Below are 60365 nucleotides of genomic sequence, written 5' to 3' on the forward strand. Positions count from 1 at the left end.
GGCTTGGCCTTTTCCATACTGGGACCCCACTCCTCTCTGCCTGGACTCCCCAGCACCATGGAAAGGGGCAGTGGCTCCCTGCTATCTGGTATGGGTCACAGCCCCGATCTTGAGTACCTTCCATTGACCCCACCCCCTGCATCTCTGGCTCCACCCCTCTCCATTGATGTTAACTCTAATGCCCCAGCAAGGAGCAGCCAGGGAGTGGGGGCCTGGGAGGCGGGGCATTGAGAGGCTTAGAGGAGAGAGAGATGGAGAAAGAGATGAATGATGGTGTCTAGATGAGGGATGAAAGACAGAGAGCAGGGAGGCAGGGGGATCTCCTTCCCACAGATGTCCCGCCCCCATAGGAATGTATCTAAGGTAGGGCAGTTGGGTGCTCTGCTATGACCCATGGCAGCATTTGACCCAGAACTAGTTGGAAAATGAGGGGGTGGGGGAGAGGGGCGGTTCCCCGTGAAAACATTAAATCTTTCAGCAAAAATTCAAATAGGAAACATTTAGTCTGAAAAGTGAAATATTTCGATTTAAACAAGCTGTTGCAGTGCCTCATGGGAGTTGTAGTTCGGGTGTCTTCAGGCCAGGCTCCCTGGTTGGACTACATCTCCCATGATACACCAGTCTCTCAGGGAAGGGAGGCAGATGCATCATGGGAGTTGCAGTTCAGAAGGGTTATTCTGCTGTAGGCTGGGCCTCCACTGTAGATATATCCGATGATGTACCATGAGTAAGGCTATGTTTTGGTCATGGGTATTTTTAGTAAAAGTCATGGACAGGTCACGGGTAGTAAACAAAAATACACGGCCCGTGGCCTGTCCATGACTTGTACTATATGCCCCTAACTAAAACTTGGGCCAGGGTGCCACGGGTGCTCCGGGGGCCAGGGCGGCCGGAGGTGCTGGAGGGATGGCCTGGGACCCCCACGGGTGCTGGGGGTGGTGGGCGGCAGTGCACGGCCTGGGACCCCCGCTGGTGCTGGGTGGGGTTGGAGGGACTGGCAGGCTCCCTACCCGGCTCCGCGCAGCTCCCCGGAAGCAGCCGGCATGTCCCTGCATCTCCTAGAGGGAGGGAAGGCTAGGGGGGCTCCGTGCACTGCCCCCACCACGAGATCTGGCTCTGCAGCTCCCATTGGCCGGGAACCGCAGCCAGTGGGAGCTGCGGAGGTGGTGCCTGCAAGCAGGGGCAGCGCACAGAGCCCCCTGGCCCCTCCACCTAGGAGCCACAGGGACATGAGACCCCCTCCCACACCCAAAAGGTTCGGGCAGCCCCTGAGTCACCTGCACCGGCCGCTGCAAAAGTAATGGAATCTGTGACCTCCGTGACCGTGACAGACATGCAGACTTAACTGTGAGCTCTTTGAGAGGGGAGGCGGTTGCATCATGGGAGCCCCTGGTCATGCTGCATAAAGGGAATCGTAGTTCAGGTGTCTCATGCCCCCAAATTCTTCCCTAGGCTGGGCTTCCTAGAGGGACTACATCTCCCATGATTCACCACAGTCTCTTGGTGAGGAGAGGCAGATGCATCATGGGAGACATAGTTCAGCCAGGGAGCCTGGCCCATAGTCAACCATGGGGACAGGAGTAAACTGAACTACAACTCCCATGAGGCTCTGCGGGGGCCTTGCAGAATTGAAATATTTTCGTTTTTTTGAGGTGTGGGGGAGGGAATGGAAATTCCCCACAAGGAGCAGTTGCTTTTCACGGAACAATTCCATCTCATCGAAAACCCAATTTCCCATCCAAACACGGGTTTAGAGAGAACGTATCCCACTGCCCACTCCCTGATGTCTCTAGCTCTGCGTCCTCCGTGCAGTGACCCCTCCCTGGCTCCTCTCTCCCTGCCAACTACCCCCAGTGCTAACGAGAGTGAAAACACTGCAGGGGAGGACAGTGGTGCCTGGTCTTGGGGCCTCCTTTTCTCTCCCCAAAACCTCATGTGACAGCCCCTCCCAAACTTTCCAGACCAAAGCCACCAGGGGCTGGGATGGACCAGGTGGAATTTCAGGGGAATCCTTCCAGCCAGTAGATTATACTGGGATACCAAGCAACATGGGCCCATTGGTCCCGGCAGGGAGGAGGCAGGATACCAGGCTAGATGGGCCCATTGGTCTGTCTGGTGCAATAGAGAGGAGCCCGGATACCCGACTAGATGGGCCTGTCGGCCTGGGGCTCTGCTGACTTAGTGCTAGCTGCCCCCCTGCTCACCAGGGCCTGGTGTTGCGATATTCCTGCTTGTAGCGGATCCATTGGGCGTCCCGTGACACTCCCGCTACTGTCCAAGATAGCTGCTTCCCCCATGGCACTCTGGCTCGGTCGTACCACCTGCTGTCGAGCCGTGGAGGGAGGCAGTCCACAGGATCTCCTCGGCCCGAGGGCTTTGACTCCGAGGCCTTCCGGATGCCTGGGTCTTTAGTCCTGTCCATCAGGGCCGGCTCGGTGGGAGGGGAGGTGCCCTCAGAGTGACGGACCGTCCCACCTGGCTGGGGTAGGAGGGCTGGATGTGATGGATCCTGGCTGGTGATTATTGTGCTGTCCAACCTGACAGAGAGAGAGGGAGGCACCAGTCAGTGTCCCCTCGAGTACTGCTAGAGTGTGTGTGTGGGGGGGTGACGTGGGGAGCACAGGCCAAGGGCGGTGGATCAGGGGGAGGGGAGGGCTCCCAGCAACGAGGGAGGCGGGCCGTGTAAGGAACAAAAGCCAGAGGAGGAGGGATCACGGAGGAGTCCCAGAAGTTGGGGATGCTGGTGGCATGGGGAGCACAGGGAGGGATCCTAGCAGAGGGGAGGCAGGCGGTGTGGGGAACGCGGGTTGGAGGCGGGTCATGGAGGGGTCCCAGAAGCGGGGGGATAGCATGGGGAGAGCAGGTTGTGGAGTTGGGGGTGTCCTGGAGGGGTCCCAGAGGCGGGCAGCGGAAGAAGGAATCTTACCGGCCTTCTGAGTCCTGGAGTCTCCTTAGTGGCTCTCGGCTGCTCTCTGGGTCAACGAGGAAAATGGGGAGTGAGCAGCAATTCTTGTAACTTCCCTGATAGTCGCTCCCAATCCCCCCACCTCCTACCCTAGCCGCCTCGGGACTGCAGGGAGTGGGGTCAGTAGCTGTGCTGGCCCCAATGTCCCAGTGTGTCCCTAGGGGGCGCTGTGCTGCAGGGAGCAGGGAGGACGTGGGGGGCTCAGTACACCTGGCAGTCAGTGCTGTCCCCAATGCCCAGTGCAGCAGGGTGTGGGCTCAGTAAGAGACCAGTGAAGATTTGGCAGCACTCCGGCAGGCTCCAGGGGGCTGGGACAGGACCCCCTGAACTACCAGGCTCCTGGGGCAGCTGCAGCCTGTGTGCTGGGCTTCGAGGTGGGTGGCTCAGAGCAGTGAGATGCCCACCTGCCAGGATGCCAAGGGCCGATCCCAGTCCGGACACACACACCCCTGCCCACAGTAAGAGGTGGAAACCCCGTCCCGGTTCAGTGTGGCATCCTGCACCTGCCCCACTCACCCGCTCTCCTCTCAGCGCCGCCGGCCACCCCCTCAGGCAACGGGGCAGGGTTCCCGTAGCGGCTGTAGGAACTCCGCTGAGCCACCAGGCCGTCCTGCCCCACAGCGCTCCTCCTGGAGGAGAGAGGGGAGGAGACGGCGAGGGTGATGAGGATGAGGTGGAAGGTGAGGGACGGGGGGATGCCAGGCTGGGAGGGGGGGAGGACAGACATGGCATGGAGTCTCATGGGATGGGAGCACAGACAATGTGATGGAATGGAATTAAGGTGGGGGGCTCAGCAGGGGGCGCTCTCCCCTCCCAGGCAGTACTGACCCCATGGCCCACACCGTGCTGAAGGGAACAGGGTGGCAGCTCAGCCTGGGGCGCTCATCCTTGGCACTCAGCGCTGATGCCCTTGTTCCTGACAACCCTCGTGATCTTGAAAGACCTGCTTTGCACAGGGCCCTGTCCGAATCCCAACTCCGACACCTGCATTTCACCTCCCTGCCTTTCCCCCTACAAGATCCACTGACCTACTTCACTTCCTGTCCTAAGTGGCTGCACAGAGGCCCTGTGCAGCTGTTTCCCAGCTGCCCCACCCCAGAGGTGGCTGCATTTCAGCAAAGGTGGAAATCACTCTGGGATCCTTGGAGGTGGAAGATGGTAGCCATGTTAGGGATCAGTCTACTGGCCTGAGAGGATCCCAGCTGACACAAAGCAGCAAAGGCAGCGCCTGGCAAAGCCATCCTGGATTATACTCCAGACCTGGGCAGCACCAAGGGCCCCTGGCTGGTCCTGTGCAGTCCTCCAGGAGGGGTTCAATCAAACTGCTGCACTTAGCTTATTATTCAGGGCACCCAGCAGCTGGTGAACGGGGCTGGCTAGGCAACCACTAGTGGTTCTGTACCCCCAGACAGACCCGCCCCCACCCCTAGCAACGTGCTGCATACCTGCAGGGATCGACGAGAGTCAATCCACTGATCCCACTCCCCTCTCAGAGCCAGGGATAGAACCCAGGAGTCTTGGCTCTCAGCTCCCCCCGCTCTAACCACTAGACCCCACTCCCCTCCCAGAGCCGGGGCTAGAACCCAGGAGTCCTGACTCCGAGCCCCCTTGCTCTAACCCATTAGACCTCACTTCCCTCCCAGAGCCAGGGATAGAACCCAGGAGTCTCGGCTCCCAGCCCCCCCCCCCCCTCTAACCACTAGACCCCACTCCCCTCCTGACAGCACAGCCCCAGAAGATGGTTCCAGAGCCGAGATGGGCAGAGCAGTGCAGCTGTCCTCGGCCCCTGTGGTGCAACAATAAACGACAAAGGCGTCCGTGGAAGGTTTTGAATAATAAAAAAATCTCCAAACTTTATTGAAATGTAAACAAAAGCTCATGTTCCCGCGTTGAACGTTAACGACCGAAGGCAGCTCAGAGCCCTGGGTGGCTGGGAGGGGACAAACGGGGCCAGAGATCAGAGAGACACCGGCAACCCAGTGAGCTAGCGATGCGCTGGAAGGCTGGTGGACAAGGCCCTGGCCTGGGAACCAGGAGCTCTGGGCTCAGTTCCTAGCTCTGCCAATGTGCGGGTGTGACCTTTGGCAAGTCCTGGAGGTGCAGCTCCTCCCAGGCATCTAGGCGCGGAACAGCTAGTGAGTTCAATGGGCATTGTGAAGGAGTGGGGACTTTCTGTAGTATTTGTATGGAGGCCTGTGTGTGCCTCAGTTTCCCCTGCATGTGGCACTGGTACCCAGTGGAGGAACAGATTTAAGTTTGCTCTCAGAGTAGGCTAAGAGACATAGGTGGGGGTCCCCTCCCTGCCTGGGTGGAACCAAGAGCCCTTAAGGAACTGGTGGAAACTGACCCAGATTAACAAGGGGGCCAGTGAGGGAGGACTGAGCTCCAGGGCTTCATGGATTTCCCCGCCTCTCTGCCAGGAAGCTGAGCAAAAAGGCCAGAACAAACGAGCGAGAGGTGGGGGAGGAGTACTGGCTTCCGGAGGAAGCTGGGAGCGGAGGAAGGAGGTCGGCTTGAGAGAGACAGAGCCTGACCATGGAGTTCACTGTGCTTGAACTTCTTTCCTCCACGCTGACCTAAGAACCTCCAGCTGCCATGTGCTGGGTGACTAACTAAATGGTTACCCTGTTTGGAAAAGGCTGCCGCTGTCACGGTATTGATGGGGAGCACTGAGTACGGGGAAACTGAGGCATGTATATGTCTCATATAACTACTATAGAACATTCCCACTTCATCACAGGTATCTACATACCGTTGAGGATCTAGGCATGAATTTCTCTGGCCTCAGTTTCCCCATCTGTAAAATGGGGAGAACAATCCTTCCTTTATCTGCCTGGTCTGATTGTCAGTTCTTTGAGGCAGGGCACAATGGGGCCCTGATCTCAGCTGGGGCAGGGACTGTCTCTCGCTGTGTGTCTGTGCAGTGCCTGGCACAATGGGGCCCTGATCTCAGCTGGGGCAGTGACTGTCTCTCGCTGTGTGTCTGTGCAGTGCCTGGCACAATGGGGCCCTGATCTCAGCTGGGGCAGGGACTGTCTCTCCCTGTGTGTCTGTGCAGCGCCTGGCACAACGGGGCCCTGATCTCAGCTGGGGCAGGGACTGTCTCTCGCTGTGTGTCGGTGCAGTGCCCGGCACAACGGGGCCCTGATCTCAGCTGGGGCAGGGACTGTCTCTCCCTGTGTGTCTGTGCAGCGCCTGGCACAACGGGGCCCTGATCTCAGCTGCGCCTCCAGGTTCTAATATAATTTAAAAATAAGTGCACCAGATTCGGGTCGGGGAGGATTTAGAACCAAAGTTTTCCAGTGTTAATAATTATTAACTAATTAACACTTTCATTAAGCCTCATGACATCCGTGGGAGATGGGGCCCTAATTTTATCCTCATTTACAGATGGAGAAACTGAGGCACAGAGAGGGGAAAGGACTTGCCCAGTTTCACATTGTAAGTCTGTGAAGAGACTCAGGGATCTCTACTCCCAGCCTTCCTGCTTTAACTCACTAGGCCCCTCTGCTCCCAGAACTGAGGCTAGAACCGAGGAGTCCTGGCTCTCAAGCCCCCCTACTCTAATCCACTAGACTCTTCTGCCTACGAACAGCTGTGATGCCTTCAGGGGAACTGGGGCAAAAGCAACTGAGAAGTCATTCACAGTGGTTCCCTTTGGGGGCATCTGGCTACTGGCCACATCCTCCATAGATCCCGACCATGGACCTGTCAGCTGAAGGGACCCCTCGGAGGGATCTGGCAGTAGACAGTGGATCCCTCTTGAGGCTCTAGCCATTGGCAATTTGTAGACAACTTTTTTAGGAGGCATTTGTAATGGAGCCATATGGCAACCCAGCCAACCAGGAAGCTGGGGGCGGGCTCTATTTGTTGGATTTAGCAATTGGCAACATGTAGCGGATCGCCTTTGGAGGACGCAGGAGCCTGTCGGTCTTGGGTGTTGCTAAGGTGGGCCCCTTTTCAGATCCACCAATCAAAGAATCTGAGTTTGGTTTCAGTAGTTGGCAGCATGAAGCACATCCCTTTCTAACCCACTCAAGAGAATACAGAAGCAGATCTTATTCTGGAGACAGCTACTGGTGATCTGCATTGGATCTCTTTTAGATCCAGCCACTGGGAAACAAGGAAGGAGTCATATTTTGAAGCCAGCAACTGGTAATCATCAGCAGATCCCTTTTAGATCCAGCAACCACACAAGACAAAGGGACTTTATTTCAGAGTCTTCTGTTGGTGGGCAAGAGTGGATCTTTTTAAATCTACCGACTGCAAATCACATGGGATCTCATTTTAAAACCAGGAATTGGTGACCTGCAGCAGATCCCTTTTAGATCCACCAATTAAGAAACATAACCAGTAATTGGTGATCAGCAGTAGATCCTTTAAATCCAGCAAGCCTGAGCCACAAGGGGCACCTTGCTCTAGACTCCACCCACATTGGATCCCACTTAGATCCACCGAAAAACATAAGGGGATCCTATTTCTGATTATGAGGTTAGCATTTGGTGATCCCTTTTAGATCCAGCCACTCAGAAAAATAAAGGGATCCCTTTCTCAAGTCAGCAAATTAGTGGATCGCTTTTAGATCCACCCACTAAGGAACACACATGGATTCTATCCTTAAGTAAGCCATTGGTGGTCTGCAAGGGGACCTGGTTCTAGAGTGGATTGAGGAGACCTAGTTTGAGTCCCCTGGCAAGCTAGAGTGGATCCCACCTAGATCCCAAGACAAACAAGGGGGTCCTATTTCTGAGTCTGCGGTTGCCAATTTTCAGTGGATCCTTCGCTTTAAATCCACCTACAGACAAACACAAGGGGGAGGATCTGATCTGGCACCAAGCAGCGGATCCCATTTTGAGATCCGGCACGGGAGGAACGATCAGAACCAGATTTCCCACTGTAAACCTCTGAGAGTTTTGGATCCAAAGGACAACATATGCATATTTAAAAAAAAGGGGGCGGGGGAGAGCTACCGTGCTAACGGGACCGGATCCCTTTTCGGAGGGTGTTTTAGGATCATTCCATAGAAAAACAAGCAGCCCAGGAAAAACACCCACTGAGCCCCGGAAATAACCCGGCGTCTGCGCCAGCCCCCCCCCAAGCGTATAAAAAAGGGCTGGGGAGGCGCGATGGGGCTGAACCCCCCCTTGCCGAGATCTCAAGACACAAATGGACGACCAAGCCGGGACGGGGGTGGGGGACACAGCGGCGACGTCAATGGCTGGTGTTTTCCGAGCGGGTGAGGGAGCTGGGATGGGGAGGATGGGGCAGAGAGAAAGACAGAGAGAAGACAGGTTAGATCCCAGGCAGGCTGGGGAAAATGTGACCTAAGGAAGATCCCTTCCCCCCCACCCAAAAAGAGATGGCTAGTGACTTCCGGTTCTTATCCCGCCTGCGTCGCCAGATGAGCTGAGCTATTGTGCGGTTCTGGAGGTGCAGTGGGAATGACTAGAGGCGCCAAGTGTTGGTTCTGCTGGGCCAAATTCAACCGCGCTGGAAAAAGTGGGAATAACCCCCCCCAACCGGCTGGAAAGCAGGGGGCAAGCGGCAAAGCTGGGTGACTAGCCCAGAGCTGAAACTGGCTGGCAGTGATGTCAAGTGAGAGCAGCTCAGAGCACGGCTTGTGCTGATCCAGACCTGGGCATGCAACGCCTGAGTGTGCAAAAGTTAGTGCAGCTTGCATGGATCCAGCCGTGGGTGCAAACCGTGAGCGTACAAAACCAGTGGGGGTTGCACTGAGCTGGCCCCGGCCATGCAAAGGGTGAACCCGCAAAATCAGTGCAGTCCACATGGATCCAACACGCTGAGCAGGCAAAGTGCGAGTGTGCAAAATCAGAGTAGTTCGCATGGACCCAACACTATTATGTGCAACACAAGCATGCAAAAGCAGCATAGCTGATGCAGATCCAACCTGGCGTGCAAAGCACAAATGTGGAAAAGCGGTGTGGCTCACACTGGTCCAACATGCTGGTGTGCAAAGGGTGAGTGTGCAAAACTACTTGGTTTGCACAGATCCAACATCTGCGTGTGCAAAATCAACGCATCTCGCACACATCCAGCATCTGAATGTGCAACAGGTGAGCATGCAAAATCAGTGAGGTATGCAGAGATCCAACATGTGTGTGTACAAACAGTGAGCGTGTAAAAACAATGCAGCTCACACAAATCCAACATCTGAGCTGCAAAGGGTGAGCAAGCAAAATCAGAGCACTTGGCATGGATGCAACATGGTGGTGTGCAACATGAGTATGCAAAATCAGCGCAGCTGACACGGATCCACCCTGGCATGCAAAATCAGTGTGGCTTGCACAGATCCCACACCACAGCGTGCAACACGAGTGTAACTTGTGCTGATGCAGCACTCGGCGTGAACATGCGAAAAAAGGTCTCCTTGCACCGATCCGGCACTCATACAAAACTAGTGTGACAGAGACCCACCCAGGACTCAGTGGGAACATGCAAAACTAGTGCACCTTGCACCGATGTGGGAGTTGCCGTGAATGGGAAAGCCAGTGCAGCTGGCACCAATCTAGCACTCGGTGCAGACGTGCGAAAGCAGGGGAAACAGCACCAGTTCGACACCTGGCCAGTGTAAATCGAGGGCAATCTGCACTGACTTGGTATCAGAGCGAACACGCAACGCTAGTGGGTGGGGATCCGGGCCTCAGCGGGAGCGTGTACAGCCCAGAGAAGGGGATAAGTTTGACATGGGCGTGCAAACCAAGGGCTGGCAGTGTGTGCAAAATAAGGCCAACTCCCCCCAAGACAGCACTTGGGGTGGGTGTGCAAGACGTGCAGGATCAGGATAAGCGTGCAAAGCGGGTGGTCCAGCCAGGACTCGCCAAATGACGCGACTGCTGCTTCCACCTCCCTGGTGCTGAGCGACTCCCCCACATTCACAGCCCCACTGAGTCTGGCCCAGAGCAGGGAGGCCCCACATCCAGTCTGCAGCTGCCCCCTCCGGGTAACTGGGGGAGGGGACAGAGCTGAGCAGCTGTGGGTTAGCGCAGTTCAAAACACAGGGCCAGGAGAATGAGGAGGAGGGTCACTGTCCCCCTTACTGCCCCTCCCCTATGGTTCTTGGCTGAGTCAGAAGATGCCACCCTGCACCCACATCCCCCAAATTGCCAGGACAAGATATCAACCAGCAGCCCAGATACAAGATCTGTAGGATCAGAGTTCTAGATTCTCAAGATCTCATGGGATTGGATGCCGTCCAAAAGCCCAGCGACCCAGATCTCCGGAACCGGGCACCACCTGGCAGCTCAGATCCCAAATCCCCGGGAGCAGGCGCTGACAAGCAGCCAAGAGCCCCGCTAATGGAAGCCACCCATAATTGGATGCCGCCCCTCTCCCTGCGACCAGACGCCACCCAGATCTGAATGACCCAACACTGCCCAGCGGCCTAGATCCCTGTGACCGGGCGCTGCCCAGCAGGATGCCCTCCATAAAAGGGCCCACGCTCCTAGGTACAAGGCCAGCTGGGTCCATCAGGGTTAGAGCAGCAACATCCCCCGCCCCGTACCTGGTTCTCCGCCTCTGGGCGGCCGGCTCGCCCGGCTCGCCGTTGAGCAGGTGGTGGGCAGCCGCGTGTGGGGGGCAGAGGCGCAGGTTCCGCAGCAGCTCCTGCTCGTTGAGGAAGGGCTTGAGGCAGGTGCGAACCGGCGAGTTCCCCAGGCTGCTGGAGCGGTTCAGCGAATGCGACTGGTTGAAGGGCCAGGGTGGCTCCACCTCCTCCTTCAGGACTGAAGGGAGACGCCCAGGATCAGACCCTCCAGCCCTGCTTCATACCCCCCCACCCCTCTTCCTAACCCAGATACAGCCTGGGGGCCCTCGGGATCCTGGATTAACGAAGTGGGAGGGGGTGAACCTTGCAGAGTCATAGAGTTTTGGGGCCTCCTGTTGCTAGAGAGGCCCAGGATGTGTGACATAAGGGCATGTTAAGAAAGAGGGGCCCAGGTTGTTCTCCAGCTCTCAGCCCCTCTTGTCTAGAGATGGCCCAGTGGTGAGGGTGCTTGTCTGGGCCTCGGCAGACCCAGGATCTATTCCCGGCTCTGCCCCAGACTCCCTGAATGACCTTGGGAAAGTCACTTAGCCTCCCTGTGTGCCTCAGTTTCCCCATTTGCAGAAGGCAGATAATAGCAGGGCCCTGCTTCCCAGGGCTACTGTGAGGTGCTCAGATCCTATGGTGATGGGGGCCAGATAAGATCGATAGAATGTAATACAGACAGTCCCGTCCATCTGCCCCTGCCGTGTGGTGGTAGCCATGGGATGAACCCCTCCAGCTAGCAGTGTGTGTGGGGGGGTCTAGTCTGTCCTCTCTGCAAAGTGGGGGGCAGGGATCTGCCCTCCCCCATCAGGGGGGAGGTGGGCTCCCCCCCAACAGCTGTGGGAGCGGCTCCTGGAGAGGGCAGTGTGGTTGACGGCTGATTGGTGGGTGACGTGGGATCATTGTGCATGGCAGTAAAGAACCCTCCGGGGTATGCGCTGGGTGAGGGAGGCAAAGGGGGAAGCAGAAGGGGAGGGGACAGTGCAGGAGCTGGGCTGGGGGCAGAAGGGAAAGGGGAATCATTCTAGGCCCCCGCCATTCCAGTCAAAGCAAACGGGGGAAGGGAGGGACATACTGAAAACCAGACGTACCAGCAGCCTCATTTCGGGGGGCCCCCTGTCACGGCCCTGCTGAGTCCAGGCGCCCCTGTGTGGTGACACTAGGCAGTGCAGGCTGGGTTAGTCAGGCTAGGGGCCCACAGGGTCCAGCAGCCTCAAACCCCCCTTTGATGTTCATTACAGCCACGTGCTGCCTCTTCTCAGCCACTAGGGGCGCCACACCAAACCTCCTGGGATTGTTTGGGATTGTTTGGGAACAGTGGGGCACATCCTAGGTGGGGATACTCCTGAGCCAGCCAGTCCCCCATCCACAAGCTGGATCACAGCCAGCGCCCCCTATCCCATTCCCCACCCCCTGAGCCAACCAGACTGCTCCGCCCCTCCCCCCGGGGCTGGATCAGAGTGGGCACCCCCTAAGAGAGGAATGGCCCTGTATCTCATTTCCCACCCCCTTTAGCCAGCCAGCCCCCATCCACAGGCTGGATCAGAGCCAGCGCCCCCTAGAGGGGAAAGGCCCCATGTCCCGTTCCCTGCCCCCCACCCTGGGCTGGCGCATCTCTCTTACACTCGCGGTCTGTTAGAGAGTAGGGTTTTATCTCCTCCTCAGCACGTTTTGAAGGCAACTTCCTCACTGGAGCTGCAGGGAGAGGGTGAGAAAGGTCAGGCCAGACAGGCGGAGGCCAGAAGGGGTAACTCCCACGTCCCAGAGCTGGAGGTTTCAAACCCATCCTGGGCTCACCAGATGGCTCAAGGGCCAGCCGAGGCCTCAGCTGCCAGCCGTGGCTTTCCCGCGGAGCACTCCAAACCAGGCCGTGATCACTCCTGGCCTAACTTCGATTGCCAGCTCTTTGGAGCAGGGCCCATCGCTTTGGTTGGGTCAGTGCAGCGCCAAGCACAACGGGGTCCTGGGCTGTGCCTGGGCTAGTAAGCGCTACCACAACAAACGCACCCCGGGGTCCTGGCCAAATCTCACCATGGCTGATTGCATTGTACTGCCTCTCTAAGCACCGCACCCTGTGGGTTTCCTTTCCTTTCCAAAACGTGCGCTGTTGCTGTTCGCCGTTAAATGGATGCTGCGCCCCACCCGAGGTGGCTGCATCTCAGCACTAGCTGACTGATCCCTGTGCCGTGTCACTGTGCGTCTGTTCTCCAACGACCCCAGCCCAGAGGTGGCTGCATTTCATCCCTGGATGAGCGATCCCGGTGCAGCATCACTGTGCAGCTGTTCCCTCCCTGCCCCACCCCAGAGGCGGTTGCATCTCAGCATCTGACGAGCAATCCCTGTGCGGTGCTAATGTGCGGCTGTTACCCAGCTGCCCCACCATGGAAGAAAGGGGCTGCCCTACAAAGCAGCGTGTAGGGCACCCACGCACCCCTGAACGGGATGCGGCCTCAAGGGGCATTAGCATTTCTGCCAGGAGGGATCCAATTCGAGCCGAATTGGCTGAGCAGAAGGAACATCCGTCGCTATTATATCTGCATTCCCCTAGCACTCAGTCACCGCTCAGGACCACACTGTGCTGGGAGCCATCCAAACCCAGAACACAGAGACGCTCCCTGTTCTCAGAGACGCTCGGGCCAACTTTTCCAAGAGCAGCCTCTGACTGTAGCCTCCCTTGCAGGTTTGGGCCCCTACCACCTAGCGTCCACTTCCTAGAGTCTAAGGGCAGAAGGGACACTTGTAATCTGAGCTCCTAGATAAGCCAGGCCACAGAACGGCTTTGGATTGATCCCTGGTTGAACCAGAGCAGATCTTTTTTTTTTTTTTTTTGGGGGGGGGGGGGGGGGGAAAGACCCATTCTTGATTTTAAAATCTCCAGTGATGGAGACTCCAGCTGGGCCAGCAGTTAATGCCCTTCACTAGTAAAAATGTACCTGTCTCAATCTTCCAGCCATTGGATCTTGTTAGACCTCTGTCTGCTAGAGCAGCGTTTCTCAAACTGGGGGTCCCAACCCAAAAGGGGGTCTCAAGGCTATTGTAGGCTATTGTAGTCACGAGATCACACAAATTATAGGGTTACCATACAGCTGGGTTTTCCCAGATATGACCTCCTTTTTGGTCCTCTGACCTCCGTCTGGGTGGATTTTTGAAATACGAACAAATGTCCGTAATTTTCTCTTGCTCGTCCTTTTTCCTTGACTTCAGAGCTGGGTGCCCAGCCAGCAGCTGTGGTTCTCCGGCCACCCAGTTATGAAGGCAGCACTGCCATCAGCAGCAGCGCAGACATAAGGGTGGCATTACCACACCATGCCACCCTGACTTCTGCTCTGCTACACGGTGGCAGTGCCGGCTTCAGAGCTGGGTGGCCAGAAAGTGGCTGCCGCTGGCCGGGCACTCAGCTCTGAAGGCAGCGCCGCCATCAGCAGCAGCGCAGAAGTAAGGGGGGCATAGTATCATAGAATATCAGGGTTGGAAGGGACCTCAGGAGGTCATCTAGTCCAACCCCCTGCTCAAAGCAGGACCAATTCCCAACTAAATCATCCCAGCCAGGGCTTTGTCAAGCCGGCCTTAAAAACCTCCAAGGAAGGAGACTCCACCACCTCCCTAGGTAACGCATTCCAGTGCTTCACCACCCCCCTAGTGAAATAGTGTTTCCTAATATCCAACCTAGACCTCCCCCACTGCAACTTGAGACCATTGCTCCTTGTTCTGTCATCTGCCACCATTGAGAACAGCCGAGTTCCATCCTCTTTGGAACCCCCCTTCAGGTAGTTGAAGGCTGCTATCAAATCCCCCCTCATTCTTCTCTTCTGGAGACTAAACAATCCCAGTTCCCTCAACCTCTCCTCATAAATCATGCGCTCCAGACCCCTAATCATTTTTGTTGCCCTCTGCTGGACTCTTTCCAATTTTTCCACATCCTTCTTGTAGTGTGGGGCCCAAAACTGGACACAGTACTCCAGATGAGGCCTCACCAATGTCGAATAAAGGGGAACGATCACGTCCCTCGATCTGCTGGCAATGCCCCTACTTATACAGCCCAAAATGCCGTTAGCCTTCTTGGCAACAAGAGCACACTGTTGACTCATATCCAGCTTCTCGTCCACTGTGACCCCTAGGTCCTTTTCTGCAGAACTGTTACTTAGCTCTGTAGGGATTTGCACTGATGTTGCACAAGCGATGTCTGGTACCAAGAGTGAGGGGGGTCAGCACAGCCTGAAATATTTTCAATGGGGGGCCCAGCAAAAAAAGTTTGAGAACCCCTATGCTAGACTGAAGAGCCCCCTACTATCAGTTTTCTCTTCCCCCTGCAGGTACCGCTAGACAGTGATCAAATACGGTGACCAGATGTCCCAAGATTAGGAGCTTTGTCTTAAATAGGCAACTCTACCCACCGCCTCCTGAAAAAAAAAGTGTCCCGATTTTTTACGCTTGCCATCTGGTCAACCTAGGATCAAGTCAACCCTTCACCTTCTCTGTGCCCAGCTAAACTGAGTTGCCCGAGGATCCACACTTCCCACTGTCTACAAGTGGCATTGTGGGTGATCAGCACCTCTGAGAGCCAGGCCAGAGGTGTCTGGAGTCAGGCAGCCCACGACCGAAGGGCTGGAAATGGTAGCCTGTGGGTGTTTCCGGTGGGAGATGGCAGCTGTCCCGAGCTCCCCACTTGGTGCGGGTGGGAGACAAAGGACTCTCTTTGTTCCAGCGGGGTGGGGTTTTGAAAACACAAGGGAATGGAAATCGCGTGACTGGGATAAAATCGGCTAGATACAGACGCTGATTCAATCGGTCTCTGCAAGTCCCCGGCTCGGAACGTCGCGTCCCCTCCCTGCAAAGCAGGGCGAACTGCAGGGCTCGATCCCGCATGCTGCCTTTCAATGACAGCTTTCAACCCCGGCACAGGATGGATTTGGGCGGCAGGGCGTGGTGTGGTTGAGTTGCCTCAAGGGGGCGACAGACTGCTGCTGCATTGTCCAGCCTGCTCCCGATGCTGCTATAGGTTAGGACTCAGAGCATGGTACTGGGTGAATGATGGGATAGTGGAAATCTCGACCTCCATGCCCCTGTGTGGCACTAGGGGGCGCTGTGCTGCAGGGAGCTGGGTGGGGGCTCAGTAGGGAGTGCTGTGCTGACTCCAATGCCCCAGAGCAGCAGTAGGGGGCGCTGTGCTGCAGGGAGCAGGGTGGGGGCTCAGTAGGGGGCACTCTCCCCTCAGTAAGTGCTGACCCATAGGGGGCAGTGTTCTTTCAAAGTGCTGATCACTCACATTCAAGCTGTACTCACTCTTCATTCATCTCCTCCTAGTCCCACTTCCACTAGCTTCCCTACACTTTTAGGAAAAATTCTTCTTCACTTCCTGTCCCAAACAGCTGCTAGTCACTGTATTCATCACATCTGGCCCTATGCTCTGGTAGGACTATTAAACAGCTGCTATGTCCCACCCTCAAGGCAGGTCATTGGTAGGTGAGCAATCCTTGTGTCGCTGCACGACTGTTATCCAATTGCCCCACCCCAGAGGTGGTGGCATTTCAGCGCTGGTTAAGCCATCTCTGGGTGGCACTGTTGCATGGCTGTTAATCAGCTGCCCCACCCCAGAAGTGGCTGCATTTCAGTACTAGGCTGAGGATCTCTGTGAAATCTTGCTGCCTGGTTGTTAAGGAGCTACTGCAGCCCACCCCAGATGTAGCTGCGTTACAGCTGTGGTTGCAATAACGCTTGCATTAGGTGACAGCCTATCATTCTGCACAGAGGTGAATGCGCTATGTAGACAGCAACGAGCTGTAATGTGCCACTTGCTCTGCACATGGAGGTGCTGAAGTGGTGGCAGGGAAGCTGGCAGGATGGGGTCAGATCAGCCAAGGTTCGGGGGGTCTTCACAGGACAGAGGAGGAGAGGGGGCGTCTGTGTGGGGCTCAGGGCTAGATGCAGGGGAGGAGACACTCAGGGGGCGGTACGCGTTCCGTACTGCATTGATGCTGCTTAGAGAGAACGCCACCCCCAGGGCGACGGGAGGCCTGGCAGCATGGGGGCCAGGAACCTCAGGCAGGGAGGATCTAGGCATGCTAAGAATGCACAAGCTCTCTAGGCGAGACAGGCCCAAGCAGGGGGGGAAATAGAGCGAGGTTAAGTTCCAGAGGCATTCGGTAACGCTGCCCCCCGCCTCTCCACCGCAGCTCTGGGATGATCAGCAGCGGGAAGAGGAGATGAAGGCAGCACAAAGGGTTAAATCCCACTGCCTCCAGGTGATATGAATGAAGTCAGCATGAGCCTGTGGAACTCACAGACACGGGAGAGAGCTGAGGCCTGGAGTTTAACAGGATTCAAACAGGCAGGGTTGCCTAAGGGTTAGTGCAGTGGACCGGGACACAGGACACCTGGGTTCTATTCCCAGCACTGCCACCTGGCCTGCTGGGTGAGTCACTTCACTGCTCTGTGCCTCAGTTTCCCATTCTGCCCTTTGTCCGGGTGAGAAGCAGGATACAGCCGAGGTCTTGTTCCTTCCCACCAAGCCTAGCCCTAGCTCCCTCAGGGGGACTATAACTCCCAGAATGCACCTGGCCTTAAAGGGGCCACACCGCAATTTTTGTTTGCCTTTTGATCGTCACCCAGGCTAGCTGGCCGGGAAGGGGGTGAAGAGCACCTCCCACATTGGCTTCAGGCCTGAAACCCCACAGGGCAGTGGAGAGACAGGACCCACCAGGCGGAAAGCAGGACTGAGTGGTGCTGTTATCGCTCCCATTGGGGGATTTGCTGCCCCCTAGGGGCTGCCACTTGCCCTCCAGATTTGTGGGCTTAGCCCCTGGTCTAAACCCCAGACCTCTGGGGTAGCCCTGCCTACGCAATGGGGTAGCAGGACCAACGCTGACCCCTTGGGGACAGGCTGGGTTTTGCAGCTGCCATCAAAGCAGCCCCCAGCTGGCGCCGGTCTGTGCAGGGTACGGACTGCATGGCGGGGAAGCGCTCCATGCTGATGGAGGAGGGCCACCCACGGCCAGGCCACTCACCATGCTGGTCGGCAAAGAAGCCCTCGAAGATCACAAAGTTGTTCACCTGGGAGAAGCAAAGGCCATGGACAGTGAGAAACTCCTGCCTCTGATGCCTCCTGCCCCCATCCCCCCGCCCGGCGCCAGCCCCCAAGACCCCAGCGCCAGCCACCTTCCCCAGCCCCGCCAACCCTGCCCGCTGCCAGCCCAAACCCCACTGCCAGCCCCTCCCCTAACTCCCTGCTGACCCCACTGCGCCCCAGCACCAGTCCCCGCTCCTCTCTCCTCTGCCCCCTTTCTCCCCAGTGCCAGCCTCCCCCGCCCGCATTCCCCTAGCACCTCCCCACCGGATACCCTCATACACCTGCCCTTCGCCAGCTTCCCCCTTGCCCTGCCCAGTCGTACTCAGGCCCCTGTTGCTCCAGGAGGACAAAGGTGGCCTGAAGCCACATCCAAGCCCAGGAGCGGGGGACCTGAGAATCAGACCTGAGAATCTGGCCCTCCAATGGGGCAAGAGCCTTCTCCGCTGCAGCTCCCCGGCATGGCTGGCAGCTGAGAAAGCAGCTGCTCCTAATAAATCACTCAGTACATGCCCCCCGCTACTCCCTGGGCACAATGGGGTGTGTCCATCCCCCACCCTCCTCTGGAGGGTGGGAGGAGCTGGAGGGTGCGACTCACCTGGGGGATGGTCCCCTGCAGGTTGTAGTGCTTGCGGAGGAAGCAGAGGAGTTTCTCCGAGGGGCGGTCCACGGCCAGCTGGTGGGGCTGCACTCGCTCGCGCTGACAGCCAGACGGACGGAGAGGAGATGCAGCCGGGGATTAGTCAAGGCCACAGGGTCAAGATTAAACACACCCATGGTGCAAGCAACATCTTCAGCTAAGGGACTGGCTGGCTCAGGGGGTGGGGAATGAGTAGGGCCCTACCAAATTCATGGCCATGAAAAACACGTCACGGACCGTGAAATCTGGTCTCCCCCCGTGAAATCTGATCTTTTGTATCCTGTACTATACAGATTTCACGGGGGAGGCCGGTGTTTCCCAAATCGCAGGTCCTGACCCAAAAGGGAATTGCAGGGGGGTTGCAAAGTTATTTGGGGGGGGGGTCACAGTATTTCCACCCTTACTTCAGCGCCGCCTTCAGAACTGGGCAGCCAGAGAATGGCAGAGAGTGGCCGGAGAGTGGCAGTTGCTGACTGAGGGCCCAGCTCTGCAGGCAGCAGCGCAGAAGTAAAGGTAGCAATACCATACCATGCCGTCTGTACTGCTGCTGCAGGCGGTGGCTCTGCCTTCAGAGCTGGGCTCCCGGCCAGCAGCTGCTGCTCTCTGGCTGCCCAGCTCTGAAGGCAGTGTTGCCGCCAGCAGCAGCGGAGAAGTAAGGTTAGCAGTACTGCAACCCCCCCTACAATAACCTTGTGACCGGACCCCCCCACCCCCCAATCATTTTGGGTCAGGACCCCTACAATTACAGCACCGTGAAATTTCAGATTTAAATATCTGAAATCATGAAATTTACGATTTTTAAAATCCTATGACCGTGAAATTGACCAAAATGGACCGTGAATTTGGTAGGTCCCTAGGAATGGGACACAGGGCTTTCCCCCTCTAGGGGGCACCGGTTCCAATCTGGTCCCAGGTTGGGACACTGGCAGGGTCAGGGGGGCAGGGAATGGGACACAGGGCCTTTCCCCTCTAGGAGGCACCAATTCCACTCCAGCACCAGGTCAGTAGCTGCTTAAAGTTGTTCCCATCTGTTGGCCCACATGTGAAAGCAGTTGGTGAGCCCCAACCCAGTTCCCAGTCATAACCACCACCTCTAACTGGCCACTTCCCAGCAGCTTCAGGCCTGGTCACAGACTCCGGATACCAGACCGACCAGTGGTCTGGGATCCAGGCTCAGACGGAACAATGGGGTCCCCCAAAGATGCGGGAATACAGGCCCAGATGAATCAATGGGGTCACCCATTGTGAGTCAGGATCCAGACACCCCAAGGGGAGAACAGGCGGTTTGAATTCCCCAGAATAAGCGACTGAATCAATTGGCTGTGGACAATATTACTGTGTATCAATATATGTCAAGGATGGTCTTTAATGAAAGCTTGTAGTGTCCTGAACTTGGTGGCCATGAGGAGATCTATATACAGGCTCTGGTGACGATGGTATGCACGTGTGTATGTTCAGAACATTGTAACTGTAATCAGGACACAACTACGGCATCGCCTCCCAACAGGGGGCTGAAGCAATCAGGCAGGGAGGAGCACCGAGCATTGGCCAGCCCAGGGAAAGATCACGGGGGACCACTGAAGTTAATGGAAAGACACCGAAACTGACAAGAAAATCCCAGTCTTGGAAAACTAGGGGAGGAGGGAGTTTCCCACACTCTGTGTAACCATGAATTCCCACAGTCAGAGGGGGGAAAAACCCCACAAAGCCTGTCCAAAGGGAAGAAGGCTTGAGGAAGTGAAGGCTATCCAGGGCTGGCATCTAAGCAGGGCGCTGTCTGTGGCACACTAGGACAGGGGGCATGCTGGGAAACCGTTCAGGTAACCGGCATTAGGAGAGGGAATTTGGCTAATAGAGAAGCGTGAAGCCTGAGACGGCGTCTTTATTTTCCGCGGAGCTCGTCTGCGTTGGCTTTCCCTCACTATTTCCCATTTGGCTCTGCGATTTCTCTATTCAATCAACTTTTTCCTTTATTTCTCCCCCAAGCCGGTCTCTAGGGTGCAGCCTGTGCGACAAAGGGAACTGATAACTGGGGGCAGATTTCACCCCTTTGGGGGGGGAGGGGGAACCAGAGGGGAAAGACCCAAGTGTGGGGTTATTCAGAATTCAGGGAGACAGGTTTGGGGGGGACTTGGGTCACCCTGCAAGGAGTAACTAGGTAGGTGGAAGCCAGGGTGAGACCTTTGTGCCTGGAATCAGAGCTCTGAGCCATAGCACAGAACACGACAGCACCCAAATTTACAAGGCAGGTGGTGCCAGACCCCTTACTGGTCTGGGTGATCCCCAAACCCTCCCACCCGGTGTGGCAGGGAGGCGGGAAAGGGGTGAGAGGGACCCTCCCAGACAGAGCAATTCCCTTGGGCCCCGGCTCTCACCTGCAGCATGCACTGGAAGAGCTCCTTGCCGTAGCCGTGCCTCTGCAGCGACTCGTGGATATAGAAGTCCAGCACGCACAGCGGTTCCACCTCGTTGTGAGCCCCATGGCGATCCTGGGGGGGAGGGGGAAGAGGCGAGAGAATATGCAGGTACTGCTGAATAACCAGGGGGGCCCCAGAATAGGTGACCTGCCCTGAAAGGTCAGAGAACTCAGGAGTCCTGGCTCCCGGATACCCCCTAACCCATTAGAACCCACTCCCCGCCCAGAGCCAGGGATAGAACCCAGGAGTCCTGACTCCGAGCCCCCACCCCGCCCCGGTTCTAACCCACCAGACCCCACTCCCCTCCCAGAGCCAGGGATAGAACCCAGGAGTCCTGATTAAAGCTGGGTGCAGGGCCCAATTCGAAGTGTGGGGCCTGATTCGAATACCCGGCGGCGGTCCGGGGCTTCGGCAGCACTTCGGCGCCCGGGGGGTCCACTCCAGGTTTTCCGTGACACCGAAGGACCCCCCGGCGCTGAAATGCCGCCGAAGACCTCCGGAGCGGTCCCCCCCGCTGCCGAAATGCCGCCAAAGACCCCTGGAGCGGGCCGCCGCCGGGTGAGTAAAAAAAAAAAAAAATTAAAAAGGCGCCTAAGGCGCAGGGCCCTGGCGCGGGGCCCGATTCCGGGGAATCGGCCTAAAGCCGGCCCTGGCTGGGTGAACCTTTTCCAACAGAGGTTTTTCCCCTGATACTGAAATAGATCCAAATAACAAGGATCACAATGGAACACAAAAGGCCAGTTAGACAGCACAGCACTGGGGCCAGCACGGACTGTAAGGGGACAGTGCCCCCTACTGAGCCATCCACCCCGCTCCCTGCAGCACGGCGCCCCCTAGTGTCGCACTAGGGCATTGGGTTAGCGCTGACTGAGGGGGAGAGCGCCCCCTATTGGGTCTCTAGTTCAGAGCTGCATTACAGCAACTCACCAGCAGGAAGAGCTTCTTGTAGCCGACCTTGAGGAAGCCAATTATGGCCCCTTTCCCCGCTCTGCAATGGGGGAGGAAAAGAGGGGACATTAGCGACGGCACCAAGCTGGGAGAGAGGAGACACACACTGATGGGATGCCGAGATTGTCCTGTCTGTGCATGAAGTGCCTCTAGTCTCTATGGTACTAGAAGCATAGGGACAGAGGAGCCAGGGACAGGTGAGCTAGGGTCCCATTTACTCCTCCAATATCTATGGTATGGTGAACGTAGAGGGGGGAGGGAATGAGGACCTGTGAAACTCACTGCTGCAGGACATTACCCTGTCAAAGAGCTGAATGAGGCATGCAGGGGAGCAAACATTGGTGTAGACATATCCAATTCTCAGGCTTCAGGACAGGGGTTGATGCCCACCTGAGGAAGGGGGTAGGTGTCAAGAAGGAATCTCTCATCATCTGAGAGTACTGCCCAGTAGAGTGCGTTGGGGGAAGTTTATAACTTTCTCAGAAGTACCCAGCACTGGCTACTGTGAGGGGCAGAACCAAAGGGTTCATTGTGCTGATCAGGATACTGGGCTAAATGGGCCCATGGGTCTGATGCAGGAAGGCAAGGCTAGATGGGCCCATTGGTCTGATCCAGGGAGGCGGGATACTGGGCTAGATTGTGCCAATGGTCTGATCTGGGGAGGCAGGATACCAGGCTAGATGGGCCCATGGGTCTGATCTGGGGAGGCCAGCTAATAAGCCAGAATGGCCCACTGGTCTGATGCAGAATGACGTGCCCTTCTCCACAGGGACGGCTCGGGAACCAAACCCGGGTCGCAGGGGGACTCACGTCTTCACTTCATTGTCCTTCAGGATGTAGAGAACGTGGTGGTTTGTCTGCATCCGTGAGGCGCTGGTGATTGGGACCGGCAGGTTCTGGGCCTAGAAACAGATTTGGGGTGAGCTGGGGCAGAGGGCAAATTTGTGCTGGGGAGGAGAACTACCACAGCTCAGCCCTGGATCAGAGCCAGTGCCTCCTGGCCCCCTAAGCCAGCCTGTACCCTGCCCTGAGGCCACGTCGGAGTCAGCGCCCCCTAGAGGATAAAGCCCCCCTGTCCCATTCCCCACCCTCCTGAGCTCACCCATTTTCTAGCTCGCTGATGAGCCTTCATCTTCAAATAACAGGAGGGGAATAAACGAGGGGCAGGGTAAACAAGGGTGGGAGAGCTCACATCTGGCTGATCCTGGTATCCCTGTTTCCCCCCACCCCAGAGTCTGATCCCATCCCACCTCCCATTAACCCCTCGGTTTCCAAACCCTGCCTTACCTTGGCCGAGGCCTTGCCCATCTCGTCTATGATGGTCATGAGCTGCTGCTGCAGATCCACCCTGAGCAGAGGAGGCCAGAGAGCAAAGGAGTTAGGACTCGCTGGAGTCCAACCTACCCATAGAAGGAGGGGCGGTGCCCAACCTTTGCTAAGGGAAAGGGGTCTGAGCCCTAAATGCCACAGGGGGAGGGGAGACTGCAGGAGGTCAGTCTGTGTCTGAGACGCATTCACATGGAAAAACATCAGCAGGACAATAACCTATTGTTCTCCAGCTACCAGTCCCCTCTGCTTAACCACTCCCCCCACTCCCCTCCCAGAGCTGGAATAGAACCCAGAAGCCCTGGCTGCCAGCCCCCTCATGAACCCATTGGACCCCACCCCCCTCCCAGACCTGGGGGTAGAACCATAATGCCCTGGCCACCTGCTCTATCCACCAGCCCACCCCCTCAGTCTTTTAACATAAAATCCCCATGTAAGCCACAATGGAAGGGCCTCGGGGGATCATGAGGGACTCTCACAACCCATTGTACAGTACTCTGGCACAATCCATTAGGCAGCGCAGCCATGAAGCAGCAGCAGAGCGGAAAGATTTCATCGGCTGTATGTTGGTGACAGCCTCCCAGCCTCACCACTGCAAAAACTGTCTACCAGCGTCTGAAGGGAGGAGGATTCTTTAGGGGATGTCGAGCTAGGAGGGATTGGTGGGGGAGCTCTCCAGCTGGGTGTCAGGGCCCATCCCCTAGCGCTGTCTGGGCAGATCTTGGAGCCTATGCAAGTCTCTCTCCAAGGGAGGAGGGCGGAGTCTGAGCACTAGAAAATTTTTTACCTCTGTCTGGACAAAGGCCTGGGGAATAGGATGTAGGGATCAACGCTGCCCGGCCCGTCTGGGGCTAGAGTTGATGGGATCCAACAAAGTTTTGCCTTCTGCTGAATTCTGTTACTCCTTCCCCGGCCGTTTACAACTAAACACCAAGATCTGTTCTAGCCCACTAGACCCCACTCCCCTCCCAGAGCCAGGGATAGAACCCAGGAATCCTGACCTCCAGTCCCACCCCCACCCCCCCACCCCCGCTCTAACCACTAGACTTCACTCCCCACCCAGAGACGGGGATAAAACCCAGCAGTCCTGATCCCCAGTCCCCCTGCTCTAATCACTAGACCCAACTTCCCTCCCCCCACCCCCAGCTGGAGCTAGAACCCAGGAGTCCTGACTCCCAGCCCCACCCCTCGCTCTAACCCACTAGACCCCACTCCCCTTCTTGAGCTGGGAATGGAACCCAGGACTGCCCCACACACCCCAATCTCCAGCCGATGTTTCTCAGTCCTTCACTGGGAGGGGCCAGGCTCTTCTGTAGCCAGGGCTACCTCACTCCAGGGACGCTGTGGCATGGATACATGGCACTGCTGTGCAGATACGTGGCTGCCTGGAGATGCAAGGCCCGTGGCTCACTGGTGGAACTGTGGGTTGTAGGTTACAATATGTGGGCTCTGCCCCTTCCTCTACCTCCGCCCCATAGTTGAGAAATCAGCAAAACACTCCAGAGGCCATTTAAACAAGTGACTTCATGAGGAAGTGGTGGCAATTACCCAGCATGCTGCACAGGCAAGGGGTGGCAGATTATTCCCAGCACAGGTGGTGGAATTTACCCAGCATGCCCCTTTTACCCAGCTGCACCAAGGTCCAGTCACATGAGCAGCTATTACCCATCATTCCCCAGGACAAGGGTGCCTAATACCTATCATATCTGGGGGCAAGGATGAGGGGTAGCTATTACCCATCACGCCCCAGGGCAGAGAATAGCTATTACCCATCATCCTGGAGTCTGGGTGATATCCAGAAATAACTTTGCCTCCTATAGCCCCAAAACACCACTGTGGAAGGCTCCAGAGGAAGCAAATGGGGGGAAATGCCAATGATCCTAAAGGACCCAGGCTCTCCAAAACAACTCCCTCCTGGTGCCGCCCTCGACTGGACGCTCTGGGGTGCTTTAAATCCAGCGAAAGCCACCCTGGCAAAGCCTGGGGACAGGCTGACCCTGGGGAAGCTGAGGACTGACCCCAATTGTGCATGTGGAGAGCGCTGAGGCAAACCCTCACCTGCTGCCTGGTGCAGGGCCCCCATCTACATCCCTACTCCGGTGCCATTAGTCGGGATAAGTGACAACACCACGTCCTGGCTGCAGTTTTGGGGCAGTGGTGACAGGCATCTCCTTCCCACCACACACTGGGAAAGGAGCACCCTGGGACAGGGGTGATGGGCACCCATTACCTATGGGATTCTTCCACTACCAATCATGCCCTGAGGCAGGAGACACCCCTCCAATACCCATCGTGTCCTGGGGCAGGAGTGATGGGCACCCATTACCCATGGCACTCTGGGGCAGGGGTGATGGGCACCCGTTATCCATCGTGCCCTGGGGCAGGGGCAGAGGGGCAGGGTCCCCCCGTTACCCAAGGTGCCCTAGGGCAGGGGTGATTGGCACGTTACCCATTGTGCTCTGGGGCAGGGTCCCCCCTTACCCAAGGTGCCCTAGGGCAGGGGTGATGGGCACCTGTTACCCATGGTGCTCTGGGGCAGGGTCCCCCCCGTTACCCAAGGTGCCCTAGGGCAGGGGTGATGGGCACATGTTACCCATGGTGCTCTGGGGCAGGGTTCCCCCCTTACCCAAGGTGCCCTAGGGCAGGGGTGATGGGCACGTTACCCATGGTGCTCTGGGGCAGGGTCCCCCCCTTACCCAAGGTGCCCTAGGGCAAGGGTGATGGGCACATGTTACCCATGGTGCTCTGGGGCAGGGTCCCCCCCTTACCCAAGGTGCCCTAGGGCAGGGGTGATGGGCACGTTACCCATGGTGCTCTGGGGCAGGGTCGTCCCCCCCGTTACCCAAGGTGCCCTAGGGCAGGGGTGATGGGCACATGTTACCCATGGTGCTCTGGGGCAGGGTGCCCCCCTTACCCAAGGTGCCCTAGGGCAGGGGTGATGGGCACGTTACCCATGGTGCTCTGGGGCAGGGTCCCCCCCTTACCCAAGGTGCCCTAGGGCAGGGGTGATGGGCACATGTTACCCATGGTGCTCTGGGGCAGGGTCCCCCCCTTACCCAAGGTGCCCTAGGGCAAGGGTGATGGGCACATGTTACCCATGGTGCTCTGGGGCTGTCCCCCCCTTACCCAAGGTGCCCTAGGGCAGGGGTGATGGGCACGTTACCCATGGTGCTCTGGGGCAGGGTCCCCCCCTTACCCAAGGTGCCCTAGGGCAAGGGTGATGGGCACATGTTACCCATGGTGCTCTGGGGCAGGGTCCCCCCCTTACCCAAGGTGCCCTAGGGCAGGGGTGATGGGCACGTTACCCATGGTGCTCTGGGGCAGGGTCGTCCCCCCCGTTACCCAAGGTGCCCTAGGGCAGGGGTGATGGGCACATGTTACCCATGGTGCTCTGGGGCAGGGTCCCCCCCTTACCCAAGGTGCCCTAGGGCAAGGGTGATGGGCACATGTTACCCATGGTGCTCTGGGGCTGTCCCCCCCTTACCCAAGGTGCCCTAGGGCAGGGGTGATGGGCACGTTACCCATGGTGCTCTGGGGCAGGGTCGTCCCCCCCGTTACCCAAGGCGCCCTAGGGCAGGGGTGATGGGCACATGTTACCCATGGTGCTCTGGGGCAGGGTCCCCCCCTTACCCAAGGTGCCCTAGGGCAGGGGTGATGGGCACGTTACCCATGGTGCTCTGGGGCAGGGTCCCCCCCTTACCCAAGGTGCCCTAGGGCAGGGGTGATGGGCACGTTACCCATGGTGCTCTGGGGCAGGGTCCCCCCCTTACCCAAGGTGCCCTAGGGCAAGGGTGATGGGCACGTTACCCATCGTGCCCTAGGGCCCCCCCCCATGCCAGTTGCCATCACCCCTGGGCGGCCCCGCGCGGGGCGGCCAGGCCGTTGCCATGGTTACCTATGGGCCGCGGTGTAGCCGGGCCCCCTGCGGCCCGGCGGCTGGAGGTGCTGGTCCACCGCCGTGACCCGCTCCCCGAGCAGCGCGTCCACATCGAAGTGGAACTCCATAGCCCGCCGGCATCCGGGTCCTGCTGCTCGCCCCCCGCCCCGCCTCGTCCTTCGGTGCGCGGCTTCCGCCTAGCAACGCGCGCACCGCCCCCTAGCGACACCCCGCTTCCGTGGCAACCGTCCCGCGCCTGGTCCCGCCCCTAGCAACCAGGCCGCCCTAGCAACCACGGATTGAGTTTGCCCCGCCCCCTCTCTCATTCTGCTCCCTCCCCCGCAAAATGGGCCATGGGCGCCTCTCACCCCTGCCCCTCCCTGTCCTAGAGCATCATGGGTAATGAGTGCCCACCAGCCCTGCCCCAGGGCATGATGGGTAAATGGCTGCCCCCTGCCCCAAGGCCTGATGGTAATGGGAGGGCTCCTGCCCCAGGCCATGATGGGTAATATCTGCTCCTTGTCCTAGAGCATGATGGGTAATGAGTGCCCATCACCCCTGCCCCAGACTATGATGGGTAAGGGGTGCTCATCATTTCTGCTCCAGGGCATCATGGGTGATAAGATCCCAGTAGCTGTCCCCCAAATCCAGGTCTACCCAATACTGGGGAGCACCCAAAGCCTCATCACCCTCAAACTAGGGGATCCACCTAATCTGCCTCCCATTATAGAGGGCTTCCCATGGGCTGCCCTCCAAATAGAGGGATCCACCAATTTATGATCAGCAATATAGGGGACTTCCCCCACCCCAGCCTCACCCTCCTAATTAGAGGACCCATTTAATCTGGCTCAAATAAGGAACTACCTCTGCCTCCTCCAATGGACGGGACACCCCAATCTGGTCTCCATCATAGGGATCCTCCTAATAAACAAGTCCTTCTGCTCCCTGAAGCTGCCTAACCTACGATAGGGACCCCCAGGATTGCCCCCCTCAGTCTGCCTTCCCCCTCACTCCATAGAACTCCCCCCCATCTGGTCCTCCCATTATACAAAACCCCCCAAGACAATGGCTCTCCCATCATAGGGGACCCCAAGGACTATCCCCTACCATAAGCACCTCCCCCAACCTGCCACCTCCCCATAAGGACCCCCTTACAGTCTAGTCCCCCAATATTGGAGAGCAATTTATAACAGTCTGACATCCCCTCAAATGATAAGACACCCTTAGTCTGGATCTCCCAGTGGAAGGGCCCCCTCAGTCTGTCTCCCCCATAATAAGACTGGTCCCTCAGTAACAGACCCCCCATTCCCACACCCTGGTCTGTTTCATCCAAAGGTGTAGTATAGAGGTGACCCATCCAATGCTGGGGGACACCTCCACCTCCGGGCTTGTCCCCAGTCACCAGGATGAGGGAGGAATATTTCACCCCCCACAGTTAAAGAGGGGGACACCTCTAGTCAACCAGGGTGGTTGGGGAAGGGGAAGAGGCAATTGTGGGGACCTTCCCTCCCTCCCACAGATGGATTCCCCCACTTCACGCTAGGCTGCAATGGCCGGGGCACGGGGAGTATCATGGCAACACCATAGCCCCCATCCCTAAAGAGAGCATACCCCCACATCAGGCTGCAAGAGGGAGCTCAGTACCACAGAATGGAAGCCTCTATAGGCCCCCCCCCCAAAATAGGCTTGTCTGACCCACTCCTATTTTATATTACGGCCATCACTGTGGTAGCTGGGAGCCCAGCTACCTGGGGTTTATGGGGCATCTGGCATGGAAAGGGGGAACCCTGAGAGAAGGGGTTCCCTAGCCCACTGAGGGGGTCTGCAGGCTGGGGAATTGATATTGGGGTTCAATTCCCAACTCTGATATGGACTCCCTGGGCAAGCCCTTGTACCTCTATAAGCCTCAGGTTCCCTATCTGTAAAATGGGGGTGAGCCTTCCTCTACCTCTTCTGTTCAGCTTGCAAGATCTTTCAGGCAGGGACTGTCTCTCGCTGTGTGTCTGTGCAGCACCAGCATAACTGGGCCCTGATCTCAGCCGGGACAGGGACTGTCTCTCGCTGTGTGTCTGTGCAGCGCCCGGCCCAATGGGCCCCTGATCTCAGTTGGGGATAGGTGCCCTGTAGGCAGGCGGGTGCGTTGTGCGTCTGATCAAGTGGGTCCATTATGAGTGAGTTGCATGTCTGCAATTGTCCAAGTGTGGCTGTTCTGGTGTGTTCCTGGGACTGGATGGGCTGCATTGTAGGTTGGTCAGGGAGTAGACATGCTATCTGCTATGTCACCAGCTGAGCTGAGGTTTCCGCTACGGCCTGTCACTGCTCTGCTCCCCTTCCCCCCACAGGCCTTCATCTGCCAGACCTGTTCCAGCTTCCTGCTGCTACCATGGGGCATCTGGGGAAGAGATGGTGAGAGCACAGGATCAGAGTGTCCCCTGGCCAGCATGGGCCCCAGCTGGCTCTCCTGGAAGAGCCTGACCATACATCCCAGAGATGTGTGAAAATAGGTTTAAGCTGGGGCCAGATTGGAGCTGGCACCCCCTAGAGGTGAAAGGCCCCGTGTCCCATTCCCCACCCCCATAGCCAGTCAGTTCCTCTGGGGGTGGATGGGAGCTTGTGCCCACTAAAGGGGAAAGGCCCCGTGTCCCATTCCCAGACCAGCTCAGCATTCCCAGTACAGGGTGAAAAACCACAGGGAGTCACTGCCGGCAGCTTCCAGTTTATTCCCCACTGAAGGCTTGGACAAGTCATGGCCGGGAGCTGGGCAGCTCCAGCGCTATCCCTGCAGGGGTTGGGACTAGGGCCGGCTCGTCAGGTGAGGCCGAAGGCCCGAGCTCCCCCAGGAGCGGCCCATCCCCCATGCCCCAGGACACTCCATCCAGACCTGCCCTGGGCCCTCATGCCAGGCCAGTCTCCTCCTTCAGATAGTCCTTGTATATTCTGCGGATCCTGGCAATGTCCTTTTCGGGCGGCTGCTGCCACTCGTACCAGGGGTACCAGGGTGCCTGGCTCTGCAGGGAGGGGGCGGGGGGCGTCTTGGCCACAGCCTGGTGCTGGTTGGTGTAGTCCTCTCCCTGCAGCGTCACCAAGGGGATGCGGAAGCTCAAGAGCCCTGTGGGGGGGGCGGGGGAGGGAGGAAAGGCAGCTGGTGAGCAAGACAGGGGTCAATCCCCATCCACAGCCCCACTCCCCACAGCCCAGCTCTGCCGGTGCCCCTCAATCCCAACCCGCAGCCCCCTGCTATTCCCACTTGGTCATATCCAGCTCCCTACTCACCATGGTCACGAGCTTGGTCAATCGCCTGGGTCAAGCGTTTATGCTGCTTCATGCAGACGCCTGCAGCGGAAGGAGAGGGTAGCGTGTCTCAGAGGATGAAGAAACTGTGGGGTTTGGGGAGCTGATTCTGGGACAGATTGATCCTGAGGCTCCTTTTCCGTTTCTAAAAGGGACAGGCAGGGCTCCAGGGGACAAAGAGGGTTTCCCAGGTTGGGGCTGGGCTGGATGGGGCATCTCCATCTCCCTGGGAAACAGGCTGCACGGGGCGATGCTGCCCCATGGGGCGATGGGACCAGATGGGAAATGTCACCTCCTTGGTCAGTTTCATCCTTCTCTCCCCCTGCCCCCAACAATCCCCCTCCTACCCACCTCCTGGCATCCCCCACACACAGACTATCCCCTGGCCTCTTGGGCTATTCTCCCTCACCTCTGCACTACCCCAGCCTTCACACTGCCTCTGCTTCCTCTCCCTTGGGGTCCCGCCCAGATCCAGGCAGATGGCTCCCCGCCCACCCCTTTGGTCTAACTGGGAAAGTGGTTCCCTGTGGCAGACTCCAAGCCCCCCTGGGCAGAGGGGGGGCAATGTACCTGTGCGTGTGGGATGGAAGGTGACACCCGTGTGGGAGCAGACAAACTGCTCCAGGAGCTTCACGTTCTGTGGGGGGAGAGAGGCAGAGATGGAGCCGAGAGCAGCAGGAGCAGGGACAGGTGGGAAAGGGGCTGGCACCGCAGAGAGGATGCCAGGCTGCTGGGGGACACCAGGTTCCCCAAAGAGCCCGGGGGGGAGGGAGGAGAGGAGGGACCATACAGGCAGGGCCGGCCTGAGGGAACAAGTGGGGATCATAGCGTCAGGGCAGAGGGAATCATACAGCCAGGGCAGGCCTTATGAAGAGGGTTACAGAGCGGGGGTAGAGGGTCATACAGCTGTGCCCAGGGAGCCCAGACCACACGTGTGTTTTCTCTCCAGGTCGAGGGGTGGGGGGGTCACAGGCCCAGTCGGGGGGTGGGGAGTAGCCAGAAGGGCCTGAGTTGGGTTCAGCCCCTTACCCTGTAGTCCACGTGGAGTTTCTGGTCTCGGCAGATGGGGCAGGGGTTCCCCACAATCGTCTTTCCTCTCTGGGGAACCAAACAAGACTGTCAGAGCTGAGCCGCCTCTCCACCCTGCTCACACCCCAGACAGCAGTGGTCCCCATGTACCACAAAGCAGGGCCTACAGTGAGCCAGACCCATGGGCCCATCTAGCCCGGTATCCCGTCTCTGGCAGCCGTTAGCACCAGGTGAAGGTGCAAACAACCCATAGAGGTCAGATATGGAATAGCCTGTCTCCATAGAATGGCCTTCCTGACCTTCCTCATGCCCCGAAGCATCTGTCCCCTGCTATTATAATTATCCCAAGCTCTTCCCGAGGGCTTTACATCTGGAGATCGCGAAGCACTTTGCTGTCTTTAGCCCCATTTTATACATGAGGAAACTGAGGCAGAAAAGGGCAGCGACTTGTCCATGGTCACCCAGCAGAGGCAGGCACAGCAGCCCCTCTCCAGGGGCTGGGTATCCTCACCAGCTGTGCTCTCAAATTCCATTAGACTCTTCTCCAGCCTCCCCTGTCCTGGTCCCTTTCCGACACTCGCTGGGGATGATTCCGACCCCTGTGGACCAGCTGCTAGCGGATCTAAGTTCTCTGGGTCCTGCTGACCTTCAAACTCCTCCTTGTTTGGTGTCACCTGCCATTTACCTTCCCATGCCTCTCATCAAACCCCCCCTTTCTGATCTGCTATGGATCTCACCAAGGCTAGCAAGACCATTGGTCTTTTCACTCTCCTCCCAGTTCTTTACCCCCACCCCCTGCTCTAACCATTAGAGACCCTACTCCCCGCCCAGAACCCAGGAGTCCTGACTCCCAGGCCCTCTGCTCTAACCACTAGATCAGTGGTCCCCAAACTTTTTCTGTCGCCCCCGCCTTACCTGTAATGGAACCTGTCAGCCACCTGTCCGCAAGGGAATTGTGGGGCTGTGGCTGAGAGTGGAGCCCAAGCTGCAGCTAGGGGTGGGGCTTTCTCTTCACCCTTCCCCCCCATTGTGGGGGCTGACCTTGCCGCTTCCCCCTCCCCCCCCCGAAGGTTCCTCCGTGCCCCCCAGGGGGGGTGCACCCCACAGTTTCAGGATCACTGCACTAGATCCACACTTTCTTCCTGGATCGCAGACAAAACCCAGGAGTCGACTCCCAGCCCCCCTTGCTCTAATCATTAGACCCCACTCCCCTCCAGAGCAAGGGATAGAACTCAGGAGTCCTGACTCCCAGCCCCCCTGCTCTAACCACCAGTCTAAGGACCTCTTTCTTTGCTGGCATCTCTCCGACCGGCCTTGCTGAGGACAGCTCACGCCATAGGGTGGGGTCTGGGTGTCCACTGGCTCCCCCATGTGTCTCCTGAAGCCTGGGCAGCTGACAGGTGTGCCAGTCATTGGCCCCAAACCCTGCCCATGCTGAGGGGCAGGGCAAGGTGTGGGGCTGTACTCACTATGCAGGTCTTGCGGGTCTTCTGAGGGGGGATGGGTCCCTTGTGGTTACGCCGATAGCCGAACCAGATGGGCTTGTCGCCGTATCTCTCGATGTACTCTGCAAGGGGGGAGGGGAGAGTTAGCCATTCCCAAGTGCGGTTCACACCGAGGATCCTAGAGAACATGAGGGAGTGCAGCCTCTGTTGCATCAGACCCCCCGTATGGATGGGGAAACTGAGTCACAGTGGGAGGAGGATGGCCAATGTTCATACTGAGAGTCTGGTCCAGAGATGGAAACCCAGGTGTCCTGACTCCCAGCCCGCCCCGCTCTAATCCGCTAGACTCTCCTTCCCTCCCAGGGCAGGGGATAGACCCCAAGAATCCTGGATCCCAGGTCCGCTTCCCACCCCACTCTAGTCCCTAGACCACTTCCAGGAATCCTGAGCCCCTCACAAGGTCGCCATCGGTGCTGCCAGCCTGTGAAGCAGCAGGTCCAAGGCCTAGCACCAACCCCTTCGCAGCTCCTGGCCAGATACCTTCCGTCTCTAGATACTCCCAGGGTTTCTCCTTAAAGCACGATTCGGTGTCAAAGGCGACTGGCTCTGCTGACGTGACTGGGTCCGTCTCTGTGCTGAACACCCGGAGCAGCGGGCGCTGGAGCCGCAGGAGCGAGGCAGCAGGAGCGGCCTAAGAAAGGCCAAGTCAGGAAAGGAGAGAAAGGATCAGACCACTCCAATGAGTGGCTGTCTCTACCGCGTCTAGGATATTAGATAAGGATCAATGAAATGCAGCCACCTCTGGGGTGGGGCAGCTAGGGAACAGCAGCAGCACAGCAACATGGCACGGGGGAAGAGGGGGTTAACTCACCCATCACAGAAATGCAGCCACCTCTGGGGTGGGGCAGCTGGGGAATAGCCGCACAGCAACACCGCATACGGGAGGGGAGAATCACTCACCCATCACTGAAAACTGCACCGATTGGGCTTTGCGGGCACAATGGTTTGCCCCAGTGCTCTTGCCTGAATTCTTCCCTCCACTCTGCAGTGGTTCATTGCTGTGCTTCACCCAGAGAAGGCTGCATTTCAGCGGAGCCCAATGCCACTCTGTGATGAAACAGCAGGGCTAGTGCATGTGAAAGAGTTTATCCTTGGGGTTGGAAGATGCTAGCATGATCTTTTTAGCAAGCAACTTTAACGATATTTTTTGCATTTAATTTCCCGACTACTTTTAAGGAAAAAACAAACAAACACAGAGTAAGGACAAATGGATCTGCTGTCTGCAGCTGCCCTGTCCCAAGTGCTGGACACTGCATGGAAACAGCAGGAGGAAACTGTGTCTAAGGTGGGTGGCCCAGTGGGCTCATGCCTCAAAGCCGAAATAGCCTACAGGCTCCCACAATGACAGGGCGCTGAGATCCCACGTGACACAGCGATGCCGCGCAATGGAGTAACACCACGCCAGGGGAACCTCATATCCCGCTGCAATCCCGATCTGGAGGCCCAGCAATCAAGTTGGCAGGCTGGCTCAGCCCCGGACAACCGTGTTGTGTTATGTTGACGTGCATGACCACAGCACTGCAGGGCGATATCATGGCAGGGGGACTCTGGGAAGACCAATAATGTCACGTCTCTCCCTGACCCACCTTTGTGGAGTCACAGCAGGACAACGCCACATCACATCATGTTGTCCAATGCCACACAGCTCCAAGACAGCATGATACCCACAATGTCACACTGCCACTCCTTAGCATGATGACCTTACAGCCCGGCAGCCATGATGTCACGCCGCCACCTTGTGGCACGATATCCTAACAGCACGGCAGCCATGTCACACTGCCTTGCTCCTGGCATGATGACCTCATAGCACGGCAGCCATGATGTCACACTCCCTCACCCCCAGGGTGTGATGACCTCATGGCACTGCAATCATGATGCCACGCTGCCCCCTCATGGCATGCTGACATCATAGCTAGTGATTTTGGTGCAGGGCAGCTCTAACATCACACTCCACCCACCCTGGCACAATGATATCACAGTGGACATTTCCGGTACAGCATAATGACGTCACCCCCACAAAGTGATACATGCAATGACATCACAGCACATGGCCCCGGCCAGCCCCCTTAGCCCCGCTCCTCACCTGGGCCCAGAAGAGCCTCGGGAGCAGAGCCAGCCCAGGCAGGCTGCCCGCGGCCCTTCGCAGTAACATGGTGCCCCTGGAAGCCGCCATCTTGCGGCACGGTGATCTGTGCGCATGCGTGGTGACTAACAAATCAAAGCTGCCTTGGCAGCAGCCATCTACTTCCACGTGATCACCGCGTTGGTGCGGTCACGCCTTCGCTTGTTAGTTTATTTTTTTTTAACGCCACACCTGACTCGATAACTCGCTACCGCGTGGGCTCGTCCGTTAGAAAGAAATGTTGCAAGGATTAATAGGTTTCGTTTGAAAAGGGCGGGATGATCACTGCGCATGCGCTGACCCACTTTGTTGGCGCACCTGCGCACACCTCGGAGCGGAATAAAAACTGCGCCACAAGCTGAAGACAATACCGGGCGTTGGCCGCGCATGCGCACAATCTTCAGGACGACAGCTAAGGGGAATTAGCCGACCAAACCCCCGCGCATGCGCGGTATAGAGAGTCTCGTGACACTTCCGCAAGGGCGTTGCCTGCCAGCCAAGCCCGGTCACCCCGCCTTTCCCCTTCGCGCACGCGCGCTGGGGCCCCTTCCTAACTGCGTCACAACCGTCGCCGATTTTAAAATTGATTTTCGAGCTTGGATCCCGCTCGCCCATCGAGAGGGGACCCCGGCGGCGTGTTTCGTTAGCGGTTTTAAATCGGTTCTCGAGTAACCGGCCGTTGGGTAAGAGGGAGGAGGGGGAGCGGAGAGGACGGAAGCTTTGTTCTCGCGCCGCAGCGCGAGCCGCAGGGGGGCGGGGCCGGAGGAGGGCGGGGCCGCATATAAAAAGCGCCACTCGCGCGGTGTGCGGCCATTCTGGGGTCTGGTTAGAGGTGAGTACTGAGCTCTTAGGAGCGCTAGGCTGGGGTACAGGGTGGGGGCGGGGGGAGGAGTGGTTTGGGGGGCTGCTGTTAGCCCTTCTGAATGACCTTGATCATTAATAATTTCTGCTGCTAATTAACCCCCTGGGTCTGAGGCAGGGAACTGGGGCTTTTAATTGAAACTGGGCTTCATTTGAACCACGAAACTCCCAAGGGGTGGTTCCCCGATAATCCCCATTTTTGTTCCCAGACCCACCCACCCCCATTGGTCCCACAGATTTGCAAACATTTATAACAGGCCAGATCCCAGCGGTTTAAAAGAAAATCTGAAAAATTACGTTTTTGCCAAATTCTGTATTTTTGTGGTTAAAAATTGGGGGGGGGGGGTGTACCTTTTGTGTCTAAAAATGCTCATTGCGGTGTTTTTTTTTCCTTCTCTTCTGTTCTAGGTTGGTTTGGTCTTGAGACTGGCGTCGAATTTTCTACGAGAAAGAGAAAAATCCCCCCCCACTTGGTCCTTGGAAGACACAAAAAAGCAGCCACCATATTTTCGACCGTCCTTGGGAAGCCGTTCAAATTCTTTGTGACCTGAAGGAAACTGCCACTTAAACATACCAAAAGACCAAACAAAAAATAATTAGCAACAACCTGTCCTGATCCTTTTTTTTAAATCTAGCAACTTTTTGCATCTCTTTATCTCGACAAACCACCAAAAATCCCCAAAAAGTTGCTGTATTTTTTTTAAAGCCATGACCAAAAACAAATCAATTATTTTTTTTCTTTAAAATACACCACTTTAATCAAACAAAAAATTAACAAACCTTGAAGCGCTGTCGACGAGAAAAATTATTGGATAGTAAGTGTCGAATTTTCAACCAACTGACCAAAAAAAAAATTCCTCCTCTGTACCAAAAAGAATTAACGCCAGGAAGAAACCAAAAATGTGTATATAATTGAGAGGAAAGTAGGCTTTGTTTCAAGATGGTTAACCCTTAAAAGTCAGGCATTTTGCAAAATATGAATGCATATTTATAAGGAGTATGATGGTCTCTTAGACAAATCCATCGTCTCCACGAATATGAAGGGTTAATGAGCTCCCACACAAAAGATGGCGGTGTCTGAGCCATAAAGTATCGCTTCTTTGTGTGGGAGACGAGGAAAATGAGCAATCTGTACATAAAGATTGCAGGGTAAGGCTACAAGTGGCAAGGGAAGCCAGAAAGATCTATGGCATTAGACAATGATGGGTTGGTTTAAAAAAATAGTTAACCTTACAGTGATATGTCAAATCCATTTCTATATTTTTAAATTCAATGTAATTGTTAGGTTTTTTGGTGTGATTTTATTTTTTTTAGAACCCGGAGTACCACTTTTAATGTATTTGCATATATATGTAGTAGCTGGGGAGAAAGGGCAATCTTTAAGAATTGGGTGGCAATCTAGAAATAAAGATTGCAAGAGTTGGTTTAAAAAAAAAAAAAAAAAAACTTTAAAATTTTGTTAAAATTCAGTAACTTATTTTTTAAAAGATCAACATGAAAATTGATAACATTTAGACTCCAATTATAACGAAATCTAATGTGCTTTTAAAAATGTGATTCTCGCTTTCTATTTTCCCCTCCCTACTAAAGATGGCGAAGCTGTTTTGTCTCCTTGTCTTTGTTCCTGGCAAGCAGCATTTTTTTTTTTTTTTTTGGCAGGTTGATCCCATTTTTACCCCCCCCCTTTTTTTTGCCCCTCCCATACTTTGGAGGGGGACAAATTCGCGCCCCCCCCCCCCCAATGGTGATGGGGAGATTCTGTAGTGAATCTTCGGCTCACATTAACAAGAATTGGATTCCCCTTTTGTATTTTTAATAGGTGTAGCATTGTAGGATTGAGATTATAGGATACAAAGAGGGGTGTGTGTGTGTGTGTATATATATATTTGGTGGGGGCTGTATTGTTATATGAATTCCCTCTTAATAGATACTGAAGCCTTTTTGTTTGTGTTTTTTTTCCCCCCCTCCCCTCTCCCTTGTGCTTCTAAAATGGCGTCTGCCTCATTTTGTCTCTTCCTGTACAAAAGCGAGAACCCATGGGCAGGGAGGTGATGTAACCAGCTCTGAGCAAACTCCTCCCACCGACTGGCTTGCGTTTGGAGGCATGGGATGGAGGGAATGAGATGCGGGCGGGGGGGGAAGAAGGAGGGGAATGCACCGAGCGCGCGTCCCCCCCCCCTTCCCCTTTCTAAACTGTTCTAACCAAATTCCACTCCTGGCTGTTTCATCTACAGGAATTCTCTAGGTACAAGTTAATATACGAGTACAAAGTATGATCCTAAGTCCACCAGGTTTCTTTCTTTTTATAGGTTTCAACATAACCCCTGAGTTTGGACCTCCGCTCTCTTGTCTGTCTTATCTGGCTGTATTTGTAACTTACCTTGGTTTCTATCCAGCTTCCATGCTCAGTAAAGCAGACGGTCTGCTTTGTCTCCCTCCTACTTTGGGATTTCACTGGTGCCTTGTTTTAGACTTTCTGAAGGGAAGTGGGGGAGCATTCCTTTTGATCAGTTAATGTAATCTGATTTGTTATAACAGATGTGAAATGCTATCACTGGACTCCAAAGGTGCTGTACATAACCCACAAATCTGTTGTGAACGATATTCTGGGGGTGGGAGGGGTGCGTGCATTTTCTCCAGCCACACCACCCCCAAGTGTCTTGTTGGGCAGGGGAAAGGTAAAAAGTCTTGTATTCAATTAATTTGCCACATTCCACAGTGCCATAGTTCCTGTACAATGTACTAGGAAAAGAAGTGATCATTAGGAAAAAAGGGAAGCCCTCATCAAAGGGAGGGGAACAGCCACAATTCACGGGTAAGCAAACCTTTCTGGTATTAATTACATTTCACAACCTTCATTTCTGTTCCAGACCACTTTGCTTATTTCTTTTTGATTCTTCTTCCATTGTCAACTCCGCGCAGTGACAGCGACTGATGCATGCAGAGGCTGTAAGGATATTTTGAGTCTTGATTTAAGAGCTTGCCAATCTGTTAAGACAACTACAAATTTAATTTTTTTAGACTTTGCATTAGAGAGATCTGGTTTCTTTTACCAGAGCCAACCCATTGGATCTGCATGAGCGTCCGATAGCTTTTAACCAAGGAGAGGCTGCTTTTGTGACTGAGATTTTTTTTAACTGCTGGATTTTTTTCTGGACTGTTTCTAACATGAAATGGGACTTCACAAGGCAGATTTTTCAAACCCAGCAGGTGAAATACCTGCTGCAGTGTCCAGTGGTAGCATTTCATGCAATGTAAAGCGATTTCAGCATTTTAGTCTCATGGGGACAACAATATACAGCCTGTAGTGGCCTGATCTTGAAGCATTGAGCTGCAATCCTGTTGAAGTCATTAAGAGTTGTTCTGGGTGCTAAGTTTCTCTCGGGCTTGGGTCTTAACTGCTGTATGTATAGTGCAGGTAGGATGAGGTAAGTTGTATGCAAGCAGCAAATTTAGCAAAGGCCTTGTAGAGATTGTATTGTGCCAGATGGGTGGGTCTGCTTAAGACTGGCACGCTGGGACCATTCGCTGTGTTGCGGTTGCGTCCACTTCTAAATTTCCAAGCGCACAGAAGACTAATGGAGGTGAAATACACTAAATAAGGAAAATAAAAGATCCAGCCAGAGAGGTTGATGAAAGCAGCAATGGCTCTTGCAGCCTCTTAATAGGAATAGAAAATATATTTAATTTTTTGAGAAAAACATTCAATGAGAGGAAAACTTTTTTTTTTTTAACCAAACACTAGGAAATAGACCAGAATCCACTCAGACATTTAAATGGACAAAATCAACTAAGTGAGGGTAAATGTGGGTGAACACACAGTGGGGACTGTCAGTCAGGTAATAGGCCTGCTAAAACTTTCTCTTGCCAGAAGCCTAAAAGATTGCCAAACTAGATTTTTATTCTATGCAGCCAGTGATCTTTATCTAAAGAGAGATCAATAAGGGTTTGGCTAAAGATGGCTTTTAAAAGTATTTTAATACCACACTTTTAAAAAAATCCCAATACATGAAGCTTTTGTACCTTAGTAGCTCTTGACAGGTGTTAAGAGCACCTGACGTTTACTGAAAAAGGAGTGCAGCTTCTGCTAACAGGAATTTTGTTCCAGAAGTCATCTGCTCCTGCTGTCTTTCTTCCCTCACCTTCCTGAAGTTATAATCTCATGGTCTCACTCATGTGGGTGAAGATATGAGATGGGGTTGGAGAAGTAAGACACTGAGATGCTAAAGGTACAAAGATACTGTGCCAGAAGCTGAACCCTTTGCTGTAGCCTAGTAACCTTGACAGTCACTGGCAGGTTCTCTGTCATATTTGAAGCCTCAGTTATGCTGAGACCATATGTGGACAACATATTGTAAAGATAACTTCTGACTTGAGGTAGCTTGGCCTCTTGGTGAAACTCAGTTTAGTGTTTAGACCCCCAGGGGAAATAATTCAGGTGTGAGGAAATCAATAGGTCTCTGAATACATGGGGGTCCAAATCTTTAAATTTAAATATCTGGCTGAATTTAGTCTTGTTTTAACTCTGCTATAGTCACTTCAGTGACTATTTTGCCCTTTCAAAGGGCAGGGGAGTAAGTACTGTGTTTTTTAGAAACAAACTAATCCTAGTTTCCTTGCCATAGGTGGAAGGGGAGGATTATCCTGTTAGAGCACAACGCTGGGAGTCAGGACTCCTGGTCTGTGTCTGGATTTGGGAAAGAGTGTAGATAGTGCCAGAGGATTTGGTGCTTGGGGCTCATGGGTCGTGTGTCTCTTTTGATGGGAGTGTGGTAGTTAGGAAAAGGGGCGGGGGGTCTTTGGGAGTCCGGACTCCTGGATTCTAACGCTCTGGCACTGAAATGGAGACATAAGCAGATAAAGAAAAAGCCACTAGCTCATTTTCCCCTTCCCCATCACTACTGGGGACTGAAGTGGGAAAACACTGTGAGGCTTACTTTGTTGTTGCTAGAGTGCTTTGAGAGCCTCAGCCAGAAGGTGTTACAGAAGGGTTATTCCATCAGGATGGTTTTAATCATGATTTAACTAACAGCTGTTTTTGTAACATTACAGTAACTGGCAGTCCTCAGTCACTCCCAGTGTTAGGGATTAGAATACCAAGTCTTAAAAATCCTTTGTGATATATATTAATAGGATTATAGGATATGAAGATGTCTGTCTTCATTGGAATAAAATCCTGATTTCTATCTCTAAACTGTAAGTACAAAACAACTCTCCCTGTGGTCTCCAGTCATATGGGATCTAACTTCTCAGCTGTACTGGAACACTACTTGCGGAGGGGTTTAAATCCTAATAGATCAGTAGCTGTGCTTTGCTTGTGGTATGTCATCTGTCCTCTGTATCTTTCTATCCCATCCAGACCCTCAAGGCTCTCTATCTGTGCCATGTCCATAGCTGCTTGTAGCCCTCTGGATATGCTTACTTCAGTAAATCCCATCACCCATAGCATTCAGAAATTGACCCAGTCTGTGCAGGATTCCTTTGTCTTTGGAGGCGGGAGCACACAGCTGTCTTTCTCTTAAATTGGCACAGCCGTGTAGTTTTGATGCTCTTTACGTCAATACTGACTGGCTAGATCTTGGCAGTGGATAAATATAAGTTGCTCTGAAGAGAGTCCCTGTTGTATGACCCACTGCTTAAAATCCGCTCCCTGTGTCCTCCTTGGCTTATTATTGCCCATAGGCGCTCTCATTAGCACTGGGAGAAATTAACTAGATCCCTTACAAAGGGGTGAACAACAATTTCAAATCTAACTGGATTAAAAACTTTTCCATCTTTTTCACTCTAGGCTCTCAAGAGATGGAGTTTAAAATACAAGGCTGAAATCGTAACATCTAAAAATGCCTTTATCTGTGTTTAACTTCAGCTCAAACCCAAAGGATATTTTGAAATCTGTCATGGGAAAAAGTTTGGTTACTTCCTCTATTTCTCACAAAGGAGCAAGCTAGTTCATATTTTGTTTCTATTCAATTTCACTTCTGGTTCTCTGCCCTTAAAGCTGCGATGTTTGGGTTGCAAATTGGTGGTTGTTGAATTTTGCTGAACTTGTAAATTTTAGTCTGCTTAAAAAATGTCTTTGTTCTTGTATCCTTTTAAGTGATAGTGAACCAGTTCACTGATTCATGTTCTAGGATAACTTTTTGGCTAAAGTGTGTACCTAATGCTGCTCTTCCCCTTACCAGCTTGACCTGTAATGATTTTTTTCAGAAGGAAGTAATCTATTGACACTCATACATTGACTGTACCTTGTAAATGATGATGCTATTTGTGTATTTACAGAAACTGCCTTTAATGTCGGGTAGAAATATATGTAAGAATATTGCTTAAAAGTTCACATCACTGGAAGCGTTTCTTGCACCATATAAACTGTAGGCCTGATGTTCAGACTCACTGACTTCAGTTGGGATCCTAGATAGTCAGGATTTCTGAACATCCATATTAGGATTTGGCGATGGAAGCTGATATTTATCACACACTCTGTTCTGCAAATACCACAAATTGGTTTCTGCCCTGCTTCAGGACTAGTTCAGCAAATGTTGTCGATGCTTTATTGTTTAACCAGGATTAGAATTAATGCTTGGGAGACTTAAGCCACTCACAGTTGAATCACTACTTTTTTGGTTAAATTCAGAGTGCAGCTGTACTCAGAGAAACAACTCTGTAAAAGGCATTGTGTGGCTTTTTGTCCCTGAACTCTAGATCCTGTTTAGTCAACTGGCAAATAAAAATGGCTTTCTGCCAGCCCTGCAAATTCAGGCTGGGATTCAGTTGTTAAGTTAGGTTCAGTCTTGTTTTCATCAGGAATAGATTGTACAAATTAAGTTCTGCCTTCATTTAACCTGATTTCAGTAAGCTTACCCAGATGTGACTGCAGTTACACTGCCACTCATGGGTGAGCCTAAAATAGAATGTGGCTCACTCCCTTAAAGCCTTTTTGGTTCTCTGGGGCTAACAGGGATCAAATGTGTTATTGTTAAAGTTAGCAGATCTGACTAATATACACACAGGAATCAGAGAAGATGCCTTTAGTTACTTTAAAGAGTAGGGCCATGCCTCAAAGGGTTTTAGACTAGATCACCCATTCCTTTCAGTGGAGGTGAACACCTAACAGACATCCTAGCCAAATGCTTACCTGTTCAGTTATATTGTGCTTACCTTTGATTAGCATTGTGTGCCATAAACAGCTACAGTGCACCACCCCAGAGGTGACTGCATTTCAGGAGCTGGAGTGAAGTGACCGAGCTGTAGCTTGTTTTTCTGGGTAGCCTGCTGTCTGAGAGCAATGTTTGTCTTAAGCCTGCTCCTTCCTATGTCTGGCAGTGGAGTCTAAAGTCAAGCTTGGTTATTTCCATGGCCAGCAGCAGGCCAAATTTTCCAACCAAAAATTCCTTAATTGCAGAAAGCCTAATCTATTGCTCAGTGCCCAGAGCATGTGCAGATCTGAGCATTCAAATGCAATGATTAGTGTTACTTTTAAAAATAAGACACTAATGCCAGAGTATGACTAATACCATAGGATCTGTTTGGGGCGATAGGATGAAAATGGTAAATAGGCAACCATTTTCCATTATGTAAATTTCATATGAGGCATTTGTTCTCCATGAAGCAGGGGTATGTTGACCACACAAGTTTTGGTTTCTCTTCAGCCATTGACACTGCTTTCAAATCAAATGCCCCTGTTGGGGAGGAATGGACGGAGACATGCTGCTCGTGATGTGAACTTCTAGGGTGCATGCAAAACAGATAAACTCTGGGCAAAGTCATGAACATTTTATCTGTTTTTCTAAAGCTTTGCCAGGAGTTTCTGCTAAAACTGTTGACCTAAGATTGCAATTTCCTCAAGATAACAATAGAAAAACTGTTTTCCTATAAAAGCAACTTAAAACTGTTCTTTAAAGTGTGTTTCTCTTCTGAAGCATATTTCTAAAATGGCATCTTGTCAAATCACAGATAATTCCTTTCTCATCTAGCGCTTTTCATCAGTAGATCTCAAAGTGCTTCACAACATTCATAGTCTCTCAACACTTCTGTGAGGTAGAGCAGTGCTATTATCCCTGTTTTACACATGGAGCATGAGGCCTAAGGTCACACAGGAAATCTAGTGGAGTGGGGAATTGCACAGAATTGGGAACCTTAGGTTCTAGTGCTCTAACACTGCACCCATGCTCCCATATTAAGATGTCTGATTGCAGAGCCAGATTTGTTGAGCTCTTGAGACTGAGGACAGAATCAGACCAGCAGAATCTCTCTAATGGAGATGCACAAGTGATTAAAAAAAAAAGTTGCTTATCTGATCCTGGGTTGGGTTTGTAAGGAGCCAGGTAGCAAAAACCTTCCTACATGTATAACCTGACATGCTTGATTTGGGATCATGGACCCACACAATGCCTTTTCAGAGTGGAACGCTATTTCCTTTCTATATACCTGAGCTGGTTGACCCTGCAATAATCCATGTTCAGAGTTTGTAACTTTGTCATGTTGCTTCAAGCCCCTTCCAGTTGAGTGTGGGTCAAGCTATTGGCCCAGAGAGTGGGATCAAACTAGACATGTAGTTGGCTAAAAGTGGACTTCAGTCTAAATTAGGCTTAAATGCATAACTGAAACCTTAAATATGCTTTTTGATGTTTTCAGAGGTGAACTCAAAGGTCTTGCTGGGGTTCTCAAACTGGGGGTGGTGACCCCTCAGGAGGTTATGTGCAGGTCGTGAGCTGTCAGCCTCCACTCCCTGCTTCACCTCCAACATTTATAATAGTGTTAAATGTAAAAAGTGTTTTTAATTTAAAAGTGGGGTCACACTCGGGCCTGCTGTGTGAAAGGGGTCACAGTACAAAAGTTTGAGAATCACTGCTGATGAAGGCTTGAGTTTAGGATAGGGGGTCAGTCGTTTTAGGAGAAAAGATGCCATCTGGTTTGAGGCACAGGACTCCTGGGTTCTAGTTTCATCTCTTGAGCAGGGAGCCTGGGAGTCAGGACTCCTGGGTTCTATTCCTGGCTTGACTACAGACTTCCTGTGTGACCTTGGGTAGATCATATATATATATATATATAGATCTTTATATTTTTGTCTATAAAATGGGAATATTAATTTGGTTCCCTAAAGACACTTTTCTCCCCCACTTTAAGTATATCTAGTTCTTAAAATGCCAGAAACTCCAGGCTTCTGTCCTGGGTGAAGGGACATAAGTACTATAAACAGGTTTAGACCTTCTATTCAAGTGTTAATACCTTGTCTATCACTCTGGTAGGAGTGCATATTGAACATTAATTCAAATGTAAGCTGTAGGGACCAATCCTGAAGTAGGAGCCTTCCATCTGACTTCCAGTTTCTAACCACTGGCTTCACTCCACTTGCTTATTGTACACCCATGTCTAGGTGGAATGCCAAGAAATCTGGAGTTTGGATTTCTCTGGCGCTTAGGGGTATATCTTGTCAAAGTATGAGATTTATGTTTAAGTTCTTACCAAGCCAATTAACTCTTAACAAAACCTTTGCAGTTTGCCTTTTAAACAGATGTTCAAGTTATCTTTAGAGAGACTTGAGCTAAACTTGCCATTAATCTTTTTTAAAAAAGCTTTTAGTAAGTTTCCATGAGTGCTATAAATTCCAGTAAGAGCAAGCATCTCTATCTGTACCATAGGCAACCCCAAATGTGTCTAGCTTTAGCAGTGTGCCAAAGTGAAATTGAATAGAAACACGTCTTACTGCTTGAGCTGAGAAATATTGGAAGTAAATAGCAGAAACAGTAAAGAAAAGAGAGCTAGAATTTTTTTAACTTTCTTTTGATTTTAGTCTTGTTCAGGCAGGGAAGGGGTTGGTAACACAGGAAATTTCTTTTAAATTGTCTAGAAACTGGTGATCTAATATTTGCTCACAGTTGCCGAGGCTATGGCTGTCTTAGTCTTTCCTCTGGTGTCCTTTAGTCAAGTATTGCACTTATCAGAATAGTTGCATATGCTAATACACAGCGGTTGCAGCCTGTCATCTGTGCATATAAATCTGATGCATGTGTAGTCTTTATTAATAGAATTTAAAATCTTTGCTGGGAACCCTGAGCAATGGAAGCTCCCACTCTTCTTTACTATGCCCGGTAGTGCCTTGGGGAATTCACATGCTCGCAGACCTTCCTGCAGCCTCAAGGCAACAAAGTGGAATCCTTATTTGTTATTTTGGTCAATTCTGTGTATTCGTCCTTATCCTGCCAATGAAGCAAAGGGATCTCTTATTTGTAGATCTGTCTAGACTTATAACTGTCTTACGTCTGTATGATTTTATCTCCTACTCTCTCGTAATCATAGTGCCTGGTCTTCCAGCATGGAGTACGATCAGGGCATCTGGTGGGATTTCCCTACTGGGATGAAATTGCCATGGCTAAGTTCTCCTGTGTACATAACTCTGTGTTTGATCTCTTGTGTGGCTGGTGACAGGTGTCGGATTGGCAGCCCTGGAGACTGAAGTCCTCTCTTCACCAGCAAAGCATGTCCAAGCCTGGCAGCGGCACTGCGAGCTTTTTTCCCCTGCCGAAGCGCATTCACCTTGCGTGTGGAGGAGGCCACCTCTGGGGGGTGAGAGGGGAATTCAGTCTCCATGGCCTGTCCCACTCTCTGCCGAGGGCTGCAGGCACAGACTTTTTGGCATGGATGCCTTGCAACTGGACTGACACCCCGTACCCCCCAAACTGATTCCCCCCCAAGCTACCGAACGACCGTCAGCTGGTAACAACTTTCCATCGCTCCCTACTGTCTAGTTTTGCTCCCACTAAACTCCTCTGCCCAGTAAGTGATGGTGGATCTCTGCAGTTAACTTGGAGAGAGACTTTATTGGGGAGGAGTTCACACCAGACCTTGGAAGAGCTGGCTGTGGTTGGATATTTTTCCCCTCCTGCTCGGAGAAAGGACTTTGCTGAAAAGGCAGCGACGAGGGGATCTCTTCCTTCCATGTTGAATCCAGTCTCGATCAGCCTGCCACAGCCAACAAAGTTCTGGAACTCAGCCATGCTGCCCATCTGTGTGTGTGTGTAAATTCTCCCTCCTCGCGCCAATCCCTCTGCTCCCCTAAGCAAAGCTGCATTGGCAGCCTTACACACAGCCCCGCTTGTTTCAGTGCTGGGTCTCGGTGTCTATGCCTCACGCAGCGTATGTGTAACTTACCAATGGGGAGTATGTTGCCTTAGTGTCACTAGTTACCATCGACACTAATCATTCCTTGCTGTACAACATGGGGACTGTTTCCGCCTAGGCAGCTACACTACACTTTCACCCCACCCTCTGAATAAGGGTAACATACAAAGGCAGATCTGTTGTGTGTTGCTGAAGCAGACCCAGCCAGTGCGTCTCTAAGCAACGTCCCAGCCCTGGTCCTGCTTGTCCACTTCTGTTGTAGTTTAACCTGTATTGTGTTACAAGCTTCCCAGATAGGCAGTAGCGTGAGGGCGCATTAACCTAACCACTGCTCTATACTGCAAGCAGTTTTCATTCCAAGGGGTGAGTGCAGTGTCTCCTAGTGGGAACCCCTCTGTGTTCCCTGGGGTGAGAGTTAAGGGGGTGGCTGTTGCCACCATTAAGGAAGGCCGAGCTGTTTAATCTGGGCTGCTGCATCCTAGTCACCTGTAAACTCTGCCATTCCTGTCTGCACCAAAACTCAAAGAAGCCTGTACTAAGGGGAAGAAGTCTCAGTGCTCTCACTGCTCAATTAGTCATTTGTTGCTTATGCATGCTCCACCTTTAAGAGGGACAGCAATAGTGTATTTATGCTTCCCCTCTTCTCTCTTCCCCGCCCCCCCAACTGGGTTGACTGACACAAAATAGCCTGACTTTAAGCCGGAGATTCCTGGTCTCTGCAGTCCTCAAATCCCATTTTCTCTTCTGTAGCGTAGGAGCCTGTGACAGAAATACCACAGTGCCTGAGACTGGGCTCTGGCCCTCATGGTGGGTGTAGGAGGAATGTCTGCCTTGCTTGCTAATTACTTTAAAGGGCCGTGGCCAAGACAATTTCTCCAGTTAGTCTCTTCAAACTGACACTTCTACCTTGCTCCCATGGTGTGGCTGTTCTTGCACTAGGGTCTGAGACAATTTAACTAGCCTGGTCAATTTCACTTTCCCAGTCTGTTTAATTTCTCAGTTCTAGGCAGGGCATGCAATGCCTGGGAGAGGTGTGTGTGTATATCTATGGGTGAAGGTCTCTCTCTTCAATTAAATTAACAAGATTTATGAAAACACTTAAACGGGACAATTTTTAAAATCAAATTTTGGGTGATAAGGCCTTGCCAATGGCCTTTTAACTCCACTCAGAGTCTTATCTGAATCTCCCACTAATTGAACTGAATTTTTTGCTGGCACCAACTCATGCACTTAAGACACACTGTTTACTGTTAGGATATCTACCTTAACCCCTTTACATGCCAGGGATTCACACCATCGTTGGTCTCATTGGGTCTGAACGACCTAACGGAAACGGTGGTGTGATGATGTGTAACATTAACGCTCAAAGTCCTGGCAAACAGGATAATTTATCCATGCATGACTTACTTTGCATCATCCTGACTTTGGGGAGAGAGTCATAACTTTGTATCGGCCGTTTGCCAGTTCCCCTTGAACATTGTTTTCCCAGCATCCACCATGAAAGATCTGGTGTAACATACAGAGAAGAGAGCTCTGTCTCAACCTAACCCTTTCCCCTTAATATATATACTTTTTTCCTCCTCTGGCAAACCTAAGAACCAGTTGAACAATAAAGCCAAACAGATTAGATTTCCCCTACCATGGTTGTTGAAACTAATCCGCTTGTTTCAGGGTGCCTTCCGTATCGGGATGCTGTGAAGAATTGCATGAAGGAACAACTTGGCAGAGTGTTTTCCCGTTGCCTTGCTTTTGTGTCCTCTGCATTTTTTGTGTGGATCTGTTGAATTTTTGCTGTTTAAACATGTACCTGTAACTTGGTGCATTACATTTCCTAAAAACCAAATAAACTTGTTATTTACAATTTGTAACTTGTGGATGTTGGAAGTGTTATGGAGGCAAATTAATAATAAAAAAAAGTTAATCTTTTTTTAATGGCATAGCCCAAAATACTTCCTGTTGATTATTTTTATGTCTGGGTGTTTTTTTTTGTTTTTTTGTTCCAATCCAGGCGCCTCTATTTTAAAAAGAACATTTCTTTAGTAACACAGAAGGTTTACTTCTGCAATGGCTCTAACAAATGAGATTCCAACACAACCCACTGCCCTCACTCAAGTAGAACCTTTTTCTTTAGTATGTAGGTAATCAAATTTAGACTGAAACTTACAGCTGCTGATGTATTTTAGGCCCCATTCTCATAAACAACATTGCATCTCAAGTCAATATTAGCTTTGGTTATCTCTGTAAACCACTGAATATTACAAGGTTTAGACCCACACCTCTCTTCTGATCAAGGTCTATTTGGGTATAAATTCTTTAGTGTGCAATAACTCCTAAACTAAAAATTAGTCTCAGAAAAACATCAGCATTCTCCTCTGTGGTTTGTCTAAAAAGAATATCGACTTGAAAACACTATTGTGTGTTCACATTTCAATAAATGGTATCTTGCCATAAACTTGTTAGTCTCAAGGTGGTTGAGTGGGAAAGCCCTTAGTGAAGATACTCCCTGCTCTGGATTTTCCCCAATTGGCTGTCCCTTTGTCCTGTTTATTTCCCAGAAGCTTGGGGGATACTTGATCATAGAGGAGACAGGTTGGCAAAGAAATAAACCTCGAGTTCAGATCCATCCTGGTTAAGGCCCTAGGTAGATACATAGATATGTGCGTATGTAACGGCGAGTGTGCGGTTAGGGGAAAGAATTCTAGTTTTCAAATGCTGGGAACTGATGATCTTTGCCAAGTGGGTTCTCTCTTGACTGGTGGCAACAATAGGATAATACTTTGTACTTGTATAGTATCTGTACCCTTCCTGATCAAGTTTGGATTCCACTTATCAGTGCAATGATATCTCTGTGCTCTTTGCTGAGAGTAACCCCTTTTTTTTCTTTCTTTCTTGCCTCAGAACTGTCCATCATGGGCTCTGGACCAATCGATCCTCATGAACTCCTAAAAGGATTAGATTGCTTCCTGGGGAGAGATGGAGAAGTCAAAAATACAGAAGGGGTCACCAAGATTTTCAAGTAAGTCTCCAGTTTAAATGTGTGGTTTGAAGAATTTTTAGCATGGCAGGACACAATGTAGCAAAACCTCAGTTTCCCAGAGCAGAAGTAAGCAGCTGGTGCTGTGTGAAAATGACCCATCAGAGCAAAGGTGTTTGTTTGTTTTAAAGTAGCAGCCGTGTTAGTCTGTATCCGCAAAAAGAACAGGAGTACTTGTGGCACCTTAGAGACTAACCAATTTTTTAGAGCATAAGCTTTTGTGGGCCAAAAGTACTCCTGTTCGTTTTAAGTCTTTTCCCTTCCTATTTATTTATTTATTAAATGCTGATCTGCTTGTATGATGGCTAGCATTAAAGTTGTTGGGGTTTTTTAAGGCAGTTTAGGGGTTTTAGTCATGCAGAGGCCAGATTCTCAGCTGGTGTGCATCAAAGTAGCTCCACTGGAGTCTCCTAGAACTGGAAGGGACCTTGAAAGGTCATCGAGTCCAGCCCCCTGCCTTCACTAGCAGGACCAAGTACTGATTTTTGCCCCAGTCAATGGAGCTGCCCTGGTTTAAACCACCTGGGGGATCTGGCCCCATTGACCCCAGTGGAACCACAGCTGACTTGCACCAGGTGGGGAGTTGGCCTTGGGTTCCATCATCTTCAATGGAAGTTGTGCATCCAAATCCCCTAGGCTGCTTTGGAAACATCAGCCTTGCCTCTCTTGTAACTCCATCCCCTTCTTTCAGAAATGCATCCAGTCCTCTTCCTAAATGTTCTTTGATCCTGGATCTCAGTGGAAGTCCCTTCTGCAGGTTGCTTGAAGGCATTTCAGTGTATTCCAAGCACGCCTAGCAGTCATTCCCAAAGCTCTCCCACAACTGCCTTGTTCTTCAGGGTGTGGACGAGGCATTGGGCAGCTATAACTGCCCTATAAAATATTTAACCCCCCACCCCCTCAAAAACCCCTCTCCAATTATAGGGGTGTGTGTGACGTTTGCAGAACATTTTAATCTTGGGCTAGATCCTCAACTGGAGTAAATTAGTGAGGCTTCCGAATTTAATGAGAATCCCATCCACTCTGAGCCAGCTATTGCCCCTGGCTGGGGCTTGATTAGAGCCAGTGCCCGCTGGAGCAGAAAAGCCTCATTCCCATCCCCTCTCAGCCAGTCAGTCCCCCACCAGCGGGGGACCAGATTGGAGCCAGTGCACCACAGAGGGGAAAGAAGCCATATGCTGTTCCCACATGAGTCCTGTTAATCCTTCTTCTTGGCCCCCAAGCCTACGGAGTCTGATTTCGTGGCAGTTTTTTTGCCATGTGCTCTGATCTCTCTGTACTGCATCAGCTCAGCTTCTCTTTCGTCTCTCCCTTCCTGCTTGCAGTCTAATGAAAGACGCACAGAAAATGGTCAGTCGCTGCATCTACCTGAACATCCTGTTGCAGACCCGGGCGCAAGACATCCTGGCAAAGTAAGAGTCGTGGAGGGTTCCTTACAGAGAGTGGGGCCTGGGAGTCGGGTTATCCCTAGCTCTGGGAGGGAAGTGGGGTCTAGTGGGTTAGAGAAGGGGGAGCTGGGAGTCAGGACTCCTGGGTTCTCTTCCCAGCTCTGCCACTCACTGTATGACCATGGTTGGGTGTCTTTTCCTCTGAGCTGCAAAGTGATTTCTCAGGAAGGTTATGGGGTTTTAGTGACCCATCTCTGGCAGGTGCTTGGAGATCAATCCTAGGCTGTAAGGAGTAGACAGAGACGGTACAAAGTTCGGCTGTAGCCCATGGCGGGGGAAAGGTATGACACCAGCACTGACTGGCTCCACTCTCGTCCCAGGTTCATCCGGGTCGGGGGTTACAAACTTCTCAACACTTGGCTCACCAGCTCCAAGGCATCCAGCAATGTGCCCCTGCTGCAGCAGATCCTGCTCACGCTGCAGCACCTGCCCCTCACTGTGGATCACCTGAAGCAAGTGAGTAAAGCTGCTGGTGCCCTCCCTTCTCAGTCAGTGCTGACCCAGTGGCCCAGTGCGGCGCTAGGGGGCTCTGTGCTGCAGGGAACAAGGTGGGGACGCTGTCCCTTGCGGTCAATGCTGACCCTAACTCTCTGTCCCTCTCTGATCTCTTCCAGAACAACACAGCGAAACTGGTGAAGCAGCTTAGCAAGTCGAGCGAGGACGAAGGTAAGAGACCGCCCTGTTGCGTGCATGTGCACAGTGCCTCTCCTCCTGTCTGCTGGATCTCGGTGCGAGCTGCCCTGCTCTAACCTCTGTCCTCTCTCCCCTTCCAGAGCTCCGCAGACTGGCCTCCATCCTCGTCAGCGACTGGATGGGCGTCATCCGCTCCCAGAGCAGCGCGCAGCCTGCGGGTGAGTCCCGCCCCTGAAACATGCGTAGGAGACCTTGATTGAAATGATGGGGCCCCAGACATCCTAGCCCGGGCCCCTTGGCCCACTAATGGGCACTTCCCCCTCCCCGCAGCATCCTGGGTCTGGCCTCTCTTGCCATGGGATCCCTGCCACTCTACTGCTCAGTGGCTCCTCCCATAATACACTTCTCGCGTCCAGACGTGGGCAGGCTGCGGGCCTGGAGCCTGAGGGTGGAGGAGCTGTTGTGGTGGCATCTTCCTTTGGGATTTGAACCCCCCAGGAGCCTAACCCTCCCCTCCCCTTCCCTGCAGAGCGAGACAAGAAAAAGCGGAAGGAGGAGAGTAAGGGCAAAGCACCTGTCCAGGAGAAGCCTCAGGAGGCCAAGGCAGAAGCCAAGGCTGAGGAGACGCCGGAGAAGAAGAAAGAGAAGCCAAAATCGCCACGCACCACGGCGCCCAGCCACGCCAAGTTCCGCTCCACTGGTGGGTACTGGGAGGGGCATCTCTCTACTCCCAGGGGGAGTAATCGGCCTAATCGAGGGCAGCAAACTAAGAGGCCTTGGGTGGGATTCTGTATGGCTGTTCCCCAGTTGTCGCACCCCAGAGTTGGCATTTCTGTATTTCTCCACTGGGTGACCGATCCCAGCATAAACATCCTTTGGGATCCTTGCAGATGAGGTACTATGGAAATGTGTGGGGCTTATCCCCTTGCTGTATTCTGCTAACCTGAGCTCCGCTTTGCTGTAGGGTTGGAATTGGAGACTCCCTCACTGGTTCCTCTAAAGAAGAACCCCAACGCTGTAGTGGTGTCTGAAAAATACAACCTGAAGCCGATGCCGATAAAGAGACAGAGGTAGGTGTGAGCATCCCCCCTTGCTCTGGGGAAAGCGTCCCGACCTTGCGCCTGTGGCTTCCTCTGTCTGCCTCACCTTTACACTCTGTTCCTCAGTCCTGAGAAGCACTCTGTGTGGAACTGGGAGGCAGGACTCCTGGGTTCTATCCCTGGCTCTTGGGAGGGGAGTGGGGTCTAGTGGTTAGAGCGCTGGGGGCTGGGAGGCAGGACTGAGTGCTGATGGGATTTGCCCGAGGCCCTGTGTGTAGTACGGGCCCGGCATTGGTAACCTTCCCCAAGCCGCCCCTGCTTGCCCCTTCAGCCCCCTGCAAAGCAGCTCTAGGGTTGTGTGTGCTTCCTGTGCTCTTCACGCCATATCGCAATGTGATCTGGGCTTGCCTGCTCCTTGCTCAGGGCAGCATCTGATCCCTTTCCTGGGCCGTGGCCTCAGCGTCTCAGTACCATGTCTCCTTTTCCCTCTCACAGCACGTCCGCCCCCTCTGGAGACAACCCACCAGTAGAGAAGAAATACAAACCTCTGAACACCACCCCCAACAGCACCAAGGAAATCAAAGTCAAGATCATCCCTGCGCAACGTGAGTACATTGAGGCCCTGGTAGTCAGGATGCCTGGGTTCGGTCCTCAGCAGTGGGCGGGGAGTGGAGTCTAGTTGTTGAGAATAGCGGGGTTGCAGGGGTGGGGCTGAGAGTCAGGACTCCTGGGTTCTTATCCCTGGCTCTGGGAGGGGAGTGGGGTGTAGCATGGCGGAGGGGCAGGATAACACGTGAAGTTGCAGGTGCTTGGAGCTTTCAGTTTGCGTAACCTCTTTCATTCCCCCCTCTCTGCAGCAATGGAGGGCTTGGGCTTCCTCGATGCCCTTAACTCTGCCCCCATCCCGGGGATCAAGATCAAAAAGAAAAAGAAAGTCTTGTCTCCTACGGCAGCCAAGGTACAAACGCCTCAAGGTGGGGAATGGGGGCTGGGAGGCAGGACCCCTGGGTTCTGATGTCAGCAATGAGAGGGAAGTGCAGTCTGGTGCAGGGGCTGGGAGTCATTGGTTCACTTCCCATTACACTGATCCCACATTTCTCTCTGTGTCCCAGGCGAGCCCGTTTGAAGGGAAGCCAGCCCCAGAAGCGAGCACTGCTAAACCATCCTCACCAGAACCCGCTACTGCATCCGAGCCGATGGAGGTGGATCGGCCCGGTACTCCTGTGCCAGCAGTAGAGGTCCCAGAGCTGATGGAGACCGGTAAGGATGGGGAAGGCGTTGGAGCCAACGGGTTCTATTGTGCTAACCCTGGGTGGGTGGTAGGTGTCAGCCCAACATCCTGGCTGTGTTGGATCAGACCTGATGTTGCCACCCAGGAGGCCATAAAACCCCATAATGCATGTGGCCGGGTGTGCCAGGTCAGCTGGGATACAGCTGCCTTGGCCGGGGTGGGGGTAGCCCCGTGTCAGCTTAACAGTGGGGCTGGGAGGGCTGTCTTCACCTGGGGGTCCTGGGTTGGGCTCAGGAGGCATTGGCGCCGGTTGTTAGATCCAGGCTCCGTGGGTGGATGTTTGTCTGATCGCTGAGCCGCTCTGTGTCCCGTCCCCGCAGCCTCGTCCGAGCAGAACTCAGATGCCAAGCCGTCCGAGAGCGCCGCTGACTCCACGCGGCTTACCAAGAAGGGCAAGAAGAAGAAGACAGTGACTTGGCCTGAAGAGAGCAAGCTGCGGGAGTACTTCTACTTCGAGCTGGACGAGACTGAGCGAGGTGAGTACTGGGGTGGGGGCCTTTCTCTCTGGGGTCACCAGCTCCCATCCGGCACTTGGGGTATAGGACATGGGGCCTTTCCCTCTGGGGGTGCCTGCTCTGCTCCAGCACCTGGGGACTACCTGGCTTCTCCAGGTGGGAAAAGGGATACAAGGCCTTTGAACTCCTATTATGGAGTGGGGGTGTCGCACCCTTCCTATCAGCTGGACGGCAGAGGCCTGTCTGTCCCCTGACTAAACCCCTCCCCGTTTCTTCTCCTCCCCCGGCAGTCAACGTGAACAAGATCAAGGACTTTGGCGAGGCAGCCAAGCGGGAGATGCTGAAGGACCGGCACGCCTTCGAGACGGCGCGCCGGCTCAGCCACGATGCCATGGAAGAGAAGGTGCCCTGGGTTTATCCCAAGCTCATCGACCTGCCTAGCCCCCTGGTGCAGCCGGGCAGCGGCAGCCGCGAGAAGTTCACCCAGGCCGAGAGGGAGAAGGGCATCCTGCAGGAGATCTTCCTCTCCAAGGAGAGGTGGGTGTGGCCCTGGGGGGCAGGGCGAGGGGTTGGAAGGATACTGGGGGTTCAGGCCGGGGCACCATTTCCCAGTTGCACAATGTAGGCTCTTTGTCCCCCCCCTAATGGCTGCACTGTGCAACAGCCAGTGTGTTAAATTTAAGGCCGCCTACCTGAATCCAGCATGGCTCTGCCCTCTCTAGCGGCATATGAGCCGGCTGCTGCCTCTGAGCCTGTCGACCTGGTTGTTTGACTCAAGGAAACACAGACCCTGTTTTCAGCTCCAGAGGGCCCAGCAGATGACACCACCAGGGGCCTCTCCAGGTTGCTGGGCACCAGGATGCCCCTCTGACCCTTCTGTCTTTGCTTCCCATGGCTGGTAGATGCTGGGTGGGTGTGTGGACCAGGCCTGTGAGGCCGTGCTGGGAGCTAAGGGGTGGGGAAGTGGGGAGGCATCAGGCTGTGCTGAGAGCCCCATCAATGGGGGGCTACGACCACATGTCTCGGTGCTGATTTGTGACCAGCATCTCTCCTCTCCGCAGCGTTCCAGACAGTCCCCACGAACCCGACCCGGAGTCTTATGAACCCCTGCCGCCCAAACTCATCCCGCTCGATGAGGTACGTCTGGCTCAGGGCCCCGGGTTCTCCACCCTGCTTTGGGGGACAGAAGGAGGGGGCCTGTTGGGGTAGAGCAGGGGGATTGGTAGTCAGGACTCCTGGGTTCGCTCCTCACTGTGGAAGGGGTCTAGGGGTTAGAGCAGAGGGTTCATTTCCCAGCTCCCTGGGGGCCCCTCCCCGCTCTGTGCGTCTCTGTCTCCCCTGTATAAACAGGGATGGGCTAGAGAAGGGCAAAGGCCCGGGAACCTGAGTGCCCAGCCGCGACCCCCAGCCCCTGAGGCTGGGGCGTCCTCCCCGCCCTCAGCCCATCCTGACTCCAGTGTCTCCTCTGTCCCCTCTCTCAGGAATGCACCATGGACGAGGCCGCCTACCAGGAAGGACTCGACCCGGCCGCCGCCTCGCAGTCTCCCGACGGAGCCGGGGCCTCCAAGCTGCCCCCAGTGCTGGCCAACCTGATGGGGAGCATGGGGGCCGGCAAGAGCCCTCAGGGTCCCAACCCCAGCTCCTCCATGAACGTGCAGGAGATCCTCACCTCCATCATGGTAATTGGAGCTGCTGCGTAGCCTGACTGACCCTATAGGCTCCCCGTAGTGGGAGGGTCCAGCACCAAAAGGGTAAACTCTGCACTGCTCTGTGGGTGGGGCCTCCCTGGCCCATCTTCCCCCAGAGCAGACCATCACTTCCCCCCTGCCACCCCACCACTGCTGGAGTGGACCATTGGCCTGCCTCTAGCTTGGTTGAAGGTCCAGCGTTTTAGCGGGAAGGGGAAACTCGGACAGTGCACCAGCTGAGCAATAGTTGGGGTGGGGGGGTGCATGGGAGAGTGGGACTCTTTCCTATCACTCCATTCCCCCAAAGCGGTTGGGTCAAGCCAGCCCCTGGCTCCAGCTAGAGGGGTTAATGGACTAGCACAGCGCCCTAGAGTTAGAGGTCAGAGAGAGCTGAGGGGGTGTAGTGTGTGTGGGGGAGAGGAGGGACACTGTCTAACCCTGCCCCCCCCCCCCCCTTCCCTACACAGGGCGGGCCCAACAACCACAAGACGGAGGAGCTAATGAAGCAGCCGGATTACTCGGACAAAATCAAACACTTGCTTGGCAACCTCCAGACACAGCCCCCAGGGCCCTCAGGAGGTAAGAGACCTGTGGGGGGGCACTGACCCTGTTCCCACCTCCCGCTCCTAGGAGAAAATCATGTCCTGCCGGTCGCCTTCTGGCTTCTCTTTCTTTGCCTTGTCTGTCTGTCTCGATGGGGCGCCTGGGACTTAGAACCTACAACTCTAGGGGCTCTGGCAGGCGGGTAATCCGAAGGACGTGACCTTGCTCGGTTCGAAAGGCTGGGGCCAGGGGATTGCTGGTGCACCCAGCATCCTGATGATATCGTGGGTGTGCGAGTGCATGTCTGTGTGATTTCCTCCTCTGGGGGTTCCAGGAGAGGTGGCCATGTAAACATGTCCTGGGTTAGGATTGGAGGTTGCTGTGAAGGGATGGGAAGTGGATCCCCCTATTCCTCTCTTCCCTCCCCTCCCCCCCCCATTGTAACCCCATTGGCTGTATTTGACCCCTCTGCTCTCTTGTCTTCCAGTGCCCCACGGGCTGCTGGGCCCAGGGCCTCTCGCCAATGGATTCCCACCTGGACCAAAGAACATGCAGCATTTCCCTCCCGGGGGGCCAGGACCTATGCCTGGTAAGCAGGGAGCTACCATCTTCTGGGGGTGGGGCGGGACTGTCAGACCTTCAGCTGGAGTGTGCCAGAGTCAGTAGGGCCTGCTAAACCCCAGTGCAGTGCTAGGAGGCGCTGTGCTGCGGGGAGTGGGGTAGAGGCTCAGTAGGGGACACTGCCCTGGAAGGCAGTGCTGGCGCCAATTCCCCAGTGCGGTGCTAGGGGGTGCTGTGCTGCAGGATGGGGGGCTCAGTAAGGGGCACTGTGTGTCATGGAGCAGGGTGGGCGTTCGGCAGCAGGTGTTTTTCTGCCCTGGGTGCTCAGACGAGGGGTCTCTAACCTTTGTGCCTCTCTCTCTCCCTAGGTCCCCATGGTGGCCCTGGGGGTCCCAACATGCCCCCAGGTCCCGGCATGCCTGGCGGGCCCAGGATGATGGGTCCTCCCCCTCCCCAGCGAGGCGAGTTCTGGGATCCCCCTGACGGCGGCATGCGGGGAAACCCCCACGGGGGTATGCGAGGGGGTGGCCCTGGCCCGGGGCCTGGCCCAGGCCCTTTCCACCGGGGGCGAGGCGGAGAGCCCCCCTTCCGGGGGCGAGGAGGAGGTGGGCGCAGTGGCGGCCCCCCCAATGGCAGAGGCGGGCCCCCTAACAACGGCATGGGTGGAGGAGGTGGCCACGGCGGCGGCGGCCACGGCGGAGGCCACGGAGGCCATGGTGGAGGCCACGGCAGGGGCCACGGCGGCCATGGTGGGGGCCACGGAGGCGGCGGCGGCCATGGTGGAGGCCACGGAGGCGGCGGTCATGGCGGTGGCCACGGAGGAGATCACGGCAGAGGCCACCCAGGGGATCATGGCCGGGGTCATGGTGGAGGCCACGGAGGAGGTAATTGCAGGGGGCTTGGCTTGCCCTCTAGGGGGAGCAGAGGGCCATGGCTTTGGAATGGCCCTGCCCCTATGTGGGAGGGGCCTGTGAGTGCTCCCTCCCCTCCCCCGTTTTTATCCAGCAGGTGGCGAGGGCCAATGGGGGAGACCCAGCATGCATTGCACCCATTCGATCCTGCAGGCCCCGCTCCTTGGGGGCGGGGCCCAGACTGGCAGAGACCACCTATGGGCCTGTGAGAACAAGGGAGACCGTTTCAGCTGCAGCATTGCATGCTGGGAGCTGTAGTCTGCTCTTGGTGGCACAAGTGGAGCATTGCATGCTGGGAGCTATAGTCAGCTCCTGGCGGGCCAGTTACAGTGAAGCATTGCATGCTGGGAGCTTTAATCTATGCTCCTGGCAGTCTGGGTTAGGGTGGAGTGTTGCATGCTAGGAGCTGTAGTCTCTCCCCCATCCCCTGCCCTGCTCTGCCACCCCTCTGGCCGTGCCCCGCCGCCGTGGCTGACCTGCGCCCCGTTTTCTCTCACGCAGACATGTCGAGCCGCCCCGTGTGTCGCCACTTCATGTTGAAAGGCAGCTGCAGGTACGAGAACAACTGTGCCTTCTACCATCCCGGAGTGAACGGGCCGCCCCTGCCGTAGCGCCTGGGGCCCTCCCCCCACCCCGCCGACGCCCCGTGAAACCGCCCAACACAGCCGCCCCCGCTTCATGGACTCTGGGGTGCCTGCTGTCGGACTTGGGCTGCATCCACCACTTATGGCTTCTGTGAGGCCTTGTAACGCCCAGGGGAGGGAAGGAGCAACCCCCCCTGACGGCTGCTGCTACTGAGGAACCACTGCGGGGGGAATTCCCCCCGCCACTCCGCTCCCTCCTGTGTCGTTTCAACCTGATGGAGGCGCTGATGGGACCTGACTCCGCGCCCCCCCTGACTTTTTGCAAGCACAAGAGCCGCCGCCTGCTCTGGGACCTGGGGGCAAGGGGGGCAAAGCGGGTTGTTACCACTGTGTATATCTCTGTGGAACCAGCAAAGGTGTAAAGGGGGGGTTGCCTAGCTGCCCCACCCAGCTCCGGGCTGTGATCTGTTCGCGCATTTGCCTGCTGCAGACCTACTCTGAAGACATTTTGCCTGGGGAGCCTTGGCCCTGAGGAGCAGCCGGCCACACTGCTCGGCTCCCCCAGAAATACTGCCCTCGGGCACGTGGTCCGGAGACTTCTCCCTCCATCTGGCAGCAGCAGGATACCAATCCTTCGGTTGGGGAGGAAAGAGGTCCCTTAACCACTGCCCCCCACCCACTGAGCAAAGGGGGTGCTTAACTCCACTTCCTCAATGGGGTCATCCCCCCCACGTGCGTGAGAACAAGTGGGATCAGAGCTCCTCCCCTTGCTGTAAATACCCATCCCCACCCCGCCGACTGCGGACACGCGACTCCCCTTGGTGCTAGTGAGTCGTTGGGGGGTGGGGGGGGCGTGAAGCTGTTTTCTGTGAAAACGGACTGACTTTATCGCTGTTGGCATCTGGGGGCTTGGTTTGTTTCCTTTCCATTGTTTTATTTTTTTACGGTCTCTCCCTGAGACATGGACTGTCCTCCCCCCCACCCACCCCCACTGGTGCAGCCTCCCCCTTTTGTTTTGTATATTTTGTACATTAGTAATAAACATGGTGATTAAAAAATGGATCATCTAATTTAACCTTGGTGTCTGTGCTGGCTGTGTGGGGAAGGGGCCATCTCTGCATCTGTACAGCCGACGCCCCGTGAAACACTGTACAGCGCCTGGCATGGCAGGGTTAAGGTCTGTGGCTGGAGCCCGTGAGCACTGCTGCAGTACAGAGATAGAAGCCACAGCAGGGCGGCACCTGTCTCTGATCGCTTCATTTCGCCACTGAAATAGGAATGAGCCAAACCCCTGTCAGATGCTCAGGGGAGACATTTCCTCGTTCCTACAGTCCTGCTGATGGCTGGGACGCAGCAGGGTCCTGGGAGTTGGACTCAGATTCCACTGGCTAGAATCCCTCAATCCACCCTGACTTGGTACAGCGCTTGGAACGCTGGGATACCTACCCAGGGTGCAATGCAAGCAAAAC

At 54.2% G+C, this 60365-nt stretch overlaps 3 protein-coding genes across 4 annotated transcripts; 1 reads left to right on the forward strand and 2 right to left on the reverse strand.

The window, feature by feature from the left end:
* Window positions 1-1006: 1006 nt before the first annotated feature.
* On the reverse strand, window positions 1007-26910 carry ATAT1 (alpha tubulin acetyltransferase 1). Of its 2 annotated transcripts, XM_065415640.1 has the most exons (13): window positions 26801-26910; window positions 22867-22927; window positions 22390-22481; window positions 21559-21619; window positions 20590-20703; window positions 18173-18274; window positions 17516-17561; window positions 12135-12206; window positions 10488-10707; window positions 3482-3594; window positions 2927-2972; window positions 2205-2537; window positions 1007-1058 (listed from the first exon to the last, which is right to left on the reverse strand). In XM_065415640.1, exons 1-13 carry the CDS (start codon window positions 26908-26910, stop codon window positions 1007-1009), a joined length of 1422 nt encoding a protein of 473 aa, XP_065271712.1. The 2 variants fall into 2 exon arrangements, with proteins under 2 accessions (XP_065271712.1, XP_065271713.1); XM_065415641.1 differs by lacking the exons at window positions 1007-1058; window positions 3482-3594 and having other exon boundaries at window positions 2454-2537.
* Window positions 26911-29482: 2572 nt separating this feature from the next.
* MRPS18B (mitochondrial ribosomal protein S18B) lies at window positions 29483-35158 on the reverse strand. The gene is made up of 7 exons (XM_065415650.1): window positions 34691-35158; window positions 33088-33238; window positions 32572-32669; window positions 31103-31171; window positions 30644-30710; window positions 30056-30115; window positions 29483-29891 (listed from the first exon to the last, which is right to left on the reverse strand). Exons 1-7 carry the CDS (start codon window positions 34778-34780, stop codon window positions 29677-29679), a joined length of 750 nt encoding a protein of 249 aa, XP_065271722.1. The 5' UTR covers window positions 34781-35158; the 3' UTR covers window positions 29483-29676.
* A 345-nt stretch (window positions 35159-35503) lies between these two features.
* On the forward strand, window positions 35504-58923 carry PPP1R10 (protein phosphatase 1 regulatory subunit 10). Its single transcript, XM_065416172.1, has 20 exons — window positions 35504-35561; window positions 35999-36405; window positions 49607-49724; window positions 51068-51154; window positions 51511-51646; window positions 51805-51856; window positions 51964-52041; window positions 52353-52523; window positions 52788-52893; window positions 53359-53468; window positions 53721-53821; window positions 53976-54123; window positions 54475-54630; window positions 54900-55146; window positions 55671-55746; window positions 56091-56288; window positions 56765-56876; window positions 57328-57429; window positions 57770-58285; window positions 58814-58923. The coding sequence occupies exons 3-20, from the start codon at window positions 49618-49620 to the stop codon at window positions 58921-58923; spliced, it is 2613 nt and encodes an 870-aa protein (XP_065272244.1). The 5' UTR covers window positions 35504-35561; window positions 35999-36405; window positions 49607-49617.
* The last annotated feature ends 1442 nt before the right edge of the window (window positions 58924-60365 follow it).

The sequence above is a fragment of the Emys orbicularis genome, chromosome 13 (assembly GCF_028017835.1).
Source record: "Emys orbicularis isolate rEmyOrb1 chromosome 13, rEmyOrb1.hap1, whole genome shotgun sequence".
NCBI classification, from domain to species: Eukaryota; Metazoa; Chordata; order Testudines; family Emydidae; genus Emys; species Emys orbicularis.

What these genes read in the sequence shown, in the direction of transcription:
- ATAT1 (XM_065415640.1), bottom strand. Translation starts at nt 26,910, where the DNA reads ATGGAGTTCCACTTCGATGTGGACGCGCTGCTCGGGGAGCGGGTCACG. An exon ending in TCTTCCAGTGCATGCTGCAG is followed by an intron (nt 18,275 to 20,589) that starts GTGAGAGCCGGG and finishes TCTGGCTGTCAG; the next exon opens with CGCGAGCGAGTGCAGCCCCA. An exon ending in CTTCTTTGCCGACCAGCATG is followed by an intron (nt 12,207 to 17,515) that starts GTGAGTGGCCTG and finishes CTCTCCCTGCAG; the next exon opens with CTCCAGTGAGGAAGTTGCCT.
- MRPS18B (XM_065415650.1), bottom strand. Translation starts at nt 34,780, where the DNA reads ATGGCGGCTTCCAGGGGCACCATGTTACTGCGAAGGGCCGCGGGCAGC. An exon ending in AACTCCACGTGGACTACAGG is followed by an intron (nt 30,711 to 31,102) that starts GTAAGGGGCTGA and finishes CTCCCCCCACAG; the next exon opens with AACGTGAAGCTCCTGGAGCA. An exon ending in CTTCCATCCCACACGCACAG is followed by an intron (nt 30,116 to 30,643) that starts GTACATTGCCCC and finishes CTTCCGCTGCAG; the next exon opens with GCGTCTGCATGAAGCAGCAT.
- PPP1R10 (XM_065416172.1), top strand. Translation starts at nt 49,618, where the DNA reads ATGGGCTCTGGACCAATCGATCCTCATGAACTCCTAAAAGGATTAGAT. An exon ending in CCCAGAGCTGATGGAGACCG is followed by an intron (nt 54,124 to 54,474) that starts GTAAGGATGGGG and finishes CCGTCCCCGCAG; the next exon opens with CCTCGTCCGAGCAGAACTCA. An exon ending in GGGGCCAGGACCTATGCCTG is followed by an intron (nt 57,430 to 57,769) that starts GTAAGCAGGGAG and finishes CTCTCTCCCTAG; the next exon opens with GTCCCCATGGTGGCCCTGGG.